A 72,089-nucleotide genomic window follows, 5' to 3' on the forward strand; every position below is an offset into this window, starting at 1 on the left:
GCAACTCATATACTAAATAACAGGCTTCTTACTCAGACAATCCTCAGGAAGCACATGCTATTAATCTATGTTTCCCATTCTCTTCTGGTAAAAGACCAGCTACCACTTTGGTTTTAAAAGCGTCAGTCGGAGAGATAAACTTTTTTTTGGGGAAATCTGGAACTGCTAATAATAAAGTGTTGGTATGTGTATCCCTCAACTCTTAAGACGGCTTGTAGTGAATCCATAGAAACAAATTTCTGACCTTTTCTCTGCAGCTGAATGAGGGGTGTCGCTAACTGGGTGAAGTTGGGAAACATTTACAAAAAAAAATTATATTCCTGTAGGTCGTGGAAAGCTACAGATAGTGTGCGTTCATTCCTGATCAATATGCACTCTTTTCTCTGAAACGATAGGACCGAAGACCTGGGAGTGTGTTAAACTAACCTTTTATGGTTTCACCCTGAGACCAATTTCTCTTAAATGTTGTAGCACTTAGATTACGTCATCCAAGTGAAAGAAGCACTGCAAGCAGTGGCACCATCTAAGAAATAATATAAATATTTAAATTTTAAGTGAACCAATTTGGACTCTAATGACTGGAAGAGCATACCAGCTTCTGTTACCAACCGAAAAGCAACCCTTCAGAATTTACCAAGTTCTAATCAGTACGAAATACAACAGCTGCCTTTGACTTCCGAGTCAAAGGAGTCTGCTAGTATGCCTGATTCAGGTCTAAAACAATGAGATACTGGCCCACTTAAACGAAACAAAAAAGTATGTAAAGTACCTCAGTTATCCAACTGGACGAACGGGACCTTCAGTTTAACGCGGAATCTGAAACATACGATGTTGCTCGCGACTGTTCACGTCACTGACGGCTGAAGGCTACGTTAAAACGAAGACTAAAATATCCGTCGTCCGAATGAGACCTACAGTTTCCCCGCAAGCCCTTATCCGCTAAACCGATAGGGCCGACATTTATGTGGGTAGTTCATCTATAGGTTTTAATGAATAGGTCTGCTAGAATCAAATTACACTCCCACGGAAAAAAATAGTACACTTGAAAAGACGACGTCGACTTTGATTAGATGAATGCATATGCCACGTGCTGGGTAGTAGGTGTACTGATAATGGTTTCAATGTCGTCTTCCAACAGATTCCGTGGTTGTATAGCCCCCAGAGCGCAATCTGTGTCTTACCGAAAATGCTCCCAGCCAGAAGGCTAAGTGTGCCGCAAATTTGTGAAGCAAGCAGGCAAACATACCAAGGAGACGCACTCGTAGCTTCGTGCAACCGACTGAGCGTGTTTGGAAGGGGGTGGAACTGTGGCATTCTGAGTGGCGAGATGGTCCTTTCGGAGAATTGTCACACAAGTTGGACATGCTGCGTCAGTTGTGCAACCATGCTGATGTCAGTGGTCCTGTAACCATTCTCACTCCGTGACACGAGGGTCTGACCTTCCATGGAGCACCACCAGGATCGTCGTACAGTAAGGACAGTAGTGGCAAATCGTACTGCTACCGTAGGCAGCCACAGCACAGTTAGGGGGGCTTGGGAGCCCAGACGAGTTAACACGAATTGTTGGAAACCGGTTATTAGAAGTCGGTCTATGGGCACGTACACCTCTAACCCATCTTCCACGCACCCCACAACATCGACGTGCCCCGCACGACCGATGCCGTCAGGTGATCACTCGGAATGTGGAATGGCGTTACTTGGTCTTCAATAATAAAAGCAGAGTCTGCCTGCAAGGAATTGATGGTCATTTGCGCGTACGACGTAGACTTAGTGAGTACTGTATCGAAGAGAGCACTCGTCCTAGACACACTGGTTCACCCCATCCCCTTATGGTCTGGGGTGCGATAAACTGCAATTCTTGTTCACCGCAGATGTTTTTGGAAGGGACGCTAACCAGCGCTCGGTATGTGCAGAATGCTGTTAAGCGTGTTCTTTTGCCGTTCTTGAAACGTGAATGTATGTGTTGTTCCAACAGGATAATCCTCACTCATACGCAACCCGTGAATCTCAACGTGCAAGATCTGCAGCAACTTCCCTGGCCAGCACGATACCTGGACTTGCGTAATAGAACGCTTCTGGGGTATGATGGGATTCGTCAGTCAACAACTCTTACAGAACTACGTAAACAGGTCGATCTGCACAGTTTTCGCCATCTATGAGATCGACTGGATGCCAGAGTCAACGACAGCATTGCCGCAGGTGGAGGTTACACCAAGTATTTATATGGCTATTCCAGTGTGTATCCATACTTGGTACCTAACAATACCTTATACTATTGATCTGTAAGTAAATAATCGTTTTACAATACCAAGAGACGTCATGCTTAGCAAGTGACGTAAATTTTAGTCACATCGGTTGGCCGTGTCTGAGGCCTTTCCACTGTGAGTAGTGTATTAATCTTGTCATTTTATATCGTTATGTAATGTAATGTAGCGTAATCAAATTAAACTATGTGGCTCCAAGGAATATTTCATGTCTTGGCCATCTGTGATGTGTATCTGCAGATTGATGTGACAAATGAAAATTTTTACTAAGGCTGGGATTCGAACCCAGATCTCCTTCTCTCTAGGCATAAGAACTAATGACTATGGCGCCGAAACACAGTGACTTTGGAAACTGCACAACTGACCCTAGCGTGTCCTCCCCTTCTTCTAAATCCTCATTCACGTACTTCGACACTTGTACCGGACTGTCGTATTGGTTATTGCAGCTGCCTCGTGAGCGGGAGACTAGGGTTAGAATCGTAGCCTTGGTAAAAACTTCCATTTGTCACTTCAGTTTGCATATACAGGGTGATGTACGAAGATATGCAAATATTTTAATATGTTATTCTACAAGTAAAACTAAAGAAAAATGTTCGTATAAACATAGGTCCGCAAATGTTTAGTTACGGCTAATAAAAAATTCCCCCCCATGAACCATGGACCTTGCCGTTGGTGGGGAGGCTTGCGTGCCTCAGCGATACAGATGACCGTACCGTAGGTGCAACCACAATGGAGGGGTATCTGTTGAGAGGCCAGACAAACATGTGGTTCCTGAAGATGGGCAGCAGCCTTTTCAGTAGTTGCAGGGGCAACAGTCTGGATGATTGACTGATCTGGCCTTGTAACATTAACCAAAACGCCCTTGCTGTGCTGGTACTGCGAACGGCTGAAAGCAAGGGGAAACTACAGCCGTAATTTCTCCCGAGGACATGCAGCTTTACTGTATGATTAAATGATGATGGCGTCCTCTTGGGTAAAATATTCCGGAGGTAAAATAGTCCCCCATTCGGATCTCCGGGCGGGGACTACTCAAGACGACGTCGTTATCAGGAGAAAGAAAACTGGCATTCTACGGATCGGAGCGTGGAATGTCAGATCCCTTAATCGGGCAGGTAGGTTAGAAAATACAAAAAGGGAAATGGATAGGTTAAAGTTAGTTATAGTTGGAATTAGTGAAGTTCGGTGGCTGGAGGAACAAGACTTTTGGTCAGTTGATTACAGGGTTATAAATACAAAATCAAATAGGGGTAATGCAGGAGTAGGTTTAATAATGAATAAAAAAATAGGAGTGTGGGTTAGCTACTACAAACAGCATGTTGTTGTTGTGGTCTTCAGTCCTGAGACTGGTTTGATGCAGCTCTCCATGCTACTCTATCCTGTGTAAGATTTTTCATCTCCCAGTACCTACTGCAACCTACATCCTTCTGAATCTGCTTAGTGTATTCATCTCTTAGTCTCCCTCTACGATTTTTACCCTCCACGCTGCCCTCCAATACTAAATTGGTGATCCCTTGATGCCTCAGAACATGTCCTACCAACCGATCCCTTCTTCTGGTCAAGTTGTGCCACAAACTTCCCTTCCCCCCAATCCTATTCAATACTTCCTCATTAGTTATGTGATCTACCCATCTAATCTTCAGCATTCTTCTGTAGCACCACATTTCGAAAGCTTCTATTCTCTTCTTGTCCAAACTATTTATCGTCCATGTTTCACTTCCATACATGGCTACACTCCATACGAATACTTTCAGTAATGACTTCCTGACACTTAAATCAATACTGGATGTTAACAAATTTCTCTTCTTCAGAAACGCTTTCCTTGCCATTGCCAGCCTACATTTTATATCCTCTCTACTTCGACCATCATCAGTTATTTTGCTACCCAAATAGCAAAACTCCTTTACTACTTTAAGTGCCTCATTTCCTAATCTAATTCCCTCAGCATCACCCGACTTAATTAGACTACATTCCATTATCCTTGTTTTGCTTTTGTTGATGTTCATCTTATATCCTCCTTTCAAGACACTGTCCATTCCATTCAACTGCTCTTCCTAGTCCTTGGCTGTCTCTGACAGAATTACAATGTCATCGGCGAACCTCAAAGTTTTTATTTCTTCTCCATGAATTTTAATACCTACTCCGAATTTTTCTTTTGTTTCCTTTACTGCTTGCTCAATATACAGATTGAACAACGTCGGGGAGAGGCTACAACCCTGTCTTACTCCCTTCCCAACAACTGCTTCCCTTTCATGTCCCTCGACTCTTATAACTGCCATCTGGTTTCTGTACAAATTGTAAAGAGCCTTTCGCTCCCTGTATTTTACCCCTGCCACCTTTAGAATTTGAAAGAGAGTATTCCAGTCAACATTGTCAAATGCTTTCTCTAAGTCTACAAATGCTAGAAACGTAGGTTTGTCTTTCCTTAATCTTTCTTCTAAGATAAGTCGTAAGGTCAGTGTTGCCTCACGTGTTCCATTGTTTCTACGGAATCCAAACTGATCTTCCCCGAGGTTGGCTTCTACTAGTTTTTCCATTCGTCTGTAAAGAATTCGTGTTAGTATTGTGCAGCTGTGACTTATTAAGCTGATAGTTCGGTAATTTTCGCATCGGTCCTCACCTGCTTTCTTTGGGATTGGAGTTATTATATTCTTCTTGAAGTCTGAGGGTATTTCGCCTGTTTCATACATCTTGCTCACCAGATGGTAGAGTTTTGTCAGGACTGGCTCTTCCACGGCCGTCAGTAGTTCCAATGGAATATTGTCTACTCCGGGGGCCTTGTTTCGACTAAGGTCTTTCAGTGCTCTGTCAAACACTTCACGCAGTATCATATCTCCCATTTCATCTTCATATACATCCTCTTCCATTTCCATAATATTGTCCTCAAGTACATCGCCCTTGTATAGACCCTCTAAATACTCCTTCCACCTTTCTGCTTTCCCTTCTTTGCTTAGAACTGGGTTTCCATCTGAGCTCTTGATATTCATACAAGTCGTTCTCTTATCTCCAAAGGTCTCTTTAATTTTCTTGTAGGCGGTATCTATCTTACCCCTAGTGAGATAGGCCTCTACATCCTTACCTTTGTCCTCTAGCCATCCCTGCTTAGCCATTTTGCACTTCCTGTCGATCTCATTTTTGAGACGTTTGTATTCCTTTTTGCCTGTTTCACTTACTGCATTTTTATATTTTCTCCTTTCATCAATTAAATTCAATATTTCTTCTGTTACCCAAGGATTTCTACTAGCCCTCGTCTTTTTACCTACTTGATCCTCTGCTGCCTTCACTACTTCATCCCTCAAAGCTACCCATTCTTCTTCTACTGTATTTATTTCCCCCATTCCTGTCAATTGCTCCCTTATGCTCTCCCTGAATCTCTGTACAACCTCCGGTTCTTTTAGTTTATCCAGGTCCCATCTCCTTAAATTCCCACCTTTTTGCAGTTTCTTCAGTTTTAATCTACAGGTCATAACCAATAGATTGTGGTCAGAGTCCACATCTCCCTCTGGAAATGTCTTACATTTTAAACCTGTTTCCTAAATCTCTGTCTTACCATTATATAATCTATCTGATACCTTTTAGTATCTCCAGGGTTCTTCCATGTATACAACCTTCTTTCATGATTCTTAAACCAAGTGTTAGTTATGATTATGTTATGCTCTGTGCAAAATTCTACCAGGCGGCTTCCTCATTCATTTCTGTCCCCCAATCCGTATTCACCTACTATGTTTCCTTCTCTCCCTTTTCCTACACTCGAATTCCAGTCACCCATGACTATTAAATTTTCGTCTCCCTTCCCAATCTGAATAATTTCTTTTATTTCATCATACATTTCTTCAATTTCTTCGTCATCTGCAGAGCTAGTTGGCATATAAGCTTGTACTACTGTAGTAGGTGTGGGCTTCGTATCTATCTTGGCCACAATAATGCGTTCACTATGCTGTTTGTAGTAGCTTACCCGCATTCCTATTTTCCTATTCATTATTAAACCTACTCCTGCATTACCCCTATTTGATATTGTGTTTATAACCCTGTAGTCACCTGACCAGAAGTCTTGTTCCTCCTGCCACCGAACTTCACTAATTCCCACTATATCTAACTTCAACCTATCCATTTCCCTTTTTAAATTCTCTAACCTACCTGCCCGATTAAGGGATCTGACATTCCACGCTCCGATCCGTAGAACGCCCCACCAACGGCAAGGTCCATGGTTCATGGGGGGGACAAACAGCATAGTGAACGCATTATTGTGGCCAAGATAGACACAAAGCCCATGCCTACTACAGTACTACAAGTTTATATGCCAACTAGCTCTGCAGATGATGAAGAAATTGGTGAAATGTATGACGAGATAAAAGAAATTATTCAGGTAGTGAAGGGAGACGAAAATTTAATAGTCATGGGTGACTGGAATTCGTCAGTAGGAAAAGGGAGAGAAGGAAACATAGTAGGTTAATATGGATTGGGGGGAAGAAATGAGAGAGGAAGCCGCCTTGTAGAATTTTGCACAGAGCATAACTTAATCATAGCTAACACTTGGCTCAAGAATCATGAAAGAAGGTTGTACACCTGGAAGAATCCTGGAGATATTAAAAGGTATCAGGTAGATTCCATAATGGTAAGACAGAGATTTAGGAACCAGGTTTTGAATTGTAGGACATTTCCAGGGGCAGATATGGATTCTGACCACAATCTATTGGTTATGAACTGCAGATTGAAACTGAAGAAACTGCAAAAAGGCAGGAATTTAAGGAGATGGGACCTGGATAAACTGAAAGAACCAGTGGTTGTGCAGAGTTTCAGGGAGAGCATAAGGGAACAAATGACAGGAATGGGGGAAAGAAATACAGTAGAAGAAGAATGGGTAGCTCTGAGGGATGAAGTATTGAAGGCAGCAGAGGATCAAGTAGGTAAAAAGACGAGGGCTAATAGAAATCCTTGGGTAACAGAAGAAATATTGAATTTAATTGATGAAAGGAGAAAATATAAAAATGCAGTAAATGAAGCAGGCAAAAAGGAATACAAACGTCTCAAAAATGAGATCGAGAGGAAGTGCAAAATGTCTAAGCAGGGATGGCTAGAGGACAAATGTAAGGAGTAGAGGCTTGTCTCACTAGGGGTAAGATAGATACTGCCTACAGGAAAATTATAGAGGCCTTCGGAGAGAAGAGAACCACTTGTATGAATATCAAGAGCTCAGATAGCAACCCAGTTCTAAGCAAAGAAGGGAAAGCAGAAAGGTGGAAGGAGTATATAGAGGGTTTATACAAGGTCGATGTACTTGAGGACAATATTATGGAAGTGGAAGAGGATGTAGATGAAGATGAAATGGGAGATAAGATACTGCGTGAAGAGTTTGACAGAGCACTGAAAGAACTGAGTCGAAACAAGGCCCCGGGAGTAGGCAACATTCCATTAGAACTACTGATGGCCTTGGGAGAGCCAGTCATGACAAAACTCTACCAACTGGTGAGCAAGATGTATGAGACAGGCGAAATACCCACAGACTTCAAGAAGAATATAATAATTCCAATCCCAAAGAAAGCAGGTGTTGACGGAAGTGAAAATTACCGAACCATCAGTTTAATAAGTCACAGCTGCAAAATACTAACGCGAATTCTTTACAGACGAATGGAAAAACTGGTAGAAGCGGACCTCGGGGAAGATCAGTTTGGATTCCGTAGAAATGTTGGAACACGTGAGACAATGCTATCCTTACGACTTATCTTAGAAGAAAGATTAAGAAAAGGCAAACCTACGTTTCTAGCATTTGTAGACTTAGAGAAAGCATTTGACAACGTTAACTGGAATACTCTGTTTCAAATTCTGAAGGTGGCAGGTGTAAAATACAGGGATCGAAAGGCTATTTACAATTTCTACAGAAAGCAGATGGCAGTTATAAGAGTCGAGGGGCATGAAAGGGAAGCAGTGGTTGGGAAAGGAGTGAGACAGGGTTGTAGCCTCTCCCCGACGTTATTCAATCTGTATATTGAGCAAGCAGTAAAGGAAACAAAAGAAAAATTCGGAGTAGGTATTAAAATTCATGGAGAAGAAATAAAAACTTTGAGGTTCGCCGATGACATTGTAATTCTGTCAGAGACAGCAAAAGACTTGGAAGAGCAGTTGAACGGAATGGACAGTGTCTTGAAAGGAGGATATAAGATGAACATCAACAAAAGCCAAACGAGGATAATGGAATGTAGCCAAATTAAATCGGGTGATGCTGAGGGTATTAGATTAGGAAATGAGACACTTAAAGTAGTAAAGGAGTTTTGCTATTTAGGGAGTAAAATAACTGATGATGGTCGAACTAGAGAGGATATAAAATGTAGACTGGTAATGGCAAGGAAATCGTCTCTGAAGAAGAGAAATTTGTTAACATCGAGTATAGATTTAAGTGTCAGGAAGTCGTTTCTGAAAGTATTTGTATGGAGTGTAGCCATGTATGGAAGTGAAACATGGACGATAACCAGTATGGACAAGAAGAGAATGGAAGCTTTCGAAATGTGGTGCTACAGAAGAATGGTGAAGATAAGGTGGGTAGATCACGTAACTAATTACGAGGTATTGAATAGGATTGGGGAGAAGAGAAGTTTGTGGCACAACGTGACTAGAAGAAGGGATCCGTTGTTAGGACATGTTTTGAGGCATCAAGGGATCACAAATTTAGAATTGGAGGGCAGCGTGGAGGGTAAAAATCGTAGAGGGAGGCCAAGAGATCAATACACTAAGCAGATTCAGAAGGATGTTGGTTGCAGTAGGTACTGGGAGATGAAGAAGCTTGCACAGGATAGAGTAGCATGGAGAGCTGCATGAAACCAGTCTCAGGACTGAAGACCACATTAACAATAAAAAATTTTGCCCGAAATTTAGCAAACTTCGCGAATATGAAGCCATCGGAAAACAGCACGAGGTTAAAGTAAAGCACAATTTTCACTTATTTTGTGGTTTTTGGTCTGGTGATTTCCACTTATTTTGCTGTTAATGGTCTGATGAATGTAATGAAACATGTCCCAGACGTGTATCTACAGTAGTTTTCCAGAACTCCAAGAGAAGCAAAAATTATTACACGAGTAAATTTGTTTACTTTCCATTAAGAATGTAGAAACGTTTATGTCATTGCTGGCTACCGTTAGTGAGTTGTTTCAGTCGTTTCCTAACCTTGAAAAGCGTTAGTTTCTTGTATTGTTCAGTGACGTTCATGAGCACAAAGTCAATACACGTGAGGCATTGCTTGCTCGCGTTATGAATGCAATAGGTGACATTTAGAACAACCCTGTGAAACTGAAACGAGGAACAAAATCTGTTCATACACGTGTAGCTTAATGGATTGATCTCGGTGGAGACATTTCTGAAAATTTATTGTGAATTTATTGTGAAATTGTATGTACAATTTACGACTTTCTTAACACTGAGCTTTGTTTTTACGGTTTAATATGAATTCACATGTGGTACTGTATTCATAAAAACAGATTATCTGACACTTTCATACAATTTCAGTTAACGTTACTGCAATAGTTTTTCCAAAATTAGAGTTTCTACAACTTCTGTTGAAAACTTGGTGCAATTGTCTGGAATTAAAAAGAAATTGGGCCAAGTAGCTAGTCAATAAAAAATTTTACGAAATTAGTTCTTTGCTTTTCAGGATGTTCTGGAAAACTACTACTGATACACGTCTGGGACATGTTGTGTTATATTCACCAGAGCAATAGCAACAAAATAAATGGAAATTGTTCTGTACTATAAATTTGTTACCTGTGACTCTGTAACTAAACATTAGCGGACCTATGTTTATCTGAACTTTTTTCTTTCATTTTACTTGTAGAATAACATATTAAAATATTTGCATATCTTCGTGAATCGCCGTATATACGTCATAGATGTTTGAGACTTGAAAAGGTCTCTAGAATCATTTAGTTTCAGCTAACTGAAGGACCTATCACGGTTTTAGGCAGAATCCCCTCCTTCCTTTGATGCTGAGTTGCTAAACCAACACATGGCGTTCGAGGTTAAGGGGAACACCCGTGAGCTGAGGCGTGAATAGGAATTAGGACAGAGGAGGGAAGCGTTCTTGGGTAGTCCGTGCAATTGTGAAAAGTTACTACGCCCGGGTGGCTTAGCGGTTAGCGCATCTTCCTACCGAGCAGGAGGTCCGACTTCGAATCCCGACGTTGGTACAAATTTTCCTTCGTCACTTCAGTCTGCATGTATAAATAACCTAATGTATTTTAAACTAAAAAAAGTGATGGTATTGTAAAAACGATACAAGCTTGTGCACTGACGTAATACGCAGGGGCAACGGGATCAGCTGACTAAACGAAATGTTTGTTATGATGCATTGTACTGAAATAGCACCCTATTTCAACAGTAGAATCTGCTTTTCGGTAGACCAACTGGTCATTCTGAGTATCACTCAACAGCTCGAAATGAAATCATAATCCCTTGTCTCTTTACTCACAGAATAAGTTCGTATCTCGTAGAATACAGGATGGGGGGATGGCGACCTTTGGCGGCGAACGCTGGAGGCGGACAGCTAAGAGCGACGCCTGGCTACCCCTACAATTAACCGCCGACGCCACATCGATTACAAGTCCGACCTGGCGAGGCGGACGAGGAAAATATGGTTATCAAGCTGCTCCTACGCTCGCCTCTCGCCTGTACGACGCGGAATTTCCATTCCCTCCGCCGCACGCCAGCGAAGGGGTCAACAAAGAGGACGGCGTATTTTCTCCCCCGGGGCAAGATAACGTCATTCCACGGGTATTTATACTCCGCTGCCATTATCGGCGCACAAAAGTTGCTAATTTCGTAACAGAGTGGTGGATTAAACCTGGCGGCAGTCGATGCCGAGGAAAGGGAGGTGCAGCCGAGAGCGGCGTTGCACGGTGGGCTGGGGGAGGGGGCGGTGGTTAGGGGCGGTGGGGGGTAAGCAGAGTTCACGGCTCGAGAAGTTAGTCAGGCGGCCCCTAAGGGTCAGGAGCGCTCAACTATTTAACTAGTTTCCGTGTAATTGGACTGCCTGAGGGCTAGGCTATCCTATCAGTTCTCTTCCTGATACTTCGCGTGGTGGTAATCAGTTGCATATTGTGCAGATACTAAAGCACGATAATTAGCTAGATGGCTGATAATATGTCGGGCGACTGAATGAAGAATATAAGCTAAAGATAAATCCTCTTAATGAATGACTAAATTAGGATCTCAGCTAATGCACATTGTTGAGTCATCCGTATTTCAGGAAATTAGTTAAAAAATTGAACAAAAATATCTGGATAGTAACAGAACAGCAACGCGAACAGACAGTGATGCTAAATAAAACAGGCAGGACGTCAGCAGACCTTGCGATTCACACTACCCTTCAGTGCAAATCTAGATTTGAGCTACAATATAGCTATCATCAGTACGAAAAGTGAGTCATTAGAACCCAATGCGCTTGTTATTACACGACCTTAGAATGTACGTAGCTTATGTAGCTGTCTACATTCTAAGATCTGTAATAACATGTGCATTTACAAATTTCTGGAACTGGTAATGCGTCGTAAATTATTACCTCGAAGTCAACAATTTATTGACAGACACCCAACACATATTCAGAAAACATCGTTCTTGTGGAACACAATTAGATCCTTATTTTCACGAAGTGATGAGTACTATTGACAGGGAATGTCAAATTTATTCCATATTTTACATTTCCAGTTGGCTCTGGAAATCGTTTCTAATCATATTATAGGCTCAACTGGGCGACTGAATTCGTGATTTCCTGTCATAAGTGACGCAACTCGTAGTGAGTGATGGAAAGTCATTGAGTAAAACAGAAGTAATATCTGCCGTTCAAAAGGATGTGTTTTAGCCTCTCTGCTGTTCCTGATCTGCATAAACGATTTAGGAGAGCAGCCCTCATAGACTGTTTGCATATTTACCGTATTATAAGATCAGATAATCTAAATCAATTGCGAAATGATAGACGAGATATCTGTATGGTGCGGAAAGTGCCAATTGTCTCTAAATAATGAAAAGTTTGAAATCATCCGCACGAGTAGGCCCTACTATAAACAATCCGCTAAATTTCGGTTACACGATAAATCACACAAATCTAAAGGCTATAATTTCAACTAAGAACATATGAAATACAATTACGAAGAACTTAAATTGGAACCATGACGTAGTTAATGTTGTGGGGAAAGCAAACCAAAGACTGCTATTTACTCGCACATCACTTAGAAAATGCAACAGTTCCACAAAAGAGACTATTTACACTACACTTGTCCACGCTCCACTGGAGTAATGCTGGGCGTTTTGGGATCCACATCAAATGGGGCTGGGTGTTGTGTGCTGTCCTTAGGTTAGTTAGGTTTAAGTAGTTCTAAGTTCTAGGGGACTTATGACCACAGCAGTTGAGTCCCATAGTGCTCAGAGCCATTTTCAAATGGGGCTGAAGGAGGACGTCGAGAAAGTTCAAAGAAGGGAAGCTCGTTTTGTGTTATCACGAAACAGGGAGTGTCAAGGATGTGATACGCTAACCAGGCTGGCAATCATTAAAAAGAAAGCATTTTTCGTTGCCGCAGGACTTTCTCATGTGATATTAATTGTCATCTTTCTCCTTCGAGTGTGAAAATATTCCCTGTATAGGGAATATTTTCAAATATAAAATAAGAGGAATCAGGGCTCGCATGGAGACGTTTAAATGTTCAATGACGCTTGAAGGTGGTTTGATGAACCCTCTGCAAGGCACTTAATTGTGAACTACAGAGTAATCATGTAGCTGTAAATGTAGATGAAACCTTTTGAGTCTGTGTGATTCACTGACTGTATGCACTGATGACAGCTATACTGTAGCTGAACTCTAGGTCCACAATCAGGTGCAGATGTAATCTAAACTGATTCCTGACTTTCTGCCCGTTTCAGTGACATCACAGTCGCTGTGCACAACGGGTCTAATGTAAACCAACGTGAGACAATGCTAAGATCGAAAAGGTTACATTTTTTCCAGAGAGCAAGAAAGAAGAACTTAGAAAAACTGTTCAAAGTGATATTTGCAAAGAACAATCCAAGTAATGAAGAAATAAAGAGTACCAGATATGAATATAATGACTTGGGAAACAAAAGAAACAGCTGAGCATGAAAGGGAACTCAGTTACCTAGAAAGCGAGGTTACAGAAGAGGGCGAAAGCATTGGTGATACAAACGAGTGCCGCAGACAAAAATCTTTTACTTCGATAAAAGAATTACTGGAATTATGTAGTGCCTTAAAAATCCGAAGAAAGATTGATCGGGAACACTGCGCTGTTAGTAAGGGAACCATTACCTATGATAATACCGGATATACAGGAAGTTTTGGAAAGTGGTGAAACAAAGGAATACGAAAAAGAAAACATGTAAATATCTCGAAAAAGAATTACACTGACGAAGTAATGAAACAACTATTGGGAAGATTCTCTGAAGAAAGGTCAGACTACAGAATTAGATACTATGTTTCTGGGAATTACAAGGAGCTGACAGAACAGAAAATTGTCGGAATAAGTGATAAACAAAATTGTAAAAAAATCACATAGACAGAGTGAAGTATGTGTAGAGAGGTGAAGTGACGGGGACGTAGCAGTATCAAATTTATCGAATGAATAAAAGGAAAGCAAAAGAAATACGGAAGGCGTTTCACACATAAACAATAGGATTTCCAAATATCGTTCTCTCAAATACAGTAACGTTAATTCTCTCAGTCAGTATCGGTAAGCATAGTAATTTTGGCTGTTATATGACGTAGCTTTCAGCTGTAGTCGTATATTGTGAATAGATGAAATATGTGGAACTGAAACATGCTTTGTAAGTATTTCACGTTTAACTGTTGGTCCTGTATGTACAAGCAACTGAATGACACAGTTCACATATCAGAGGAAGGTAAGGGTGTGGTGCTTATCTAAACAAAAGACAAGCATTACAACTACATTTTACGCCAGTTAATTAATCTTGTTATTGAAGGTAATTTACTGTAGCAAGTTGCTGAACAACTTCGTCAGGTATCTCAGTTTCCTTGCTAACTCCAAATTCGTCATCTTCAGATTTAAATAATTTGTAGGTAAAGTTTTTTATTCAGTTCTCAAGAAATATAGTATTTATGTCTTCTCTTTACAATACATTCCTGGCAGTTAACACTCCATCATCTGGGTGTCTCCTCCTTAAACTATATCACTACCAGCACTATATATATAGATACAAAACAATTTGGTAGCCAAAGACGGCGCAAAACCATACATATAAACTAATTACATACCATCATTGGTTCAACTGATCCATGAAAACTTTTTGAAATTTCATATAACTACTATTGATGTTCCCGTTAAATATTTGATTACAGATGTAAAATAATTATTTTTGTAAAGAAAAGATTAGCATATGATGGAAACGTAGATATACCAAAAAGAAAAAAGAACTGACTTTGATGCGAAAGAACCACACACACTTGTAATTCCTATAAATCATTCATGAGAAATATAAATTACTAAACGGAAGGCATACAACTCGAATATCAATACTGAGACACCTAACGAGGTGAATATACTGATACCTAGTGGCATCAAACGGCCCAAAAAAGGGGTCCGCACTTGCTAAGTAACCATACCTCCTGCCGACCGTCGAGTACAGATATTTCTGTCATGCTCCAGTGCAGGGATAGTCAACCTCTTTTACCCATTGAACATATTTGTATCTCTGTTACCAGCGGTTCCATAGTAATGATGATTTACGAAGCAGGGAGGAAAGTTGATGTTGTTGTTGTGGTCTTCAGTCCTGAGACTGGTTTCATGCAGCTCTCCATGCTACTCTATCCTGTGCAAGCTTCTTCATCTCCCAGTAACTACTGCAACCTACATCCTTCTGAATCTGTTTAGTGTATTCATCTCTTGGTCTCCCTCTACGATTTTTACCCTCCACCCACCCGTCCAATACTAAATTGGTGATCCCTTGATGCCTCAGAACATGTCCTACCAACCGGTCCCTTCTTCTAGTCAAGTTGTGCCACAAATTTCTCTTCTCCCCAATCCTATTCAGTACCTCCTCATTAGTTATGTGATCTACCCATCTAATCTTCAGCATTATTCTGTAGCACCACATTTCGAAAGCTTCTATTCTCTTCTTGTCCAAACTATTTATCGTCGATGTTTCACTTCCATACATGGCTACACTCCATACAAATACTTTCAGAAACGTCTTCCTGACACTTAAATCGATACTCGATGATAACAAATTTCTCTTCTTCAGAAACGCTTTCCTTGCCGTTACCAGTCTACATTTTATATCCTCTCTACTTCGACCATCTTCAGTTATTTTGCTCCCCAAATAGCAAAACTCTTTTACTACTTTAAGTAAGAGGAAAGAAACTTTATAAATTTTATGAAGCAGAATTACGGCAGGCTTAAACAATAATAATAATTACTTACAAAATTGGTTCTGTCAAAATTTTATGACAACCTAATGAAAATTCTTTCAAACTCCTGTCTCCTACCGCCCACCATGAACGGTGGAACGCGCAGCAGTGGGCGGTGAGGACCATGACGATTACCACTGGTAACGTTTATTTCTAAAGTAAGTGCACCGTTTCTTTCTGTAGTAAAGTGTGATGTTTATGTCTAACAAAGATCAATTATATCAAGTAGTGTGCTGACTTTATCTCTGATTACGTGTATCTGTATATTTACCTGATCACGTTTTAAGCAATCTGCCTATTAACAAGAAAGCAATACCAGTAAACCCAAAGTAATTAAAACCAGTGCGAGACAAGACAAATTAGAAATAAGTACGTTCAGATCTACCCGATCTTAGTACGGCCCTGTAAATCTGAATAAGTACAAAAGGGGCCCTTGTGCGAAAATCCATAAACTGTCTGAAATAAATTTCTTACCTCGTACTGATGTCGCCTTGGATAACGCGTTGTTCTGATCTCACCACTACTAAACCAACTACAGTTGCAAAAACCAAAATGCAACACATTTGTTGCATGATCTGTTGACTCACCCTTTTAGTGTAATTTAGTCAATCCTAAACAAAAATCGTAAAAAGTTCGTATTTTCCGACTGTGTATTTGGGCAGACTTCAATTTCGTAACTGACGTCCGAGTAATCTTCTGCTAAGCCTGTCTAAAACACGTACGTAAACACAGGTTATTGCCATCATTCATTTTATCTTCCAGTTCTTGCTAGTCTCCTTCCCTCGGATTTTCAAACCGAAACTTAAAATGTGTATGCGATTTAGTTAAAAATGACAATTTACATGGTCACGTTCTTACAGGCTAGTTACTCCCATCTTCTCAGTTTGCTTTAAATTTAGGTAGGATGTGGTAAAAGTCACTTTATCTTCAACCCAAAGTTTCCACTGCTCACAATAGGTCACTAGGAAAGATAACCAATAACAAACTGAACAATTAATTTACTCTATGACAAATAGTGCAGTAATCTAGACTTGTCCAAGCCCTTAATGGGGGGTGATGTGCCATCGAATGTGTTGAAGAACCTTACCTTTAAGGTCTTGCTGGAGAGTAACAGCAGCCACAGCATACCAGGAGAGTCGACATACCTCGAAAATTGATGGAAAATAGGTGTAAGGACAGATTACTGCTGATGTTAAAACAGACATTGATGGCCACTATATTTGGCAGCCGAGAGCTGTGGCAGATTTATAGCTAATATCGTGTTCAAGTGTAAAGAACTGAAGAAAACGAATCACACTACTGCAGCCCTCATTGCCAGGTATTCCTTGCGCATACTATGGCCTGTAGAAATATGGTTGCTAGAATTTTTATATCGGTGACTATATGTTAAAAGCGGGAACAACACTGAAAGAATTCTATTCCATTATCCCATCATTCTTGAACATGACCTACACCGTCTACTAGAGGAAGTCAGAAATAATTTTCATACGGGTAGTTGTATCATTACCCCTGTTAAGAAATATTTCTCAAATCTCCTACTTGGGTTCAGTCCTTCAAGGAAATATCTCCAGCATTCTACACCCAACTGAACTCATACTTACAAGTTGATGCATTTGGCTCTTGGCGTCTTTATATTATGCCGAAGCTTCCAAAAAAGGTCAAAGACGTAGTAGCCACTTTAGACTATGGTGAATCAGCTTTTATTGAAAAAGCCAAGACGGCCCTTAAGAACAACGAGAATGTAGCACCATTCTTTTTTTAAGATCTTATTTCCACCTTCTACCTGTGGAAATTTGATATCTAGTATCCACATCTGTACCCCTGAAAGACGTTGTATATGTGTTCTTCGAGGTGCAGATGTGTCTGGAGGACATATTTCATTTACTGGGTACGGTATGCCTCACTAACTGAAGTAATAGTCTTCTGAGGATTCTCTGCTGTAAAGAAATGAAGAAGGTGTCCGCCATTATTAAGGAGGAGAAATTCGAAGATTCGAGGATGGATTGTATTGGTGGCAACGAGCAATTGCGTCTATGAAATATGCACCGTTCACTATTTATGCTGTTGAGAGATTTATCTTAGCCTACAAAAATCCAAACAATGTTACGAAATTTTGAAACATTGTTAATTGTATCCTGCAATACTATAATATAATGTAATTGCTGACAGCTGGGAAAATTATCGAACTGACATTTTAATAAGCCATAGTTGCGAAATACTAACACGAATTCTTCACAGAAGAATGGAAAAACTAGTAGAAGCAGACCTCGGGGGAGATCAGTTTGGATTTCAGAGAAATGTAGCAACACATAAGGTAGTAGTGACCCTATGACTTATCGCCAAAGACAGGTTAAGAAAAAGAAAACCCACGTTTATAGCATTTGTAAGGTAGTCTTCTACTCAGTCGACACAACAGCGACTGATTAAGCACTGCAGTCGTAATTCCAGACAACATTATTTTTGGCGCGCTTGTTAATGTGGACAGCACTCTTGGTGCTTCGACATCTTCTGAAAAGGGTAAAAAGAACGTTGCTGGAAGAAGAAGAAACTTTCATTAAAGAAAAATTTAACCTCGCACCACAAAATAAAGTAGGTCCATGAATAAGAACAAATTGAGTAGTTTTACCAACTCCTCTTACTTCGTTCTTTTTACCCTTTGCAGAAGATGTCGAAGCACCAAGAGTCCCGTCCACATTAACAAGTGATTTGTAAACCAGCATTTTACCCTTTGCAGAAGATGTCGAAGCACCAAGAGTGCCGTCCACATTAACAACTGATTTGTAAACCAGCATTCGCCGGCGACGACGAAAACAGCGTTTACGCATCATTGTAAGAAGGAGTGCCTCAGTGGCTATTCACTCAAACCGAGTGAATGCGCTAGACAGAACAGTGTGCTATTTATAGCATCAGTCCTGACGCACGCGGCGGATGTGGACTCTTATCAGCTTACGCAATCGTACCGGAAGTGAGTTTTCAAGCAACACGCTCCTAGTAATACTAGGTAGCGTGTTGCTCCAACATCATTTGAATCGCGCGCCAAAAATAAGACAGCCAATCAGAGACTGTGCTCGACATCCATTGAGCAGCCCAGAGAGCAAATGATGTTGGAGCAACACGCTACCTAGTATTACTAGGAGCGTGTTGCTTGAAAACTCACTTCCGGTACGATTGCGTAAGCTGGTAAGAGTCCACATCCGCCGCGTGCGCCAGGACTGATGCTATAAATAGCACACTGTTCTGTCTAGCGCATTCACTCGGTTTGAGTGAATAGCCACTGAGGCACTGCTTCTTACAATGATGCGTAAACGCTGTTTTCGTCGTCGCCGGCGAATGCTGGTTTACAAATCAGTTGTTAATGTGGACGGCACTCTTGGTGCTTCGACATCTTCTGCAAAGGGTAAAAAGAACGAAGTAAGAGGAGTTGGTAAAACTACTCAATTTGTTCTTATTCATGGAGCTACTTTATTTTGTGGCGCAAGGTTAAATTTTTCTTTAATGAAAGTTTCTTCTTCTTCCAGTTTGGGTAACGGATTGATAATTTGCTTTCGTTGCTTGTAACAATGATGGAAGAGCCGGTTTGGAATCCCTGTTACCGCACGGGAGTTTGTCTTACGTTTTTGAGAACTGCTTTCAATGATTATATAAAGTACAATCACCCACAATGCGACAATCTTCCAAAGAAGAAGGACCACTAGCCTTCACCCATAAGTGAATACTACAATCGGAATTAATCTTACAACGTCTACGACAAGACAAAGACAAACATTTCTAATTTCCAAAACAACTCTGCAGACATATCTCTTGGTTGAGAGCTCTTGAAGCTGACTTAACATTTTCAGTTAATTGTTATGCATTATTCTCGTCTCTTCCATCCATTGCTGTCTGTGAGGCTATTTTCGAAAAAAAATTAAAATGCCATTAAATCTCCAAAAATTACTAATTAACTAACAGAACAATACTTAACTAATAATAATACAAATGTATCACTCATTACTGTACTACTACAAAAAATAAATTAGTAAATTTAACATAGCATCACCACAACGTTTACATGATGCACAATCTCTTCTACCCAAAAATTCAAAAAAATAATCTGTTTTCACAACATCAATGAAATTTTGTTGAGATTTAAAGCTGAATTCCGCATAGTTGTAGAAAAGTGAACTTGGTTCAAAACCCGTACAGAAGGGCATAAAATTTGTTTTATGACTTGTTAGCAGCAGCACCAACCAAGTTGTGTGCTGCGGCAGTCTGCGTGTAATTGTTTCCGTTCAGAATATTTAAAGCGTGTAACGGAAAGAATCATACATTTGCAATACAAAGCATACAACAATACAAAGAATATATTTTACAATCTAGACTGTACAGCACAGTTGAAGGATAACCTATCCGAAACCACGTGATTGTCAGCCATTGCGACGCAGAAAACTGAAATTAGGAACAAATCTGCGCTCAGAGTCCGTCGAGAAGGACTGAATTACCCGGGGGTATTAGCAGTGTCAAAGGTTGTCAAGAACGTCTTCCCGTTGCTTATCCACGGCGCATTGTCGTTTTAAATCGCTGCATGTGTGGGACTCAACGCAACAAGAAAAGGGGTGGTTTCATTCACGCCTTTTATGCACCCCCTGAGACCTTTTCGCGTCCATTCTGAGCTGCGACGTGTCTGAAACCTTTTCCTCGGCGTGGTTTCAGCGGTTGGTGTCGCGGTTCTGACCTCCATCGCAGACATGTCCAAAAAGGGGTAAAATACGGGTAATTGGAGGGTGTAACGACCTTCCCGGCATGGGGTACGTACACAGCGGTGCTGGGCAGAATTGTGATGAACTCTGGTGTCAATGGGGCTCATTACCCTACCTTCCACGTCACATGACTTCTGATATCTGTGCGTTTTGTCGCAAGTGTCGACAAGTTAGTTTTTGATACATCGTCGAGCCCGAGGGTGGCATCACGGGGCGCCACCCGTTTGTACCTTTACAAAGAAAGGTTGTGGGCACCTTTTAGCCAAATTTCAAACTTCTGCGTCGCTATGCGAGACAATTCCGAAAAAGTGATGCCTTATTTGTGTCGCGCAATGTACAGTATATAGCAGCAGTAGTCTATGGACGTCACTATAGATCACATGTTTAGTGAGTAGCTATAAATGATCTTTTATTTTTAGTGTGCAGATAATATATAATTTGCTTATTTAGTTACTAATTGTTTTGATGGTTTATCCTTCTGATTTTTATACACAATACCTCATTTTTTTCTTTATGGTCGGTGAAGTATTGATACGGAGTTCAATCTGTGACACCAGTCTGCCGAGCTGATGATTAGCGCAGTTATTTATTTAATTGAAGGGTTTAATTAAAATTTCACTGAATTTGCAGTATCTAATCCTCGTATCAGTCAAGCCCCTAAACCATAATAACATCTAAATTAATGAAAGCATTTAATATTAGTAAAACACTTGAGCCCTATATAGCTGCCTACTTAACAACAAGAAAATGATTTCTTACAATAGTTGTCACCTTAAACTGTACTCTGAATCTAAACCCCTAAAATGGTGTCTCTTAACAATAAGAAAGTACATCCGACTATCTTGTTCCGTCAGATTCGAAAAGCACTGTGAGTGATTCTTTTCACATTGCGCAGCGAACAGAACCGCTAAAAAATTAAAAGTACGCGTGAACAGCGCCTCTGATGGCGACTGCCATAAACAGATACTCTGACATGGCAATCAGCTAGCAATAAACTTTTCGACATACTATAGGAGGGAAAGGCCTGGAGACACCGGAAGATGTCTGCTTGATTACATCTGGATCAGACAGAGATTTCGAAATGAGGTGTTGGATTGCACCCAGGAGCAGATACGGAGTAGCACCATTTAGTAATGATGAGGAGAGACAGAAAATTAAGAGAATCATCCATAAGAATGAATGTGGAAAGAAGTTGGATACCGAAGGATTGAGAACTGATGAGATTCATTCGAAATTCTCGAAGGCTGGAGATATTCCAACAACGATCACCATAACAGGAATTTCAGTTGTAGAAGAATATCATCTCTAAAATGAGTAAACTACAGTTTCTACCTTCTATAGTTCCCTCTGGCACCATGGGAGTTATTCCTCACTTATTCTGCAGAGAACCTCCTCATTTCCTACCTTACTAGTCCACTTTATTTTCGACATTCTTCTGTAGCACCACATCTCAAATGCTTGGATTCTCTTCTGATCCTGTTTTCTCACAGCTGATGTTTCTACCATACAATGCTGTGCTTCAAACGTATATTCTCAGAAATTTCTTTCTCAACTAAGGTCTATGTTTGATACTAGTAGAATTCTCTTCGCCACTAATGTCATTTTTGCAATGGGTAGTGTGCCTATTTCTGTCCTTCTTGCTCCAGTCATCAAAGGTTATTTTGCTGCCTAAGGAGCAGAATTCCTCAAGTTCGGCTACTTTGTGATCTCCAGTTCTGATGTTAAGTTCCTCGCTGTTCTCATTGATGTTACTTTTTACAAATTCATCTTTCTTCGATTTAATCTTAGTTCATATTCTGATGTCATTAGGGTGTTCATTGCATTCAACAGGACCAGTAAATCTTCTTTTATTTCACTGAGGATAGTAATGTCATCATCGATTGTTATCATTGACATCCGTTCACCCTGTATTTTAAACCAACTCTTGAACATTTCTTTTGTTTCCATCATTGCTTCTCCGATGTAGAGATTGAACAGTAGGACTGAAAGACTACAGTTGTGCCTTAACTCTGATGTAAAGATTGAACGGTAGAACTGAAATATTACATTTGTGTCTTAAACCCTTTTTAATTTTCCAGTGGAGTTGGTCCCTCTTCGTCATTCTACATATCGTATATTAGCCGCTTTCCCTAATCATTACCCCTATTTTTATCAGAATTTCTAATTTCTTGGTCTTTGACTTTGTCGAGCACTTTTTCCTAGGTTGACAAATCCTATGAGCGGGTCTTGAATTTTCATGTCTTCCTTCCATTATCAATCCCAACCGCAGAACTCCCTCTATGTTGCATTTACTTTTCCTAAAGTCAAATTTACCGTTATTTAACAGATCGTAAATATTTTTCACCCCTCCTGTATGATGGACAAGGGTTTGACCATATTGTATCTTTACCAGGATGGCGAGAAACAATCTCTCGATTTTTCGACCTTGGATGTGTAAGCTGTCAAGCTGATTGTGGGAAAATTCTCGCACTTGTCGGCTCTTGCTACCTTCGGAATTGTGTGGATGACGTTTCTCCGATTGTCTCATGGTATAATGCCAGTTTCATGCATTCTACACACCTACGTGAGTAGTCATTTTGCTGCCATTCCCTGAATGTTTTTCGAAATTCGAACTGGAATTCCATCCTTTCCGCTACATTGTAACTGAAATCTTCCAAAGCTCTTTCACATTCTGATTATAGCACTTGATGCCCTTTCTTTTCTATGTAGACCCTATTTCTTCTTCTGTCACGTCTTCAGACAGGTCTTCCACCACAAAGAGGCCCTCAATGTGCTCTCTCCACCTAGCCGCTTTCTCCTCTGCATGTAACAATGGAATTACGATTGCACTCCTAATATTATTATTGTTGCCTTTACTTCACCAAAGGTCCCTTTTACTTCTCTATAAGCTGAGCCAGTCCTTCCGACAATCATTTCGTTTTCAAGGTCTCCATATTTTTAAGCAGCCATTTCGCGGTAGCTTCCTTGCTCTTCCTATTTATTTCAAATGGCTCTAAGCACTATGGGACTTAACAGCTGAGGTCATCAGTCTCCTAGACTTAGGACTACTTAAACCTAACTAACCTAGGGACATCACACACATCCATGCCCGAGGCAGGATTGGAACCTATTTATTTCATTAGTAAGTGACTTGTATTTCCGTATCCCTGAATGTCCCTAGACATTTTGTACTTCGATCATTCGTCGATCAGCTGAAGTATCTCTTCTGCTACTGATGATTTCTTCGCAGTTACCTTCTTTGTACCTGCGTTTTCCTTCCCAGCTTCTCTGATTTCATTTTCTAGAGATATCCAATCCCCTTCAACTGAACAACCTACGCATCTATGGCCTCAGAATTCTTCAACAGTATTTCTTGATTCCTTGGTAGTTCCGTGTCCCACTTGTTCGCACATTGATTCTTCCTGACTAGTCTCTTAAATTTCAGCCTACCGTTCATAATTAGTACGTTGTGATTAGAGTCTATACCTGCTCCTGGATACGCTACACAATCCAGTATCTGATTTCGGTACTCAGCCTGATTGTGATGCAAAGTAGCTGGAATATTCCAGCATCTCCCGGCTTTTTCCAAGCATATCTCCTCCTCTTGTGGTTCCTGAACGGAGTATTCGCAATTACTAGCTGAAATTTATTGCAGAACTCAGTTTTTCCTTTTCTCGCATTCCTGCTACCAAAGTTACCCTTCCTTCTAATTCTTCGCATGCAACCACATTCTATTTTTCGGGCAATGACTATTAGATTTTCATCTCCCTTTACGTACTGAATTCTGCTTGTGACATTGGCATGCGTGACTGAACTATTGTTGTCGGTATTGTTTGCTGTTGATTTTGATGAGAACAACCCTGTCACTGCACTGTTCATAGTAACACAATCTCTGCCGTCTCTTCCTATTCATAACGAATCCTTCCTTCGTTATACCATTTTCTGCTGCTGACTCTATACTGGTCTAATCAGAAATTTCCTTCCATTTCACTTCACTGATACCCACACCTAACACAATGGTGTCCAGCCCTCTGCTTGCTGGCCGCGGGCGACCCCATAGCAAGTATCAATAGGTTCCAAGAAATGAGTATCTATCACGCGATTGGTAAAAACAAAAACCAAAAAAAAAAAAAAATATGTTAGAGAAAGAGTACTGAGACTGAGAATTTACGATTTCTGGTTTTCTTGTTTTGCTAGCACGTTTAGCCTTTTGACATTCTGTGCCACGATTCGTGAAGCGTTACGTTTTCGTTGGTCATTCAGTTTTTTTCTCAAGGTCACAGCCGCATTCGCAGTACCTCCCAGATGGGGTCTATCCAGGAATCTTTTGCCAAGTTTTCAATTACAGGCATTGGTTTCCACTGCTTTCTCAATCCTCTAGACGCTGATCATTGCTGATTCTTCCGAGTTTAATGGGCACCCCAAGTGCAAGAGAGTTCACTGAACCTCTGTCCGCTCCTCCGCCCTCTTTGAGAGTGCTTTTGGCATAAAGAGTGTGATTTCTTATACTGGAAATCTTCGGGCGCCATTGTTATTATAAGCCACTTAGGAATGAGATTATTAGGAGTGTAGAAAAATCTAAGCCAAATGGCTGCAGGAAGAATGTGACGACTTCGGAAATGGAATGGTAGTCGAGATGATAGTGTCAGCATGTAGAAAAGTCAAAACAAGCTTAGGTGAAATTAGAAAAAAAGTAAGTACAAGGGGAATATCGCACGGAACGGAAAGCAGATAGATGCGAATAGTACACTGCAGGCTGCTACGGGTGTGAGTAACTGTTCGATGATGTGACTGAGGAATACATGGGAGTCGATACGAAAGAGATAGGGGTCCAGTATTAGCGTCAGATAGTGGAGACATAGCATCATACTTCCTGAAATGTGTCATCCACACTAGGCCAAAAATAACAAAGGCAGATAAGTGCGAGGAATGAGATTAGCTGTAAACTCAACATAAAAGTTAGCGACGAAGAAGTCTATGAATTTAAGGAATTCTGCTGCCTTGAAAGCGAATAACACATGACAGATGAAACAATGACACAAGAAAAGTAGGCTGCACAGGGAACTGGGGTATTCTTGGCCAAGAGAAATTATCTGGTATGGATCACAGAAGATATTTTTGAGATTGTGATTTTGGAGCACAGCATTGTGTGGTAGTGAATCATGGACTGTGGGGAACCGGGAGAGAAGACAATCGAGGAGTTTCAGACCTAGTGCTGTAGAAGCCTGTTAAAAGTTTGTTGGACTTATAACGTAAGCACTCAGAAGAGTCTCCGCGGAATCGGCATAGAAAGAAACATGTGAAAAACCCTAACAAGAAGAAAGAATAGGATGATCGGAGTTTGGTTAAGATAACAGAGATATGTAGAGGGTAAAAGGTGAAGGGAAGGACAAAGATTCATCTAACAAGTAACTGAGGTCGTAAGGTTCTGGTGTTACTCTGAAACGAAGAGGTTGGCGCAAGAGAGGAATTCATATGAGACTTCAAAACACCCTAGAAACTGTAAGAATGGCTTTGAGGAACAGCATAGTATCGAGGAATACTTGCATTTTACCACTTGCAACATCTCATTTTCATAGCTGTAAGAATTTTGGAAGTACAGTATATTTTACAGTTGCTAATAATCCTATTAATTAATTGCTCACGTAATTACCGGTAGAGCGGGGCCAGTACCAACAGTCATTATTCTCGCAGCTACATTCATAGATTCAGTGTTACTTACAACCGATAATAAGGATCTGACGATATGAATTACCATCCTCAATCATTAAAAATTAGTGGAGAATACTTTATTTACTGGTGGATAACGTGTGTCTGGGAGAGTCTAAATGTGGGTGTTGTGCATCAACATTAGGCAATTCAGTTGATGGTCATTTCAGATAATCGGTTTCAGGACATCGTACAAAGTTTATTTCAGAAAACATAATAATATAGGGAGCGAGTATACGCTACTTTAACAATGGTAATCTATCATTTAATGTTGCCTAAATTGACTACACTGTAGTACACCTACACATCACGCATTTGTAGTTAAGTTGTTGGTCTTTAGTTATATATTTTGCTCAGTTCGTATTAATGGACATATATTCTGAACGTCAGAACAAACAGTTACTTGGGAATGACTTCTCTGATTTGACATACTAATCCACCATCTACATAACGGATTGGCAAGTACGAGGAATTTAGACCAGAATATGCATGAGGCATTCGCTCTTTGCAATATTGTTGGGGTTTGCCTCCCGAGTAGATGATGTTGATTTGGACAGTATTCTAAGACTAAGTGAGGTAGCCACTCCTGTAAAGAACAGTTTCAAGCATCTCAGACGAACTTAAACCCCTAGTTCTCTTTCTAAAGAGCTGTTTTCCTACCTCAAGACGATTGGGAAAACGCCTCGCCACGTAACGTCCACTTTTCGTGGTTGCATCTATCCGCGAATTCGATAGTAGGATGTCACTGTTCTGTACTGAACATCAAAAACACCTGAAAGACTCTTTTTACTGTGTGTTATGCCTTTACCCCGATACGATATTGTAGGAAGGTGCCCAGGACATTGACGAACCAGACTCTTTTTACTGTGTGTTATGCCTTTACCCCGATACGATATTGTAGGAAGGTGCCCAGGACATTGACGAACCAACTGGATTCGAAGGTTCCAACCTACCACCTCAAGGGCCAATCTTACCGCGGTATCAACAGGACACCGTCGATGTAGTGCTTGTTGGAATTAAAATAAAACATTTATATTGACTACGTGGATAAAATAATTTTTACGTTATTGATTAAAGTATGGTTTACTAAATCTGAAACTTAAGTGTCTCATTGAAGTGAGTATTTTTCGTTTCCGTATATCCTTTACGCTCTATGCTGATGGCCTTAATAGTCGATACTGGACCATAGTTCGTGAGAAATGAAACTTCAAATACACAACGTAATCACTGGATACACATGAAACAGGAATCACGTATTAAACTACTAACATTCAGATACAGCAAATGAACAAATGCTAAAAAATCTGTTTTCGTGACGTTACTTGAGCTGGTCACGACAGTATAAAGTAGAAGATTGACTGTCTGGCTGACTAGATCCTAACTACCATTCTAATGGTGCGGGCTATTAAGTGACTTTTGTGAGATGGCCTCGGAGATACTGATTCCTCTCGTTCTGTGAAGGAGACATAAACATTCGGAACCTGACGAGGTAGTCTCGTTAAACTGAAATGCCCTCAGTGTGCCTCTGTTAAATCTTGGGTGAAGACTGCTGGATTCGCCCGTGTCAAAAAAACAAAAAAAATAATAAATAAAAAAGACGGAAGCTGAGGATATGTAGGTCCTTGCCAGACGTAGCTTCGCCTCGTGGATAATCTATGCATCATGTGGACATCGTTAGGCTTGGTACTTCTCTTAATTATTAATATTATCTAGTCAGAAACATACAAAATTACAGTAGCCACACACATCAGTTACCAATTGTATCTATATTACATGCGCCCAGTACTTTGGAACCTCCAAGGCGCTTGAAGTGGGTTGCAGGGGATCATTCTTCGTACAGGATGTGGGACACAAAGGGCACTGAAGCATGTGGCTTGTGGTTTGTCCTTTTACACAATCACAGGATGTGTCTTCTGTTATGAACCCCAATGTCTTCAGTTTGTCTCTGGATTTTCCAACCCCTGATCTTTTATTGTGTCCAGCTGGTAGTTCTTCAGCTTATGGCATCCACCCGCGCAGGTGAGGCGTCGACTTCTTACATAACTCCAGCCTTGCCTTCTCTGGTGAAACGGTGATCATTTCGGATGTCCCCAGGAAGCTGTTTCACGAGCTCAGCCGTAGCTGTGGTGGAATATGTCCGTGCAGTGGATGGGCACTTCTGTTCCAATTTCAGTCTCTCCTTGTTGGCAGCCACTGATCTGCGTACCCATGGTGGCGCTATTCCAGCCAGGTAGTAGAGCTTATCGGTTGGGGTAGGTCTTAAGCAACCTGTGATCAACCTGCAGGTTTCGTTGAGAGCAGCGTCTACTTGTCTGGCATGACATGACCTATACCAGACTGGAGAAGCATATTCGGCTGTAGAAAAGCACAGTGTCGTTGCAGAAGAGCGAATAGTTTGTGAATGTGAGCCCCACTGTTTGCGGATTAGGTTGTTTTGAATGGAGATCTTCATTTTGGTGTACTTGTACTGGGTTTTGAATGTCAGAGTTTTACTCGAGTGTGAGTCTCAAGTATTTACTAGCGTGATGATGCTGCAATTGGATTCCTGACCGTTCAACATGCAGCTCACGGATAGCTTCCCTGTTCCTCCGGTGAAGGGCGCACACTTGTGTTTTCCAAGGGTTTGTTCTGAAATGGTTCCGACTGTAGTAGCTTCACAATGTTCTAAGTGCAGTTGTCAGGTTTCTTTCCACTGTTTCAAAGCATGAGCTCTGCGTGGGCAACGACTAGGTCATCTGCAGACAAGAATTTCCTCGTGTCCGGCGTCACTGACTGGTCGTTGGTGTAAATGTTGAAGAGAAGTGGAGCCAAGACGCTTCCCTGAGGTAGACCATTTTTCTGCGCTGTCCACCGACTGCGTTGTCCTTTAAATTCAATAAAGAACCTGCAGTTTTGGCGGATGGTGCTGATTAGTCTAACTAGGTCGGCATTCTTGATCATATTGTATAATTTTGCGTGGAGTAACTGATGATGGACAGTATTACAAACAGCTGTGACATCCACGAAAACCATGCCCCTTACTTGTCGGATTTCAAAGCCATCTTCTATAAACTGAGCGAGATTCAAAAGTTGTCCTGTGCAGCTTCTGTTTGGTCGACATCCTACTTGTTCGGGTATGAGAAGATATGTAGATGTCAAAGTGTCACTATATACCACTGAAAATGCAGTCTGTGTGGAATAATTGTCAAAGCAGTCGCACTCACGTCCTAACTCTTGTGATGCTGATACCCAAAAGAGAGAAGACGACGGAGCTAATCCGTGTTCTCTTAATGAATAGTTACGATTTATTAAAAATATAGTGTTGCTTCGACACTGTGTGTTCGCTTCTCTCGATTCTCGCTAATACTGGTAGGTGCTTTAGCTGGGTATGAAGGCATTCCAATAAATATGTGTTTACAAACTTTACTGCGATGAACAATCATTGACTGAGTACAAGGGAACTCGTGTTTCCTCACAGTCTACAGCTAAACTGGAGCTGTATTAGCGGCAAAAGTGTTAATTCCATTTTTGTTGAAGGGACTATAGATGCCACTTATACTTGGCAAAAAAACAATTCTAAGAGGGTAGAAAAAAATGCAACACGTTGACTCGTGATTCGTATGCTGGTAATTGTGTTTTTAATTTGCTACATAAGCATAATGAATTGGTTGTAGAGAAGGCCAGACACACAAGTGACAAATGCAACTATAAGTAAAAAGTAGAGTGTAGAGATCTTAAAAACAGCACTCATGGTACTGAAAATCATTGTTCAATCCTTGTGACTCATGCAGATGAAAGTGACCCGAATTTGGTGACTTCAGAAACTTCAGATTGTCTTGCTTGTTTGAAAGAAAAAGAATGCAAATATTTAACGTCTGAAAACTAATAGTTTGAAGCAAAAAACCGTTTTATAGGATATCGTGTTTGCCGTGAAATCTGTATAATGAATTCTGGAAAATTAGCTACCTTAAACATTTATCTTATATCAAAGTTTCTCCGTAGCATCATAAAACATTAGATGCTACGCCACTTAGACAATAGACAGATGTCAAAATATCACTATATAATACTGAAAGTGCACATCTGTGAGGAATAATTATCAGAGCAGTCGCACTCACGTCCTAAATCTTGTGATGCTGATGCCCAGCAGAGAGAAGAAGACTGAGCTAATCCGTGTCGTCCTATCTCAAATAAATGAAAAGCAGGATTGTATCCAACGTTGTGATTCTGAGTCTTAATTAGCTAATGTTTCAGGTTAATTAATCCTAGAAGACATATAATTGCAGCAAAAGTAAGTCAGGAACGTTGCACTGCCCTTGATGCAGAGATATATTTAGTTCAATATATTGCAGTGGGCGTCATCTATAATTTTAAACATATTACTTTTTTTCAGACTTGACCATCAACGAATTTTCATAAGGTGTTCAAGAGTTTGTAAGTTGTTCCAACAGAGGGCAGGTAAAAAAGTCTCTCATATTTTCAACATAACAAAATAATTATGTAGCAAGTGTATGGCTTACTGTGTTCTTATCTGGATCATAGGATAAACGCTCAAACACTTCATTCATACACATAACAATAATAAAGTTGGTCCTCAGCAATAAGCCTTTTGGATTTTGAAGGCAACGTAAATCATTGTGGTAGAAATGTGATTTTATAGTGCATCTAATTAGATTTTCACACATAAGACCGGAATAGTAGTGTTCATGTATGTATCGAACTTTCAAAAGTAGCATATGATTATTCAGCTGCATCACATGAGCACTGCACGAAAAAAGCTAAAAACTACTCTGCACTTTGCATCATTCTGTGGCGAGCGTAAACTCTTTTACAGTATTGCCTGTCTGGGTATTTTTCAAACTGCAAATATCTATTTCCCGGCTGCCTTGGGCTGGATGCCTTGCTTATTGCTAGGTTGGCTCCGTTCCGACACTGGCCCCCAGTTCCGTAGATAACCAGGAACATCTATGGAAGAAACTGCCCGATCCACCCCTAAATAGAAGGAATACTTTCTTCCTTTAACGAAGAGCTGGATGTGATGCAACGTAATGGTGGTGAGTAAGTATGGCCCCACCTGAAGGACAATTTTCTTTCCGTAATAAAATTCTTCATTATCTTTGAACAAGGAACTAGTTGTAGAGTTTTGTCATGTTGCTCGTTTACTTCACGTATTTACATTTTGTATTGTGTTGCTCACAGCGAGTTGATATTTATTCTGTCAATGTTTATTGGCGTTTTTGTCTTTGCAACAGAATAACGGTGTTTCTGACTGAATAGGTCGTCAACCCTCTGAAGTGAATAACAGCATGTGTTCATCAAGTGTTTGCAACGGTGATTGCAGTGAATTCAGTTTCTAGTCCACTTCAGCTGTGCAGTGTTAATATCTCGTTATGTACGGGGCGATAACTGCTGGGTCAGGATAGCAGTTCACTTGCCATTCACTGTAAACCTGGCGCAGACATTGCAGTAGCGCTGAAATTTGAATAGTCGACATTGTACCTCGGTATGTGACCTTCACTTTACTGTGTTTAGCACACACTATGTATTGATAGTGTTCGTTCGTGTGAACTGCATGACACAACAGGTTCTGAAAGTGTTCACTCTTTTGCAACCACACCAGTCGATACACCGCCAGATAAAATTTCTAGTCCACTTCAGCTGTGCAGTGTTAGTATCTCGTTATGTACGGGGCGATAACTGCTGGATCAGGATAGCAGTTCACTTGCCATTCACTGTAAACCTGGCGCAGACATTGCAGTAGCGCTGAAATTTGAATAGTCGACATTGTACCTCGGTATGTGACCTTCACTTTACTGTGTTTAGCACACACTATGTATTGATAGTGTTCGTTAGTGTGAACTGCATGACACAACAGGTTCTGAAAGTGTTCACTCTTTTGCAACCACACCAGTCGATACACCGCCAGATAAAGTTCCCTTCGTGTCCCAGTTCGCAGTATATGAATAGGTAGAAGAAATTGATTTTTACTGTGAAGCATGGCTTTGCGCTTCGTGCAACGGAAGAATAGGGGAGGTATGATTCAGCTCTTCTGTGAAATTAAAAGCAAGTGCGGCAATATGAAGAGTACAACGTGAACTACACTGTTAAATGCCGATGAGAGAGGGGATAGGTGGAAAGAGTACGTTGAATGCTTCTCTGAGGGGACGACTTGTCTGATGACGTGATAGGTGAAGAATCAGGAGACGGCAGGGAAGAGACGAGATCCAGTATTAGAATAAGAATTTAAAAACGCTCTGCACTACTGAGGATCGAATAAGGCAAAAGGGATGGATAGCATTCCATCAGGATTTCTAAGATCATTGTGGAAGCAGGACTAAACGACTGTGTAAATTGAAAGTTGATGGCGAGAAAGGACGAAAAGTTAAGGGAATATTGTTGTCAGCTGCGTAGGGAGTTCATGAGGATTAAGCGGTGACGAGTGAAAATGTGTGTCGGACGGGGATTCGAACCCAGTATCTCCCGCTTACTACGCAGTTGCGTTAACCACTGTGCCACCCACACACTGTGTTTGTCTCCCTTGAGCATACTGTCTCGGCAAGCTTCTCAGCCGACCCACACTCCCACTTAGTGCCACATATTCGCAGTCCTCGTTGAGAGTTGAGATTACCGTAGAAGGTCGGACACAATTGTGCATCCACACTGAAGTTGGTGGGTTCCATGCCAATCGACACGCATGAGTTATATGAATGCTTGGTGTCTGTTCCTACGGTAGACTGCAAGAGCCGACAAGCGGGAAAATTATCGCACAGTCAGCTTAACAGCTCAAGCACCCAAACTGCTGACACGAAATGAAGATCTGTTAGATGACGGTCAGTTTCACTTTAGGAAAGTCAAGGCACCAACCAGGTAGACCTGGCGTTGCTGCCGATAACTGAAGCAAGAATGAAGAAAAAATCAAGACACGTTCATAGGATTTGTCGACCTGCAAAAAGCGTTCGACAGTGCAAAATTTTGTAAGATATTCGAAATTTTGAGAAAAATTGGGATGGGGTGTAAGGAAAGATGGGTAATGTAAGATATGTACAAGCACTAAGAGGGAAAAACAAGAGTGAAGGAAGTGCTCGGATTAAAACGGGTATAAGACAGAGATGTAGTCTTTTGCCCTACTGTTCAGTCCATACATCTAAGAAGCAATGACGGAAATAAAAGAAGGATTCAGTACGGGATTAAAATTCAGGGCGAACAGATATCAGTGATAAGATTCGCTGAAGACATTGCTACCCAGAGTGATAGGGAGGAAGAATTACCTGATTTGCTGAGCGGAATGTACAGTCTGAAGGGTACAGAGCACAGGTTGAGAGTAAATCGAGAAAAGACGAAAGTAACCAAAGCTAGCAAAAATCAGAACAGCGAGAAGCTTACAATCAGACTTGAGGGTTACGAAGAAGATGGTTCAAACGGCACTAAGAACCGCTAGGTCACAGCGGCCGGCACAAAGGAGATGAAAGCAAGGAATTCTACTGTAACTCGGAAGCAAAGTAACCCAAGATGGACAGAACAACAATGACATAAAGAGAGGACGTTCGTGGCCAGGAGAAGTCTACTGCTATCAAACACAGACCTTAATATTGAGGAAGAAATTTATGAGAATATACGTTTGGAGCACAGCATAGTATGGTAGTGAAACACGAATCGTGGAAAAACTGGAACAGAAGAGTATCGAAGCATTTGAGATGTGGTGCTACAGAAGAATATTTAAAATTCCGTGTACCGAAAAAGGAAGGAATGACGAGGTTCTCGACAGAATCGGCAAGGAAAGGAATATACGGAAAACAGTGACAAGAACGATATACAGAATGAAAGGACACCTATTAAGACATCAGAGAATAATTTCTATGCTATTAGAGGTAGCTATGGACGGTACAACTGTAGAGGAAGGCGGAGATTGGAATGCATCGTACAAATAATTGAGGACATACGTTGTAAGTTCTACTTTGACATGAAGAGATTGGCACAAGAGAGACATTCGTGGCGGGCAGTGACAAACCCGTCAGAAGACTGATGACCTAAAATGAATAAAAATTAAAAGAAACTCCGTCTCAGCTCTTTTTTTTTCTTTGTAGAACTGATGTCCCTCATTAACGATTTGAGCCACTCTTCATCACTTCAGAAATAATTCTGAAATGATGGAATACTTTCCATTCTTTATTTATTTATCAATGGTCTGTACACGAATCTCATGTTCTGTCTCTACCTTTCCGGTGTTCTACACTGTGTCTCTCTTGTAATCCTGTAGAGTTGCCTCGCTCTTGCCTTGCTGTCCACTCTGCCAAGTGGTAAATTTGTTGTTAAGTACTTCGAGTCATTTCGCATTGTATAGCAGCAAAATAGCGATCTCACTGCTCGGAGATTGTTTTCCCTTGGTTTGTTCTCAAATTCTTTATATAGTTAGAAGCATCAGATTGAACTTGTTCTTGTGCACGGGCGGATTCTTCCTGCTGTGATGTAAGGGGCGAGTTGCGGCGCCCTGGAAGTATTCCATGTTCGGAGTTGGGGCGGCTGCACAGGTCGCACGTCAAAGTCGCGGCTCGCTAGCAACCGTGTGATATCGCACAGTAGCTGGACCACGTGGTGACGAACGCTAGTGGGTCCAGGCGTGGCGTGGCTGGGAATTCCTTGGTGACGAGGACGGAGCTTTGTGTCGATGAGGAGATTTCTATGTCCGGAGTGCAAAAGATGGCGGACTTCGTGAAACCTTAATGGCAGACATTTCTCAGTTTGTATAGAAATTAATAACAGCCAGATGAATCGTGATACCTCAAAAAGAAACATGTACATTATTATTATTTGCACGACAATTCTGTAAGTGTAAACAGATTTTCAATATCTTTATTAGTTTACAGTTTAGTATCTGAAGGTAAATTATACAAGTAAAACCCAGCAACGAATTTCCAAAATCTAAACGGTTCTTCAGATTTTCTCGACAGATGTGTCTTTAGAAAGCTATTAGTGAAAACCTAAATTGGTATCAATTGCAGGCATGCAACTTGAATAGTACATGAGTTATTGGAGGTCAAAGTGGCCGATTACTGTCGATCCCGTCAGGCCATAAGTACTCCACAGTTACACGAAAGAACCGTAGCAGCATGCTTATAAATATGTTTATTCATCTATGTCTTTGTTTATATCTGATATATACTATTCACGCAGAAATTAGTTAAATTTTTACTGTGTTTTAGAAAGCATAGAGACATTAGGCTACTGGCCTACCTTTTGTTCTATTCCTTTGATACATGTTTATTTAATTTGTTTATTTATCTGATCATGTGTTAGAGCGTGTTTACGGTCCAGCCGTAGGAATATTTATTTAATTTAAAGTTATCTAAACGTAAATCAAGTATTTCGAATGTGTTTCATTATGTTTGCGTGGGTGTGTTGGACTGAAGACACGGCGCGAGCACTCTAGCCAATCACAGCACTCGTGAGTGGGGAAACTGGATGGAGGCAGTTCTGGAGAGGACGGCAGAGGACAGGGGAGGTGCCTTGACGGTACGGCACGAGGGACGCACGGTCGCGAGACAGACTTCGAGTGCGGAGCGGCTTGCGCCTGGTCGCGAGAGATAGAAATACTTCGGAGTGCGGACTAGTGACTTGTGAGATTTCGGAGGTAGCTACAATGAAGACGTAGTGTGCGTTTAGAAGTGAATATCTCGCGAGCTATGTTGTTGTTCATAACTAATTACCTGCAGTAGGAAGCTATTGTTTCCCTGTTATTCAACTTATGTTTTATTTCATTGCTGGACCATCGACACCAATAAGTGTTTTGCAGATATATACCGCATTCTCAAAAGTATTTCTACTATCATACTCATCATGTGCTACAGAAGAATGCTGAAGATTAGATGGGTGGATCACATAACTAATGAGGAAGTATTGAATAGGATTGGGGAGAAGAGAAGTTTGTGGCACAACTTGACCAGAAGAAGGGATCGGTTGGTAGGACATGTTCTGAGGCATCAAGGGATCACCAATTTAGTATTGGAGGGCAGTGTGGAGGGTAAAAATCGTAGAGGGAGACCAAGAGATGAATACACTAAGCAGATTCAGAAGGATGTAGGTTGCAGTAGGTACTGGGAGATGAAAAAGCTTGCACAGGATAGAGTAGCATGGAGAGCTGCATCAAACCAGTCTCAGGACTGAAGACCACAACAACAACAACTCATCATTTAAAGTTCTTAAGGTTATACCTGCAGATTTTATTTAAATGCAATCTTCCATTTATAAATTTACGTGTTACATTCCTAATTCGCAATTGCCGAGTGATAGAAACTTATGACCATTCGATTCATGTGTGTATTCTTATTGTATACTGTAGACTCAGCAGTATTTGGCCTGTAATGCGGCAACTACGTATCCCAACCCCTAGACAACGAAACCAGCCAAAACTTTTAATATTTCAACGTTTAGTTGGAGGGTGCATAGTTACGAGGGCAGTTCAATAAGTAATGCAACACATTTTTCTTCTGAAACAGGGGTTGTTTTATTCAGCATTGAAATACACCAGGTTATTCCCCAATCTTTTAGCTACACAACACTATTTTTCAACGTAATCTCCATTCAATGCTACGGCCTTACGCCACCTTGAAATGAGGGCCTGTATGCCTGCACGGTACGATTCCACTGGTCGATGTCGGAGCCAACGTCGTACTGCATCAATAACTTCTTCATCATCCGCGTAGTGCCTCCCACGGATTGCGTCCTTCATTGGGCCAAACATATGAAAAACCGACGGTGCGAGATCGGGGCTGTAGGGTGCATGAGGAAGAACAGTCCACTGAAGTTTTGTGAGCTGCTCTCGGGTGCGAAGACTTGTGTGACGTCTTGCGTTGTCATGAAGAAGGAGAAGTTCGTTCAGATTTTTGTGCCTACGAACACGCTGAAGTCGTTTCTTCAATTTCTGAAGAGTAGCACAATACACTTCAGAGTTGATCGTTTGATCTTGGGGAAGGACATCGAACAGAATAACCCCTTCAGCGTCCCAGAAGACTGTAACCATGACTTTACCGGCTGAGGGTATGGCTTTAAACTTTTTCTTGGTAGGGGAGTGGGTGTGGCGCCACTCCATTGATTGCCGTTTTGTTTCAGGTTCGAAGTGATGAACCCATGTTTCATCGCCTGTACCAATCTTTGACAAGAAATTGTCACCCTCAGCCACATGACGAGCAAGCAATTCCGCACAGATGGTTCTCCTTTGCTCTTTATGGTGTTCGGTTAGACAACGAGGGACCCAGCGGGAACAAACCTTTGAATATCCCAACTGGTGAACAATTGTGACAGCACTACCAACAGAGATGTCAAGTTGGGCACTGAGTTGTTTGATGGTGATCCATCGATCATCTCGAACGAGTGTGTTCGCACGCTCCACCATTGCAGGAGTCGCAGCTGTGCACGGCCGGCCCGCACGCGGGAGATCAGACAGTCTTGCTTGACCTTGCGGCGATGATGACACACGCTTTGCCCAACGACTCACCGTGCTTTTGTCCACTACCAGATCACCGTAGACATTCTGCAAGCGACTATGAATATCTGAGATGCCCTGGTTTTCCGCCAAAAGAAACTCTATCACTGCCCGTTGTTTGCAACGCACATGCATTACAGACGCCATTTTAACAGCTCCGTACAGCGCTGCCACCTGTCGGAAGTCAATGAAACTAAACGAGACGAAGCGGGAATGTTTGAAAATATTCCACAAGAAATTTCCGGTTTTTTCAACCAAAATTGGCCGAGAAAAAAAATGTGTTGCATTACTTATTGAACTGCCCTCATATTTCAAAGCCCGCACTGCGTACTTGAAATCTCTGCAGCCTGATTTAATACCTTTATGCCATCATTAGGTTTCGATGAATTGGCTGACTGTTCGATAGTTGTTATTAATTCTGCTTTTACATTCATTTTGGGATTTGAATGAATGTTCGATTTTTGTTAATAATTTTATCTGGCCCTCCATGACCAAGGGTTAAACTTGCATTTCGCTTATCACCCCATCTATTTTGCTAATAGGAGCTGCTACTGGAATTTATTATTCCGCAGATATTTTGATGTAACATTTAATCTATTTGATGTTATTTATCGAATTACACTAGAAATAACAGAAAATCTACCAATGGGAATAACGCAAATTTAAAGCTCTACCTGTCCAGAAGCCACGTAGTGGCAGCGGGAATGGCGCAAAAACAACGTCGTGTCGACGTGAGGCTAGCAGCTTTGCGCTCTGAACTCTACCATTACACGTGAAGCAGCAGAGAGTTTCAGCGACGATATTACTGAATTTACAATACTGAGATTGCCAGCACTGAAAGAAATTACAGCTATGCACTACTCTGTGGAGGGTTTCTAACTTTTAATAAAAGGGAAAATTTTGACTCTAATTTCTTTTTCAGCGACGGAAGAAGTCGTCGTCGTTGTCTCTACTTCTACGCAGTTTACTCGTTTCCATATGGCTTGCTGTATACACACCATCGTCTTGCACGTATATAAAGGTAATGAAATCCACTAAGCAACTTGAGTGTTTCAAATAAATAAAGCAACTTCATTTTGTTGGCCCTATTCCAATATTTCTCGACAAGTCCATCTTTACACAGGATGGTTGCAGGACCTCGGATGTTCAACATAAAATGTCAAATAAAAAACGCATTCAGCCGTCTATATTTCCAATTTCATTTTATTTTTGCTACAAATTCCGGCGTTATTATGCCACCTTCATCCCCTTCTGGAAAGGCAACAGTAATGACAGTGTAAACTAAATAAGAAAACGGGCGGTGTAAAAGTTAAGATATCAAATTAAATACGGTGGCAATATGTAGTAAACGTATAACAATAACCGCAATATACAGGGAGTGACATCAAAGTTACAGGTAGCCGAAGGAATAGATCGAGAAAAAAGTTGCACACAGCACTGAAATAAACTAAGCAACAAAATGGGTTGTTGTTGTGGTCTTCAGTAAAGAGACTGGTTTGATGCAGCTCTCCATGCTACTCGATCCTGTGCAAGCTTCTTCATCTCCAAGCACCTACTGCAACCTATATCCTTCTTAATCTGCTTAGTGTATTCATCTCTTGGTCTCCCTCTACGATTTTTGCCATCCACGTTGCCCTCAAATACTAAATCATCTATGTGCTCTTCCATTTCCATAATATTGCTCTCAGGTACATTGCCCTCGTATAGACCATCTATACAGGGTGTTACAAAAAGGTACGGCCAAACTTTCAGGAAACATTCCTCACACACAAATAAAGAAAAGATGTTATGTGGACATGTGTCCGGAAACGCTTATTTTCTTTGTTAAAGCTCATTTTAGTTTCGTCAGTATGTACTGTACTTCCTTGATTCACCGCCATGATTTCATACGGGATACTCTACCTGTGCTGCTAGAATATGTCTTTACAAGTACGACGCAACATGTGGTTCATGCACGATGGCGCTCCTGCACATTTCAGTCGAATGTTCGTACGCTTCTCAACAACAGATTCGGTGACCGATGGATTGGTAGAGGCGGACCAATTCCATGGCCTCCACGCTCTCCTGACCTCAACTCTCTCGACTTTCATTTACGGCGGCATTTGAAAGCTCTTGTCTACGCAACTTCGGTACCAAATGTAGAGACTCTTCGTGCTCGTATTGTGGACGGCTGTGATACAATACGCCATTCTCCAGGCCTGCATCAGCGCATCAGGGATTCCATGCGACGGAGGGTGAATGCATGTATCCTCGCTAACGGAGGACATTTTGAGCATTTACTGTAACAAAGTGTTTGAGGTCACGCTGGTACGTTCTGTTGCTTTGTGTTTCCATTCCGTGATTAATGTGATTTGAAGAGAAGTAATAAAATGAGCTCTAAAATGGAAAGTAGGCGTTTCCGGACACATGTCCACATAACATATTTTCTGTCTTTGTGTGTGAGGAATGTTTCCTGAAAGTTTGGCCGTACCTTTTTGTAACACCCTTTATAGTCTTCCACCTTCCTTGCTTCCCTTCATTGTTTAGGACTGGATTTCCATCTGAATTCTTGATATCCAAACAAGTGGTTCTCTTTTCTCCAAAGGTCTCTTTCCTGTAAGTTGTAACTATCTTATCCCTTGTGATATATGCCTCTACATTCTTACATTTGTCTTCTAGCCATCCCCGTTTAGCCATTTTGCACTTCCTGTCGATCTCATTATTGAGTCGTTTGTATTCCTTTTTGTCTGCTTCATTCACTGCGTTTTTATATTTTCTCCTTTCAGTTCAGCTAAATTCAATATCTCTTCAGTTACCCAAGGATTAATACTAGCCCTCGTCTTTTATCTACTTGATCGTCTGCTGTCTTCATTATTTCATCTCTCAAAGCTTCTCATTCTTCTTCTATTGTATTTCTTTCCCCCGTTCTTGTCAATCGTTCCCTAATGCTCTCTCTGAAACTCTCTACAACCTCTGGTTCTTTCAGTTTATCCAGTTTCCATTTCCTCAAGTTTCCAAATTTTTGCATTTTGTTCAGTTTTAATCTACAGTTGATAGCCAATCTGCCCGTAGAAATGTCTTATAATTTAAAACCTTGTCCCTAGATCTCTTTCTTACCATTATATTTATACGAAGTGTTAGCTATGATTAAGTTAGGCTCTGTGCAAAATTCTAACAGGCGGCTTCCTCTTTCATTCCTTATCCCCGTTCCATATTCACCTACTACTTAATTTCATTTATCTCATCATAGATTTCTTCAATCTCTTCATCATCTGCGAAGCTAGTTGGCATATAAACTTGTACTCACGTGGTAGGCGTATGCTTCGTGTCTATCTTGATTACAATAATATGTTCACTGTGCTGTTCGTAGTAGCTTATCTGCGCTCCTATCTTTTATTCATTATTCAACCTATTTGATTTTGTATTTATAGCCCTGTACTCAATTGACCAGAAGTTTTGTTCTTCCAGCCACCGAACTTCACTAATTCCCACTATATCTAACTTTAATCTATCCATTTTCCCTTTTAAATTTTCTGACCTATCTGTACCGCAAGTCTGTAGAGGAACGGAGGGTTCCAAATGATTGGAAAAGAGCACAGGTAGTCCCAGTCTTCAAGAAGGGTCGTCGAACAGACGCGCAAAACTATAGACCAATATCTCTGACGTCGATCTGTTGTAGAATTTTAGAACATGTTTTTTGCTCGAGTATCATGTCGTTTTTGGAAACCCAGAATCTACTATGTAGGAATCAACATGGATTCCGGAAACAGCGATCGTGTGAGACCCAACTCGCTTTATTTGTTCATGAGACCCAGAAAATATTAGATACAGGCTCTCAGGTAGATGCTCTTTTCCTTGACTTCCGGAAGGCGTTCGATACAGTTCCGCACTGTCGCCTGATAAACAAAGTAAGAGCCTACGGAATACCAGACCAGCTGTGTGGCTGTATTGAAGAGTTTTTAGCAAACAGAACACAGCATGTTGTTATCAATGGAGAGACGTCTACAGACGTTAAAGTAACCTCTGGCGTGCCACAGGCGAGTGTTATGGGACCATTGCTTTTCACAATATTTATAAATGACCTAGTAGATAGTGTCGGAAGTTCCATGCGGCTTTTCGCGGATGATGCTGTAGTATACAGAGAAGTTGCAGCATTAGAAAATTGTAGCGAAATGCAGGAAGATCTGCAGCGGATAGGCACTTGGTGTAGGGAGTGGCAACGGTCCCTTAACGTAGACAAATGTAATGTATTGCGAATACATAGAAAGAAGGATCCTTTATTGTATGATTATATGATAGCGGAACAAACACTGGTAGCAGTTACTTCTGTAAAATATCTGGGAGTATGCGTGCGGAACGATTTGAAGTGGAATGATCATATAAAATTAATTGTTGGTAAGGCGAGTACCAGGTTGAGATTCATTGGGAGAGTGCTTAGAAAATGTAGTCCATCAACAAAGGAGGTGGTTTACAAAACACTCGTTCGACCTATAATTGAGTATTGCTCGTCAGTGTGGGATCCGTACCAGATCGGTTTGACGGAGGAGATAGAGAAGATCCAAAGAAGAGCGGCGCGTTTCGTCACAGGGTTATTTGGTAACCGTGATAGCGTTATGGAGATGTTTAATAAACTCAAGTGGCAGACTCTGCAAGAGAGGTGCTCTGCATCGCGGTGTAGCTTGCTCGCCAGGTTTCGAGAGGGTGCGTTTCTGGATGAGGTATCGAATATATTGCTTCCCCCTACTTATACCTCCCGAGGAGATCACGAATGTAAAATTAGAGAGATTAGAGCGCGCACGGAGGCTTTCAGACAGTCGTTCATCCCGCGAACCATACGCGACTGGAACAGGAAAGGGAGGTAATGACAGTGGCACGTAAAGTGCCCTCCGCCACACACCGTTGGGTGGCTTGCGGAGTATAAATGTAGATGTAGATCCGATCCGCAAAACACCAGTTCTATTCCTCCTGATAACGATGTTCTCCTGAGCGGTCCCCGCACGGAGATCCGAATTGGGGACTATTTTACCTCCGGAATATTTTACCCAAGTGGACGCCTTCATCATTTAACCCTACAGTAAAGCTGCAAGCACTGGGGAAAAATTACGGCTGTATTTTCCCTTGCTTTCAGCTGTTCGCAGTACCAGCACAGCAATGGTTACTGTTACCAGGCCAGATCAGTCAATCATCCAGGCTGTTGTCCCTGCAACTACTGAAAAGGCTGCTGCTCCTCTTCAGGAACCACACGTTTGTCTGGCCTCTGAGCAGATATCTCTCCGTTGTGGTTGCACCTACGGTACGGCTATCTGTATCGCTGAGGCACGCAAGTCTCCCCTCCAACGGCAAGGCCCATGGTTCATATATAAGTCATTTAATAATAAACGGAACCTGCTAATTGGAGGTCAAAATTACATATTACGCGTAGATAACCAGGTGTCACAAATATACAAACAACAAGTATGTAATGCTAATGTCAGTTCGAGTGATTCACCTAAAGCAGGACAATCACCGTCGTATATTGATGAGTACAATCTGAAGATAAAATATTTATTTATATGTTGTCATATAAGAGTAAAACGTAAAAGCACTTATTAGATGTATGACCATGTACTATATTCCAATAAAAACTAATAAAACAAGAAACGATGTTGCGTGTACATTATCTATCACATATTCATCTGTTTAATGAAAACATTTTTAATAAACCATCTGTGAAGCTAGTATAACAGCGTTATGAAGTGTCGCCAAGCGGGAAACATTGAAATATCAAATGAAAGAGACCATAACCAACATTACTAGTAAAGTGGGAAGTCTGCTGGTAGGCAGGCGTGTGGCTGGACGATATACCAGACTGAAAACTATTAAGTAAGTGTAAATAAAAGTATTGAAATACCCACACACTATATCAAAAAGACATTCATTTCAATCAGATAAACCAAAGGCATCATTCGTCTGGCAACTAGCCCTTGTACAGGGCAAGGCAGAGAATAGTGGGAACTACGACCAGAAGAATAAACCAGTAAAATAGATCTCCAATAAGGCACAATTTCGCAGTTGTACATTTTGTGCTTCGATAATACCTGATAGAGTTTTCCCTGACATCCTAATTCTCATTTAACTAACCACTCTTGAACATACCGACAGACATATTCCATATAGTGTGGTATACTCCGACACAGTTTTTGAATTAGTGTTGATGGGTTGAAAAATTTGGGAAACATGGGATCCAATGGTTGCCCTCGTTACCGCCTTGACTGTTCTTTTGCATTCCGTTAAATTGTGTGACATAGAGACATTTCTATATAACTCTCGATTCTATACGAAGTAAGAGTAAGAGCTCAATATAATGTTCCCTGTATATATTTTCATATCAGTTAGACATATTCGTTTGTCCAGCTTTATTGACAATGCCTTTGGAAGTGTTACTTGTATATTGTAGATAATTACACATCGGTTTCTGTAGCACATCTATGATACTCACATCACAACTTTTGCTCCTAACAGCATCTTGATATCCTCCTCACCATGATCTTGTGTTTACTACACAAGTCGATTTGTTATGTATTCAAGGTCTATCTTACTAGTTTGTTCTTCTGGTCATAGGCCACTTTATCCTCTCTCTTACCCTGTACAGTGTCTATGTGTCATGTAAATGATGCCTTCGGTTTCTCTGATTGAAAAGAATGTTTTTCTGATATACTATGTATGTACTTCAGCACTTTCCTTTAGATTTACATTATAGTTTGCAGTTTGGTATATCATCTAGCCACACACATAACTACCATCAACTTCCCACTTCTGTGATAATTGTGGTCATGACCTTTTCCATCTGACATTTCAAGATTTTCTGCTTAAAAGCAATTCGTTACGGTATTACATTAGATTTACAGTTTGGTTTCTTAGAAAGTTTTTATTAAATATGTGGCACCTTATGAACCTGTGACGGGTGGATTATTAGTTGTTATTAGCATATGTTACATGGTTATGAAGACAGTTATCGTGCCGTTGCACTGCAATGGGTGGTTTTCCATTTTACTATTATATGACAACATATAAAGAAATACTATATCTCCAGATTGTAGTTATTAATACATGACTGTGACTGTTTTGCTTCATGTGATTCACGGACATTGACATTAGCATTTCATACTTGTTGCTTGTCAATATGTTATCTACGAGTAACATGTAGTTTTTACCTCCGATTAGTAGGTTTTCTTTGCTGTTATACGGCATATGTAATTTGTGGCTCAGTTTACTTTCATATCGTGGGCAACTGCTCTCTCTTTTTGTTCCTTAACCTATCTTTAACTCTGGTGTCACTCCGTGTACACTTTCGTCTTTGTTATACACTGAAGACTGAAAGAAACTGGTACAGCTGCCTAATATCGTGTAGGGCCCTCTCGAGCACACAGAAGTGCCACAACACGACGTGTCATGGTTTCGAATAATGTCTGAAATAGTGTTGGAGTGAACTGATACCATGAATCGTACAGGATTTTCCATAAATCTGTAATAGTACGAGGGGGTGGACATCTCTTCAGAATAGCACGTTGCAAGGCATCCCAAATATGCTCAGTAACGTTCATACCAGGGGAGTTTGGTGACCAGCGGAAGTGTTTAAACTCAGAAGAATATTCCTGGAGCCACTCCGTAGCTGTTCTGGGCATGTGGGACGTCGCACTGACATGAATGGATGCAGGTAACCAGGCAGGATGCTTACGTACGTGTCACCTTCCAGAAGCGTCTCTAGATGTATCACGGGTCCCATATAACTCTACCTGCACACGCCCCACACCATTACTGAGCCCGCACCAGCTTGAAGAGTCGTCTGCTGACATGAAGGGTCCATGTATTCATGATGTTGTCTCCATTCCCGTACACGTCCATCCGCTCGACACAATTTGAATCGAGACTAGTTCGACCAAGTAACATGCTTTCAGTCATCTACAGTCCGATGTCCCGGTCTTGACGGTCCTAGACGAGGCGTAAATCTGTGTATTGTACAATCAAGGGTACACGAGTGGGCCTTCGGCTCCGAAAACCCATATCGATGATGTTTTCCTCAATGTTTCGCACGCTGACACTTGTTGATGACCCAGAATTGAAATCCGCAGCAATTTGCGGAAGGTTTGCACATCTGTCACGCCAAACGATTATCTCCAGTCGTTGTTGGTCCCTTTGTTGCAGGACCTTTCTCCGGCCGCAACGATGTCGGAGATTTGATGTTTTACAGGATTCCTGATATTCACATTACAGGCTTGAAATGGTCGTAAGGGAAAATCCCTGCTTCATCGCTACCTCGGAGATGCTGTCCCATCGCTCGTGCGCCGATTATAATACCACGTTCAAACTCACTTAAATGTTGATAACCTGCCATTGTAGGAGCAGTATCCGATCTAACAATTGCGCCAGACACTTGTTGTCTATTACAGGAGTTGCGACCGCAGCCCCGTATTTGCTCTGTTTGCATATCTCTGTGTCTGAATACGCATGCGTACAGCAGTTTCTTTGGCGCTTCAGTGTATAATAGCAGTCGCCTGCCTTCGCATGACTTTGTCACATTTGTATTATTTAAATCAAAGTATTCTGCAAGATCTTGAAATGCCTGGGACCGATGTCTTGCAGCAATCAATGTCGATTTATCGCGAATCTTTCGACCAACCCAAAGTACAAACCGACTGGAAAAAAAGCGCAGGTGACTCCTGTGTATAGAAAGGGTAGAAGAGCGGAACCGCAAAATTATAGATAAACATGCTTAACATCGATTTGCTGCAGAATTATAGAACATATTCTCAGTTCGAATATTATAAATTTGCTAGAGACCGAAACGATCATTACCACGAATCAGCAGGCTTTGGAAAGCATCGCTCTTGTGAAACCTTGCTTCCTCTTTGCTCACATTACATACTTGGAACTATGGATGAAGGGCAAAAGGCTGATTTCATATTTCTAGATTTCCGAAAATAATTCCACACGATAACTCACTGCAGACTGTTAACAAGGTTCGGGCATATGGATTAGGTTCAAAGATGTGCGACTGGATTGGAGACTTCTTAAGTAATAGAACGCAGAACGTAACATCTCAAAAAAGGACAATCACAGAAGATGAAAGAAAAACATAGAAACAAAGAAGGTAACTGCGAAGAAACCGTGGGTAACAGAAGAAATACTTCAGTTGATCGATAAAAGAAGGAAGTACAAAAATGTTCAGAGAAATTCAGTAATACAGAAATACAAGCCGCTGAGGAATGAAATAAATAGAAAGTGCAGGGAAGCTTAGACGAAATGGCTGCATGAAAAATGTGAAGAAATCGAAAAAGAAATGATTGTCGGAAGGACTGACTCAGCTTATAGGCAAGTGAGAACAACCGTCGGTGAAGTTATTTGCAAGGGTTGTAGCATTAAGAGTGCAACGGAGATGCCACTGTTGAATGTGAAGGAGAGAGCGGATACGTGGAAAGAGTACATTCAAGGCCTCTATAAGGGTGAAGATTTGCCTGATGTGACAGAGGAAGAAACAGGAATCGATTCAGAAGAGATAGGGGATCCCGTATTAGATGGTGGTGGTGGTTGGGATGTTTAAGGGGGACTAAACAGCGAAGGTCATCAGTCCCCCATTCCAAAATCAGGCGAGCCGAAAATCTACGGAGCAGATAAAAACCAAAGGGGGAGGAGACGTCCCCCCAGGCGCTAAAAGAACACAAATGCAGCAAGAAACACTACAGACAAGAACAGGACAGAGGAACACCAGACAGAAAGAAACGGAAGAAAGGAGGATGGCCGGAGACTGGTTGACTGACCATGAGAAAAAAAGGGAAAGAGTCAACCATCTGACGGCACACCAGAACAGCAACAGACACAAGGACAAAAGACACAGAAAGGGAAAGGCGCAGGACCTCCCTAAATCGAACCATAAAAACGACTACTACGGATAAAATGTAAAACATTGTCAGCCATGGAGGCATCGTCGGATAAAACCAAAGCCAAAGTGCCCGGGAGATTAAAAGATTGCCGGAGTGTGCGCAGTCGAGGACACTCCAGCAAAATGTGGCCGACCGTCAGCCGGGACCCACACCGACTCAAGGGGGGATCCTCCTGACGCAACAGATGGCCGTGCGTCAGGTATGTATGGCCGATGCGCAGCCGACACAGGACTACCGAGTCCCTGCGAGAAGCCCGCAGGGAGGAACGCCACACATCGGTCGTCCCCTTGACAGCCCGCAGTTTATTCGGGGCTGTCATGCCACGCCACTCAGCAGCCCACATCCCAATCAGCTTACGGCGCAACACCATCTGCTGGTCACAAGCCGTAAGGCCGACCTCCAAAGCCGGGGCGTCGATCACCCCTTTGGCCAGCCTGTCTACACGTTCGTTCCCTGGGATGCCAACATGACCGGGCGTCCAAACCAAGACCACCGAACGACCAGAACGGGCAATGGCGGAAACAGTCTCCTGAATGGAGGACACCAGAGGAGAGGAGGGATAGCAGCGGTCGATGGCCTGAAGGCTGCTCAGGGAGTCACTGCAGATCACGACGGACCTACCTGAGCAGAAACGCATATGCTCAAGAGCGTGCAATATGGCCACCAGCTCTGCAGTAAAAATACTGCAGCCAGCCGGCAAGGAGCGCTGCTCAACATGAGCAGCATGAGCAAAAGAGTAGGTAGTGCGACCATCAACCAGGGAACCATCAGTGTAGACAGTCTCACAGTCCGAAAATGAGGCGAGGAGAGCAAGAAAACGGCGACGGAGGGCCACAGGCGGAACCGAGTCCTTGGGTCCCTGTGCCAAGTCCAGACGGACGGACGGCCGGGACAAACACCAGGGAGGCGTAGGTGCACGGACCCGGAAGGGAGGCGGAAGAGGGAATGAACCCAATTCCAACAGCAGGGACTGAACGCGGACAGCGACGGAAAGCCCAGACCTAGGTCGCCGTTCGGGCAGATGGAGGACCATGGCAGGGAAAAGCAGGCGACGATTGGGATGGCCTGGCGAGCAATGCACGTGGACAGCATAGTCGGCGAGCAGTCGATGGCGGCGAATCCGCAGCGGGGGAACCCCGGCCTCCACCAGTAGACTATCCACGGGGCTCGTACGAAAAGCGCCAGTTGATAGCCGGACCCCACAGTGGCGTATGGGGTCTAACAACTTCAACACTGAGGGTGATGCAGACCCATAGGCCAGGCTCCCACAATCAAGCCGAGACTGCACAAGGGCTCTGTACAATCACAGCAGTGTGCAGCGATCCGCACCCCAAGATGTGTGGCTAAGGCAGCGGAGGGCGTTGAGGTGCCGCCAGCATTTTTGCTTCAGCTGAGTAATATGAGGAACCCATGTGAGCCGGGCATCAAACACGAGTCCCAAGAAGCGGCAAGTGTCCACCACTTCAAGCAGGTGGCCGTCGAGGTAAAGTTCAGGATGAGGGTGGACCGTCCGACGCCTGCAGAAGTGCATAACCCGAGTCTTGGCAGCAGAGAATTGAAAACCATGAGTCAGAGCCCATGATGCTGCCTTGCGAACGGCGACTTGCTGCCTGAGTTCGGCGACTCCCGTAGTCGTGGAGCTAAATGAGATGCAGAAGTCGTCGGCATACAAAGAAGGAGACACCGACGACCCCACTGCTGCAGCCAAACCATTAATGGCCACTAAAAATAAGGAGGCGCTCAACACCGAGCCCTGCGAGACCCCATTTTCCTGTATATAAGAGGAACTAGAGGTGGCACCGACTTGCACCCGGAAAGAGCGGCGCAATAAAAAGCTTTGAAGAAAAGCCGGGAGCCGACCACGAAGACCCCACCAATGCAACGTGGCGAGGATGTGATGCCTCCATGTGGTGTCATACGCCTTCCGCAGATCGAAAAATACAGCAACAAGATGCTGACGTCGGGCAAAAGCTGTACGGACAGCAGATTCCAGCCACACCAAATTGTCCACTGCAGACCGGCCCCGACGGAAGCCACCCTGGGATGGAGCGAGGAGACCGCGCGACTCAAGGACCCAACACAAACGCCGCCCCACCATACGTTCGAGCAATCTGCACAAAACGTTGGTGAGGGTAATGGGACGATAGCTGTCCACCGCCAGTGGGTCCGCACCGGGCTTCACGATGGGGACAATAAGACCCTCTCGCCATTGCGACGGGAACACGCCCTCGCTCCAAATGCGGTTAAAGATGGTGAGGATGTGTCTCTGGCAGTCCCTGGAGAGATGCTTCAGCATCTGCACGTGGATGCAGTCCGGTCCTGGTGCTGTATCAGGGCAATCGGCGAGGGCAGCGAGGAATTCCCCCTCGCTGAAAGGAGCATTGTATGTTTCATAATGACGCGTGTGGAATGAGAACGGCGTCCGCTCGGCTCGCTCCTTTAGAGAGCGAAAGGCGTGGGGATAGGATGCAGTCGCAGAGCTCTGAGCAAAGTGCTCGGCTAGCCGTTCAGCAATGGCGGCAGCGTCCGTGCAGACAGCGCCGTCCAAGGAGAGCCCAGGGACACCCATAGGGGTCTGGGATCCATAAATCCGCCGGATCCGGGACCACACGAGCGAGGAGGAGACACAGGAGCCAAGGGAGGAGACGTACCTCTCCCAGCACTCCTGCTTGCGCCGTGCAATAAGACGACGGGCGAAGGCACGGAGCCTCTTAAAGGCGATGAGGGCCTCCAGAGACGGGTGCCGCCTATGACGCTGGAGAGCCCGCCTACGGTCGCGAATAGCCTCAGCAATCTCCGGCGACCACCAGGGGACAGCCTTCCTCCGAGGGAGGCCAGAAGAACGGGGGATGGTAGCCTCGGCCGCTGAAATGATGGACGTGGTTAAAACACGGACCACCTCGTCAATGTCACCCTGTGGGGGAGACTCAATGGTTGCAGCGGAAGTAAAAGCCTGCCAGTCAGCCCTATGGAGAGCCCAGCGGGGCAGGCGCCCAGAAGTATGGCACTGTGGCAGTGACAAATATATGGGAAAATGGTCACTACCACACAGGTCAGGATGCACTCGCCAGTGGAGGGATGGGACAAGTCCAGGGCTGCAAATAGAGAGATCGATGGCCGAGAACGAGCCATGGGCCACACTGAAATGCGTGGGAGCACCGGTGTTCAAGAGGCTAAGGTCAAGCTGAGCCAACACATGCTCCACGGCCCGACCGCGGTCATCGGAGACAGTCCCACCCCATAGAGGGTTGTGGGCATTGAAATCGCCCAGCAGCAAAAAAGGTGGCGGCAGTTGGTTTATCAGAGCAGCCAGGACATGCTGCGCGACAGCACCATCAGGTGGAAGGTAAATACTGCAGACGGTAATAGCCTGTGGCGTCCACACCCTAACAGCGACAGCCTCTAAAGCCGTTTGTAGAGGTACAAACTCGCTGTGAAGAGAGTTAAGGACATATATGCAGACGCCACCAGACACCCTTTCATAAGCTGCCCGGTTCTTAAAATAACCCCGATAGCCACGGAGGGCGGGGGTTCGCATTGCTGGAAACCAAGTTTCCTGCAGAGCAATGCAAAGGAAAGGATGAAGGCTGATAAGTTGGCGGAGCTCAGCTAGATGGTGGAAGAAACCGCTGCAGTTCCACTGGAGGATGGTATTAGCCATGGATGGGAGATGCGTGAAGGGTCTGGGGAGGCAGATTACGCCTCCGGGGCCCCTGCTGCTACTGAGTCACCACCTGGACAACAGCTATCTATTGCAGCCGAGGGACTGGCGAGATCCATGTCCTCAGCGGACGCCAGAATCTCCACCTCATCCTCAGATGCAGAGCTTGTAGGAAGCGGTGGAATGGGTGCCACCGCAATGTCGGTAGGCTTGGGGAGTTTCTTCTTCTTCTGCTTCTTGCGCTGCGCCTTGGGTGGTTCAGGCTGGGAGGGCGTCACCGGGTCAGTCTCAGGGACAGACGATGACCGTGTGTCCCGACGACCAGGGACTGGCGGTTGTTTGAGCCACTTGCGGCTGTCGGCTTTGGAACCGGTCGGAACGTGCGAAGGGAGGTCTCCAAGGGACCCCTTCCTTGCGAGAGTAGCCGAAGAAGTCTTACGCTTCTCCGGCTGGGAAGGAGGGACTGATGTCCCCGATGGTTGGGGGGGGGGGGTGTTGCTCCTGAAGTAGATGGAGCAGGAGCAACAGGAGGTTTAGTGCCCCCCACCATCAAGGGGGCAGGTGTGGGACTTCGACTCTGAGAGCTGACTGGAGCGGATGGAAGTGTAGAAGGAGTGACAGTCGCGGCATAAGAAGCTGTCAAGCGCACTGGATGAGGCCGATCATATTTCCGCTTCGCCTCAGTGTACTTCAGGCGGTCGAGAGTCTTTATTTCCATGATCTTCCGCTCCTTCTGCAGAATCGGACAGTCTGGCGAGCAAGGCGGATGGTGCGCACCACAGTTCACACAAATTGGAGGCGGCGCACAGGGATGATCGGGATGGGAAGGTCGACCGCAATCGCGACAGACGAGGTCGGAAGCACAGCGTGAAGACATGTGGCCAAACTTCCAACACTTGAAGCACCGCATCGGGGGAGGGATATACAGCTTGACATCACAACGGTACACCATCACCTTGACCTTCTCAGGTAACGTGTCACCCTCGAAGGCCAAGATGAAGGCACCGGTGGCAACTTGACGATCCCTCGGACCCTGGTGGACGCGCCGGACGAAATGGACACCTCGGCGCTCCAAGTTGGCGCGCAGCTCGTCGTCGGACTGTAAAAGGAGATCCCTGTGAAAGATAATGCCCTGGACCATGTTCAGACTTTTATGGGGCGTGATAGTGACGGAGACATCCCCCAGCTTAAGAGAAGCGAGCAAGGCCCGCGACTGGGCGGAGGATGCCGTTTTTATCAACACCGATCCGGACCGCATCTTGGACAAGCCCTCCACCTCCCCAAACTTGTCCTCTAAATGCTCTTCAAAGAACTGAGGCTTCACGGACATAAAAGATTCCCTGTCAGCTCTGGTACAAACGAGATACCGGGGCGAGTATCGTTCGCTCTCATTCATAGCCCTGGTGAGGCCAGGGAGGGGAACGATTTGGGGTCATACACATTAGCCTTAAAGTGAGCTTTGGAACGCTTAGAGACTGCTGACGGCTGGTCGCCAGCGAGAGATGATGTACCACGCTTCATTGCGGGTCATCCGCCCTGATGCCACCTACTCCGACCAAGGGCCCTCCCCACGGGCGCCACCCAGCCACAGCAAAGGCCACCTGGCAGGATGGCCATTGCCGGGAGTCCTGATGCCCCAGGGAGATGGGCAACTACTCCTTGGCATACGTGGGGAGTGAACGGCGCAGGCATCAGTAGAGCGATCCCTGTGTTGTCAGGGGGCTACAACCAAGAGGGTACATGGCGGCCCCACCACAACGGACTGGCTACCGTACTGGATCTTAGGTGCAAAAATGGCCAAGGTCGTTGTCACAGTTAAAAGAAACACTGCAGAGTGCAGCGTGGTAATCGCCCAAGAGATCGAAAACGAGCGGGACACCATTGCAACGACGAGAAAGACGGCTAAAGGTCTAATTGCACGAAGGATACAGTGCACCATGTAAGGCGCCCTTCCCCAATTGGCTCGCTCTTCGGAATAATTTAGATAGATGGAGGTCAAACCCGAGAGGGGACCATCACATAAGGCCGAAACGTTTGAGACTCCTTTTAGTCGCCTCTTACGACAGGCAGGAATACCGCGGGCCTATTCTTACCCCCGAACCCGCAGGGGGGATCCCGTATTAGAATCAGAATTTAAGAGAGCTTTGGAGGACTCAAATTCAAATCAGCAGAGGAGATAGACATTCCATCAGAATTTCCTAAATCACTAGGTAAAATGACAATAAAATGATTATTCACGTTGGTGTGTAGAATATATAGCTCTAGCGACGTACCATCTGGCTTTCCGAAAAATATCATCCACACAATTCCGAAGAATGTAAGAGCTGACCAGTACCAGAATTATCGCACAATTAGCTTAAGAGCTCATGCATCCTAGTTGCTTACGAGAAAACTATCCAGAATGGAAGAGAAAGTTGAGGATATCTTAGATAACGATCAGTGATGCTTTAGAAAAGGTAAAGGCACCAGAGAGGCAATCCTGACGTTGCAGTTGATAATGGAAGCAAAACAAAAGGAAAATCAAGACACCATCATAGAAATTATCGACCTGGAAAAAGCGTTCGACAACGTAAAACGGTTCAAGATGTTCGAAATCCAGAGAAAATTAGGGGCAAGCCACTGGGAAAGACGGATACTGTCCAATATGTACAACAACCAAGAGGGAATCATAAGGGTGGACGACCAAAAACAAAGTGCTTGGATTAAAAAGGGTGCATAACAGGGATGTAATCTTTTGCCCCTGCTGTTCAATCTGTACATCGAAGAAACAGTGATGGAAGGGAAAGGAAAGTTCAGGAGTGGATTTAAAATTCAAGGTGAAAGGATATCGATGATATGATTCGCTGATGACTTTGCTATCCTGAGTGAAATTGAAAAAGAATGACTGTTGAATTGAGTGAACAGTCTAATGAGTGCGGGTTATGGATTGAGAGTACATCGAAGAAAGACGAAAGTAATGAGGAGTACAAGAAATGATAACAGCGAGAAACTTGGCGTCAGAACTGATGGTCACGAAGTAGATGAATTTAAGGAATTATACTACATAGGCAGCAAAATTACCAATGACGGACGAAGCAAGGAGGACATCAAAAGCAGAATAGCGCTTGAGAAGAGGGAATTCCTGACCAAAAGAAGTCTACAGATGAATGTTGGAAATTAGGTGGATTGGTAACGTAAGGAATGAATGGGTTTTGCGGAGAATCGGAGAGGAAAGGAATATGTGGAAAATACTGACAATGACGAGGGACCAGCAGATAATTGAGGACATAGGTTGTTCGTGGCAGGCCGCCCCAAAACGAGTCATAAATTGTTGTCCTCGATGGCGAGTATTCATAGAAGACAGGCGTAACATCAGGAGTTTCTCAGGAAAGTGTAATAGGACCGTTATTGTTCTCTATATACATAAATGACCTGGCATACAGATTGGGCAGCTATATGCGGCTGTTCCACTGATGGTGGTGTGGTGTACAGCAAAGAGTCGAAGGCAACCGACTGTAAGCTGATACAAGATGACTTAGACAAAATTTGTAGTTTGTTTAATTAATGGCAGCGGCTGTTGATGTAGAGAAATGTAAGCTAATGCGGTTGAGTAGAAAGAACAAACCTGCAATATTCGGATACAACATTAGTAGTGTTCTGCTTGGAACAACCACGTCGTTCAAATATCTGGGTGTGACGTTGCGTATCGACATCTAATGGAACGAGCACGTGAGGATTGTGGTCGGGAAGGTGAATGGTCGACTTCGGTTTACTGGGAGAATTTTAGGAAAGTGTGGTTCATCTGTAAAGGAGACTGAACAAGGACGATTGTGTGACGTATTCTTGAGTAGTGCTCGAGTGTTTGGGGTTCACACCAGGTTGGATTGAAAGAAGACATCGAATATGTTAGATTTGTTACCGGTACATCGATCAGCATGCAAGTGCTACCCATATGGTTCGGGAGCTCTAGTGGGAATCCCGGGAGGGAAGAAGACATTCATTTCGAAGAACGCTACTGAACAATTTTAGAGAACCGGCATTTGAAACCGACTTCATACCGATCCTACTGCCACCAGCATCATTTGGCCTAGGGAAAACTAAGATACGAGAAATTGGGGCTCATACGGAGGCATGTAGACAGTGGAATAGGAGAGGAAATGACTAGTTGAGGTAAATGATATCCTCTACCACGCACCGTACGGTGGCTTGCAGAGTATGTATGTAGATGTAGATGTAAATGTCGACAACTGTCAAAAATGATCTAGAATCTTGATTCTCGGAATGGATGAGCTGTCCATACACATAATAAAGTTTGTACAGAATTCTCAATGCTTGACTTCTACTCACTCCTGGCCAACTTTTTTGTGTCCTCCTTGCCCCGTCCGTCGTGGATTATTTTGGTTCCATGGCAACAGAATTTCTAATTTCATCTACATCGTGATCACAGGTTTTGAAGTTAAGCTTCTCGCTGTCCTCCTTTCTTCTGCGTATTGCTTTCGTCTTTCTTCGATTTACTCGCAGTTCATGTTCTGTATTCAATAGATTGTTCATACCACTCAGCAGAACTTGTAACTCTTCTTTACCATCGCTTAGAACAGCAAGGTCATCGGCCAGTCTTGTCGTTTACGTTGTATGTAAGTAGCGTGAGTAAAAGGTCGTTATGTATGAGAAGCGTGAAGCGCACTTTGAATATATCCTGATGGCTAAAAGAGCCTCGCACACTTGAATTAAGAAATGCTATCTGACATTGAAATCAACGTAAAAGATTGGGTCCCCACCAAATCTAGCCACACGACGAATAAGAGCTTGCGCTGAGTCGGAAAATCACTTAATTTATTCATAAGAAAGACTCACAAAAGAACATCCATTGTAAAGTCACTGATAAAGAATGAGATGTAATTATTAATGTGATCCAGGCATCGTTCACGTGGATCAAATATTGAATAAAGTAAAGAGTGCGTGAACACTGTGCATAAGTATAGCTTGCAGCAACATTCCTAAAAAAAAGATCAGTTCCAAAGCATTTGTTTTAAATAAGAAGGGACACTAATTATTGGACCTGTGCGCATCGAAATGCTATGGATGGGCTAACAAGGAAAACTACAAGGTAAATGGCGTAGGTAACGGAGACGTAACATCGGGTACACTAGATAAGGTTGGAGATAAACTTATTTATTCCTTAAAACATTGATGTAATGCATTTACAGAACTGCTGTTGCCCGGTAACTAAGTACAATTGCTTGTGAAACGCTATACGTTTCACAACAGACGCGTGTGCCGACGTGGTTGGCGGAGACACAATTTCTACGTACCGTGGCCAAATTTTAGTAACATGGAACCACGCAGTCGCGAACAACTAACATTTTACAGAGGACACATATGAATAGACAAATGATAATGGCAGAGATCCAACAAACTCTGACATTAACCCACGTGGATAGTTTCCAACGGACGCTTACTAATGAAACAAAGAAAATGTATAAAGAGGCCAAAATTACCAAGGTTCGGAAAACAATAGAATGTACACACTCTCAGTCGCAGGCACACAAACCTTCACACTGAAACGAAGGTGCACATCCTACGCGAGGTAGCTTCAGCATATGCAATTCCTTTGTGCTATGTTGTTCTTACGGAACAAATTCTGCATTAGGAGTCAAACTGAAAGTCTGCAAAAGCGTTGCATCCCTTGCTGCGACCCAGTAAGCCAATCATATAAAACGAGACGCAAGACCAAAAGCTAAAAGCTCCCCTCTCGCTATGAGACAATGCGCCACGCCGTTAAATCAACTCACCCTTCTTCTAAGAGACCTCGGCTGCAGACCCTCGGCGAGCTGGAACCATACTGATCGTCTCACACACTCCAACGTCTCCCACGCGGCCCCGTGGCCAGGAAAACCCAGAGATGAGGCTTCCGCCACCAACCTAACTTTCACACAAGGGGAGCAGACCTCTCTGCCTACCTGAAAACTACGGGGTGTAGTGTAACGACGTATAGATTTGTTTATAAACGATTTTCTTTTGACATATGACCATGTGTAGACTTCGTCACCTACGTCAGTTACAACCCACTTCAAAATTATTTATATTATTTTTAAATTGTCTAATAATGGTTCTTGAACGAAACACTAAAACATCATTTGAGTCGTATGCGCAGAATTACGTCATTCGGGCCAACTGGTTTGCTTAAACTTTTTCAATTTTTAGACGTCGTTTGTTTCTCCTCAGAATTTTCATTGATACACGTTATCAGATTTAATCGATAATAGAACCACATTGAATAAACTTCTTGAGATTCAAAGTCGCGATGAACGCTGTCAAAATCCAATAATCTTGTCAAATATATTATTAATTCATTCACATAGTTCTTCATAAATAAATCCTCGGAACACGTATTTCAACTTTAGTAGCGTCCACTAGTTTATGATCTTCCTACATACATACGTGAACCTGAGCCTTTACAAGACAAAACTAACAGTATCAATAAGATTAAACTCTCTACGACGTCATTGTTGTACAAAACATTACAAATTATTCATTTTCAATTTTTAGAAGCACGATGCAACAAATCGGTTTCAGAATCATCTGTCGCTCTTTGGCTGTCGACCCGAGACGTATAGTGGCCAGCAATTTTCTCTCCGGTCCCGGCAACGAAGATGCTGTCTCCGTTCGTTGCGCCGCCCTCTCCGTACATGAAACATAAAAAAAAAATACAAAACTTTTGACACTTCACAACCATTACAAATATTACAAAAATACATAAACAAACTACATTAAACTTATATTCATCTGCAAACTGGGCTGACACTCGTGGATGGTTGACGCTTCAATTTCGTCCCACTACGGAGGGTTGGCCATTCTGTACGACTACCGCTGATTCTCTACAGCAAACTAAACCACCGTATAGCAAAATGAAACGCACCAATATTCATTCACTCACACATGCCAGAGAGTACTGTATCAGTGGAAAGCAAATAAAATAATAATGAAAGGGGACTACAGGACTCTTTCACCTATCACCTTGGCTTTTAATCCCCTTTTATTTTCGTCATGGCCTCTTAAATGTGTGGGTTGAATAGCAGGACAAAGAGTGCATTGCTGCTTCACACCTTTATTAATCCAATCACTTCGATCTTAGCCTTCCAGTATCATTATTCCCTCTCAGTTCTTGTACCTGCTTAATGTCACCTCTCTTGACCTGTCGCTTATTCCTATTTTCTCAGAATTTCGAACACCTTGCACCACTTTACATTTTTCCAGGTCGACAAATCTTACGAATATTTGTTGATTTTTATCTCAGTCTTCCAAAGCACTTTGAGTTAGCTCTTACGATATTTTTGTTACTGTGATTATTAATATGCTTACTTGTTAAAGTCAACTTTTCAGACTTAGTTTATTATTTAGTTTCTAGTCCATAAAGGGGGTCCAGGTAAGACAACTGCTCTCGTGAACAAAGGTTAGTCGACGATTGGAGGGACTGCGTTATGTGCAATTCGGATCGAATAGTGACGCTTTAAGCTCTTTTAGCGTAGTTCTGATCGAGTAGCAGACTCGTCCGCCCGTGGCGTCGTAAGTGAAACATTGGTGACAGATTAGTAAAGTAGGTAGTTGATATAATTTGGTTTGAGCGTTACCAGCGATCTTTGTGCTCTTGACAATTCATTTTCCATTCAGTTAACATGTATTTCTTCTGACTTTTTCTATCCCGTTAATACCGCTCACCGCGACTTTTTCGTATTGGACAGATGAAAAACCAAAAACTCGCGATTACATACATAGATATCTCACAATAACCTGTACCAAAGAATAATCAGTGCACAGAGCGTATATTACATTTACGATGTAATACACATGAATGTAAGAAAAAGAAGGGAGGTGCCACTACAGACTTAGTAGGCAGTACGTTGTTTTGAAGCCGGAGTGGGCGGGGCCTGCCGGCATTTTAAGTAGCCCAAAGCATTAGCAGACTACCGTTTATGACTGCTACTTGTCCATTATTTCTGCCGTGTGCGTGTAACAACTGTATTAAATACGAAAAATTTTAGAGCCTACATGAATACCACAACGTCAGGAAGGCAATTTCGAACGTTTTTCTGTTCTTGACTGCGTATTTGATCTAATAACACTACACTTTCAGAATGACGTCACTGGGAAATGTCACCGCCGTGAAGCCGTGAACTATAGGGATACGAATGCGGTGAACCTAATGTTTTGGGATAGTTAAGATGACGGACATCGGCTTCGAGTTTGTGACTTAATGCAATTACCTTTTTTTACCTCCACGATAATGCGCATATAATCATCGGTCAACCAGTAGTGCACTGCCAATATTCTTAAATACGGCTGTTAATGGTTTGACATACAAGCAATGAACTGTCAGACTAGACAAGAAAAGGTAATACTATACAGCTCACAAATGAGAACATATCCGTGATACATGAAACGCTATGTGGCAGTTCCAGGAATTTGATTGCTACAGGCAACAATCAGTTCAATCAGCTTTCCATGGTAGGAAGCTCATGTGCATAACGGAAATTACACTACACATGATTAAAATTAAAGATGAGCTTTTAAATGTCGTTCCATTAGTTGTTTCAATAGTTCCTTCTCAGTTCAGCGTGTTATAGTCAAGGGGTACAGACACTGTGCGTGAACATATTATAGGTCGTAAACTTAAATCATATATAAGTAAACTGAAGACGGAGTCCTGCATGTACGCGTACACCACCATTACTTTACCACGCAAACATAGCGGTTACTCCCTGGGGGGAGGGGGGGAGGGGGTGTTCCAACGGAGGCCAAACCGTACAATAACCCTGAAAGAGTGGTTCGGTGTGGGACGCCAGAGGGGTGAAGGGTGAAGTGGACTGCGATAGTCGTCGTGGGGTTGTGGACCACTGCGGCTGTGCGGCGGGCACGGAGCCTCTCCGTCCTTTCTAGTCACCCGGTTAACATACAATACAGTGCAATACAAATTGAAGACGGAGGGAAGGAGAAAGGAAATGAAAGGGAAGCAATAACTAACGACAGTTACATCGAGACATTACGCGGAATCAGCGATGGCGACTGAAAATGTATGTGGGATTCGAAACCGTGATTCCCTGCTTACTTGTCAGGTGTGTTAACTACTGCCCCATCTACGGTCGCAGGTTCGAATCCTGCCTCGGGCATGGATGTGTGTGATGTCCTTAGGTTAGTTATGTTTAAGTAGTTCTAAGTTCGAGGGGACTGATGACCTCAGACGTTAAGTCCCATAGTGCTCAGAGCCATTTGAATTTGTACTGCCCCATCCGGGACACAGTGTTACCGCAACTGCGCTGCCTACCCATGCAGACCCACACTCCCACTGAGTGCCACCAATCCGCAGCCCCTGTCCATTTCCTCCATCCTCGCTACTCTGAGATTCCCGCAGGAGCTCGGACGCACTTGTGCATCAGCAGTGAAGAGTGTGGATCCATTGCCCTTCTAGGCAAATCAGCTTGTAAGAGGTCCATGACTAAGGAATTTATTGCTAGCGCACTCGAGCAGATGTTACTTCGATGGATTGCTCACGCGCTGCCTGCGATATGTAAGCTACTATAGAATCGCAGACCAGAGAGCAGTGTCGGCAGCAGTAGGAATAGTAGCTCGCAGTCGGGCTGTTGGGTCAGGTCGCTCTTACAGAGCAGTTGTCTAGTTGTATAGCAGTGAGAACACTTGTGTCCTGTATGGAATTACCAAGGCCGGTCGTGGAGAACGATGGCGGTGCCTAAGCGATGTAGTATAAGGTAAAAGCAAAAATTATTGTTATTTATAGCCGCTCGCATATAAAATTTGCAACAACTCCTTTTGTACTATTGTTATATCAAAGTCGCATGTAAATAAATTTTCAATAATTTTTCAATAATAATCATTCTTATAAAGATAAGCCGGCCAGAGTGGCCGAGCGTTTCTAGGCGCTAGAGTCTGGAACCGCGCGACCGCTACAGTCGAAGGTTCGAATGCTGCCTCGGGCATGGATGTGTGTGATGTCCTTAGGTTGGTTAGGTTTAAGTAGTTCTAAGTTCTAGGGGACTGGTGACCTCAGAAGTTAAGGCCCATAGTGCTCAGAGCCATATAAAGATAACTTTTGACAGTCATTCATCTGAATTTAAAGTTTTTATTAATTTCTCCTATCCATAGTCATGCCGATTATCGTAAAGAAAAATCAGTTTTGTATATATATAACAAAATCTAGTGGCCAACATTGCAGTGGGCTGTGCGAGAAAAATTTCATATAGGAGCAGATATATACGCCTTATCAGGTGACATAATTGAGGTAAGAGTCTTCAGTTTATTCAGAATGACCTCAGAAGTTAAGTCGTATAGTGCTCAGAGCCATTTGAACCATTTTGCAGTTGCGATGCGTTATGTGGGAATTGAAGGCGGAGCAGGAGAGAAAGGAAAGGAAAGGGAAGGGATTAGCGATGTCAGCAGCATCGGGAGATCACGCAATATCAGCTGCGATGAGTGAAAATGTATACCGGCCCGGGATTCGAACCCGGAATCTCCTGCCTAAGAGGTAGGTGGATTAACCACTATGCCATCCGACACTTATCACAACTGCACGGACTATCTCGGCACACCTCATGATCGACAGACACTCGCACCGAGCGCCACCTTCCCACAGTCCCTGACCATTTCCTCCATCCTCACTACTCCGGGACTCCCGCAGAAGGTCGGATGTACCTGTGCATCTGCTCTGAAGAAGGTTGATCCACAGTCCATAAAGGCAAATCAGTTATATGAATGCGTTCATATAGAAGTAAATCTTATAGTTATCTTGATATTGTAGTGAATGAATACAGTGAAAATGTAGACGTATTTGATTTCTTGTGTTTTGTGGAGATATGTTGTAACTTTCATGAGGCACTACTGCGCATGACCACGTAAATCCGAACCGGAAAAGCTTACGAACTCCGGATTTACAGCTTCGCCTCTCTATTTTGCCGCAGCTCAAAGGAAACCATGTAAGACCCGAAAATGGCCTTCGGTTCTGAAACGCAACTGCGTTTGATGTCAGAGCATGATAGAGTGTCACGCTGATATCATTATACTTTCATTGTCAGAGATGCATCTGAATTAGTTGCATGTCTGTAAAAAACTCAACTAGGAAATGTTCTAAAAATAACACGCACTGGCGATTATCGCAGTGGCCATCAGTGGAAACTCAATACGAAAAGTTTGAGAGGTTCAGCTGCCATTAATCGATGTCATTACAAATGATAAACTAGAATTGGGGTGTATCTGTTATCTTTGTGGGTGATGTGAAAGTTAATCTTTCGTTGATAAAATTCATACTTTAACATACCCATATGTTTTGAAGTCTTACGTTGATCTAATGGAAGTTGGTGGTGATTGAAGAAGTCAACTTGAACTGATAAGAGCGACGACACATCAAGGTGTAGCGATGGACGAGGCTGGGAACTGGTGGCAGCAACGCTCGCTCGGACAGGGACGGACTCCAGACAGTGACAAGCAGCAAATTTGGCAGTGGACATGAAACATTTCAACAACCGGAGCAGTGATAGGAAAGCATTGTTTATTATTTAGAGGGATTGGAAGAAATGTATTAATTACTGTATTTATTCATTCGATATCTGTTCAGCTGTAGTCTGGAGATATTCAGATTCAAGTAATCCTTGTAGTTACAGAACTTTACTAGCATCAGTCAACAGTACGATCAAATTGTAGTGTCTTCCTTAAGCGATGACAGCGAATAGCAGTTCAAGGTTTTACGAATATACTCGCCGCATGACACTCATAGCAGCCTTCACGTTGAGTTTTCATTACACTTGACATTCGAGATATAATGTGCGTCGTTCAAGGAACATTAAGTACTCGATTTATCATGTCCTCAGATCATTTCATACTGTTTTGAAGATAAAACTCACCCCCCCCCCTTCCCTTCAGATGTATGTACTTTATTTATAAGCACAATTTTATAAACAAAATCAGTTTCGCAGCATTTTAGCTGCATCGTCATGTGCAATTAAGTCTAGTCATGTTCTGATCAGAAAAAAGAATGGTATGACCCAGCGTTCTTCGCCGGCAATTTTTCACTAAGTAGCGGACGTTACAAATATGAAGCATCATAAAACAACATAGAACGCTCCCGTTACACCATGTGTACAGCTTCAACCAAATATCCAGGCTGTGGTTGCCTTGACTTCAAAGTCCTATGCATTTCATATTGGTTAACTGTTCAAAGTCCATAATAGATGCGTCCATGGATAAACCATATCAATAAATAAACGTCAGCTGAAGTTCAAATCAGATTACTGTTCCTAATGTCTGTAGAATTCAGTTAACACACACGTCAATTTGTATATCTTTGAAAGATACATTACTGGTACATTTATTTAAGAATTAGGTTGTAATCTACTCACTGCATACGTGCTTGATAGGCGCTAAGGCAAGCACATGTACACATAAAGATTGTAACTATTCACTGGCATCACTGACTAGTACAAAAAAATTCGAATCCCAAACGACCAGAAATCCCATTAAAACCCACACATAACTCATGCTGCAGTTAGTAAATTATCATTTTATGAATTCAAATGATGTATAGATCACTGATAAGGTAGTTAAATGTAAAACTGATTTACTAGAGAAACATCAATCAGGTAATAATCCTAGTTGCTAACTGATAACTCCCGTAGATTAATTAATAAAAAATCTTCATTGCAACCAGTAAGGTGTAATAACTTGACTAAACGATACATAATAGTATCCTACATTGAACCTATCGTCACAGTTCTGTGTCTTACATTTAAAACTAAATTAATTGGCAACTTACATGTGTTCTAAGTAAATACGCATAAACCAGAGCAAATTGTCTCTTCAAGAATGGAGAACACTTGAACACAAAAAATTACTGAAATCGTATTTCTTAAGGGTGAACTTAACCGTCAATACACTGTACTTCATTAAGACCATGAACGATTGCTCAAGAGTAGATCTCTTTAACCCTCTGTGCACAGGGTCCTCTGATCCCATCCAACATTGAGCACACCAAGAGATAAACACTAGGCACGTATATTAACTTTAAAGGCCCCGTGTAAAGTAACTGCCACTTCTTGTTCTGGATTTATAGCAACGGTGATCTGGGATAATTCCGGGGAAATACTTTAGTTCCAACTTCAAATTTCTGTACCTTCCACATATCTTTAATGATTTCTCTGACGTGCTTTGGAGGTCAGACTGATTACTACCCCCCCCCCCCCCCCTCTCAGAGTGAGTAGTGAGTATTACCTCTCTGATTTTTCGTTCTCATGACTCATTATTATCCGAGTTCTCGCTCGTTGACGACTCCTTCACTCTTTCCTGACTTTCTCAAAATCACCTCAGATAGTGTTAGCATTCTTTTGATTTCCTCGTCAGTAGCAGATATAAGTGCCCAAGTAGGAGCTATGATGAGGTTTCGTAACAGGTCAAAAACATATACGTTAATTAAGTCAAGCTTTTCCTCAAAAGTGTGACCATATTTCAGTAAAAGTTCTGATAATTCACTCTGTTCTGAAGGCGGTAAGGCAGTCAGTTCGTCAGTCTTGGCTCTTATCTGCTCACGTATCAACTATGTGTCTGTGACAACAGGCAAATGGTTTGATTTAACCTTAGCTGTTCGCCCTAAGCGTCTAGTTAACAATCCTGTGCGGTAATTTCGCTGGTGGCGTTCCTTTGCTAACATATTAACTGCGGTCTTCGTCCATAAATTTCAGCTTTCCTGAAGAAAAGTCTGTCATTGAGATCTTTTCTTGCAGCTATACAAGGCCAAGTATACAGTCGACAGCTAAATTCTGCGCCATCAGCTACGTTCATAACGTAACTACATTACCCAGGATTTTTTTCAGTCGTGTCTGTCACTTTACAACTCAAGAACGTCCTCCAACAGCCCCTACTACGCGACAGTTCACTACAGGAACAGTGACTATGTCAGCTCTTTCCTGTATCTTTCGGAACAGTGCCATCGAGACTGTATCGATATATGCTTGGCTCAAATGGCTCTGAGCACTATGGGACTTAACTGCTGTGGTCATGAGTCCCCTAGAACTTAGAACTACTTAAACCTAACTAACCTAAGGACATCAAAAACATCCCTGCCCGAGGCAGGATTCGAACCTGCGACCGTAGCGGTCGCGCGGTTCCAAACTGTAGCGCCTAGAACCACTCGGCCACTTTGGCCGGCGATACATGCTCCTGCATCCCGTATAGCATTTACAGTTCAGCGTTCTGTTTCAAAATGAACTACAGATTGTGGTATTTTAGTTGAGTTGAATTCGCATGGACGTCGATCCTGTGCAAGATCGTCACGTATATCTTGCGCATCATTTTACTGTAGCATCAATAAACTGCTACTACTCCTACTAATACTACAAGTAATACGTCAATTTGGGCAGCCTGCAACACTAACAGCTATAGCTTCATGATCTTTACTTTAATTCCGATACTTCGTCATGCAAATTGCGATCAACTGCAGAGACTTATTATGTGTCTCCCTAAATTCGGCAACCTCATAAAATAGGCCAGAATGGGACTGTTGAAACTTCTGCATTTTCCCCAGCAAGGCAGTCAGAAAATCAGTTAGCTCTTTGTGAAGTGTATCTCGTCCTTCTTCGATCGCAGAATGTAAGAAGTCCGAACATCTTGCATTTGCCTGGATATTTTCTGATGTAAACTCTAAGATAAACCTTGCTTTAAGGTTTCCTGTTTGTTGGACAGCTCCTATTTCAAACCTTCAGGTATCTGCCTTCCGTGGTATTCGAGCATTCATTTAATTTAAGCTAATTTTCGCGTAAAAGAATCCCGCGTCTGTTCTCGGCTCGCGGCTTGCTTTTCACTTTCCATCGTCTGTCGAATATCAATCTCGTCCCGTTCTGCTATTTTAAACTGGTAGCGGGATCCAACCATAACACTTTAAACTTTTGCACAATGGCTAAAAATTGTCACATACTTACAAACTACAATTCCTACAACAGTGAACCAGCGTCGTCCGAAACGAAATCTCTGAAATCTAATACAGAATCACACAAGCTAACAGCACCAATGACGAACACGCGTTGCACACATGCGAACGGAGCGTCGAAGGAGCTGAATGAATACGCTTCGTTTCCCAGTTACCAGACACGAATAAGAAAGCACAAAGAGTCTCGTAATGCACTGCACAAAATTCACACAAGAAATTTGATAGAATAATTCTACCATTCGTTTATCATGAGGCGTCGGTCATCTTGTCGTCAGAATGAGTTACTGCTTACGATACTTTTGTCACTATGATAATTATTAATGAGCTTATATTTTAAAGTTCAGTTTTCAGAATTAGTTTATGATTTAGTCCACAAGTATATGCAGAAGCTCTAGGTAAGGTAGCAGCTCATGTTACGACGTCTCATGGCCAGGATTATGAGAACTATAAATTATTAAACATTTTTCCGCGATATTAACCAATTATATTTGCCGTATGTAAAAGAAACTCTACTGAAAGTCAAGGAATAATGCGATTATAAAGAAAAACTATTATCTGTAACATAAGCATTATTATCTTTGTTCTTGTTATAGGCGTGAAACGAAAAGCGCCAAATTCTCTCTTGCTTTGTCTTGTTCTGATAGGGACGCCATTGTGCGCAATCTACATAATAAGATGTGCACATCTTTTATTATTTGATCAGTGAGCTCCACTATATGTCTAAAGTATTTCGGTTGTTAATTTTAACTGTAACCTGCACCACATACTTCGTTTGCTTGTCCCATCATTTTTAAAATAATTTCAGACGCCGCACTGGTAGCAAGCTGAACATCGTTGGATGACGACAATCCGCCGATATTAAGCAGCAATTATTATCCCGTTCTTTCCACAGGCGACGCTGGACATCGGCGATATTATTTCTTTCATTCATGATCGGTAGGAAACTGCCATTTTCAAAGTACTTTATTCAGACGATTTATGTTACGTGGAATAGGACACAGACTTGGCCTCCACTAAGACGTAATTATATCACACGTAGGTCCTTATGTATAGAAAATGGTGAAATACTTTTTCGTGTGTGTATATAGCCTATAATGTTTAACTGTTGTTGAGCACGGATTCGTCTAAGAACTTGAATAATTATACAGGATCCCACGCCACATTTTTGTGTCAGTAAAATCTAAGAACTATCCGTGCCCTCGGATATCTTTGCAGTGAAACCAAAATCAAATTAAAAATAAAAATTAAATAGAAGTTAAATAAAATAAAATAATAAAACCCCACATTCACGTTTTATATATATATATATATATATATATATATATATATATATATATATATATATATATATATATAGGCGCCCTTTGACCGTGGGGCCAGAATAATAGAAAATAAATACAATTTCATATAGAAGTTCTCAGTAATATTTATATTTTTCTGATTTTATGTGTGTATATTCGTGTCTATGATTTGTATACTAATCAGGACCCAAACTTCTTTTACCTGAAAATTACGAGCATCTAAGGAATGATGTATAGATTTCAAGAAAACCGACCCTGATATATATGAAAGAGGGAGCTGCCTACCTGAAAATAAAGAAATACAAACCAATACCGAATACAGTAATAAAGGTAAGGACTACCATGCATACTATCCTGTTGTTGCACTAAAGTTTGACATGCACTGCTGAACTGATGACTCATGGCAAGGCAGAAATTCATTAAAACAAGTTACAATTTTAGAACAATTACTGATATAAAGACAGTGTAATGTAGTCGAGTTTTAACTTTCACTCTGCCACAACAACCAATGTTAACATTGGGCATTTGTAATAGAAGATGCTTTTAACGTGTGTGATTATAAGTGTATATGTTTATGTACTGTGTCTAAGCATGTGCAGACTTGTTACAATAGCAAAATTAAGTTATGGGCTAAGTGGGCAGAATTATGTATGCGAAATAAAACACAGACTTTGCTCAGCATGATAACGTGCAGGGCATAGTAGATTTGTTGATGATAGTATAGCCACTGCCTCAGCAGGTGAGATACTTGGGGCAGCTGGCAGTAGTTGTCAGATGGAACAGCTGACAGCAACAAATATGTTGGTTGTAGAGGATGTCAGGCTGTTAACAGAAAATGTTTTGACACCGAACAGGCCAGTTGAGAGAATTTCAATGTCACCTGTGTATTCTCCACAGTCCGATCCGTTTGTGGCTTTACTACGCAAATCGGAAGAACGTGATAAGGAAGTGATCGGCTATAGGCTGAACGATATGAAAAGTTAAAACGAAAATTAGAAGAACGTGATCGATTACAAGCTAAGAGGGGTAGGCAATCGTTATCACAGTTAGCTGAGCGAGAATAAAATAATGAAAAAATGCTATCAGATCGTCTTGAGAAAATTTCCTCAAAGGTAACTGAATTAAAGAACTCCTATCAGGGGCTGCCTGAACTAGTCAGCAACTTATCTTTGGAGGTAAAGGCTATACGATCAGCACAAACGTCCTTGAAGGAGGTATTAGATTCAATCATATCTCGCATGGAGCAACTAGAAGTTTTACAGCGAGAGTGTATTGAAAATAATTTAGCCGATCAGGCTGACAAAATCGAGAAAGAATTCCAGGAATGACAGGAATCGAAAGAACAAACAATAGTGCAACAGGTGGACGGAAAAGTAAACATTGCGATACAGTGTGTGACTGGGGGCTTTGAGCTTGCAAACAATCGAGTAACGAAAACATTGCAAAGATAAGTTACGCGCAGAACTGCCACACTGGCAGCGCGAGGTGACAGCATATTTCCTAATTAGTGCCTGAGGCGCTCGGCTGTCAAAACATTAGAGAAAGTATCACGCCTACTCATAAAGTGTATCGTAACGCACCCAGTATGGTTACTACGTAATTATGATCAGCCACCGGATACTGGCCGGAACAGCCACAGTCCTAATAGTGTACCGACAATGCTACCTAGCATTCCGGGGGCGGTGGTACTGTGACGCTACAACGCAGTTCTTGCTATGATTTTTTTCGCTTGCTTAACACATGAAACTGTTTGTATACGATGTACTGTCTAGAGTAAATATATACTGTAAATACTATGTTTAAATTATGTAATATTTAACACAGGCAAGTCAGGGCATATTTAGTTCACGCTGAAGTCAGAGAGATTGTTTTGTCGAGCAGTAGTAGCAGTGACTCCGTGCTCGGAGTAAGACGTACGGTCGAGTGCTGTTATTCCTAGCTGCGTTACATCTAACGGCTAGTGTGTGGATCTTAGTACGACGGGAAAGTAATGGTCGGCATATCTGGAAGCATGGACGGGCAAGTTATTATTCATTAATGGGCATAGTGCTGAAGAAACGAGGGCTTGAATGTGAAGCGCACTGTGGGCCCAAGTCGCAACAGTAAAAGCCCGCTGCCACATTGTGTCGCCGCCGTGGGCTTCCGTCGATCCACCGTCAACGAGGGAAGTAAGATCTACGTAATTTTCGTAGGATAAAATTGTAGAAGGCTTGCCAGTGACTGTGATTTTGTCTGCAGTGGAACAATTAATAACAAGCACTTTATGATCGAAGTGTTGCAGTTACATTCCACTCGACGATAACACCAAGTAGGTTCCTTCCGATCCTTACCTTATTGAACCGAGTGTGTCACGGCATTATCAAGAGAAATATGTTAATTATCAAATTATTTGCATAGACAGTGAAGAGTAAATTTCAGACTGTTTTGAACGATTGGTTATCATAGTTAATTGTTGAACTTAATAAGTTTACGCTAACCGTAGTATCTTAATAATAGACTTAAGTAACAAATTTGATTATTAAGATTTATTTCAATGCATATTGAGCTGAAGTTAGTTCAATGATATTTCATGAAACTATAAAGCTTATTCCACCTGACAATCACCCAATTAATGACTTATTATCATTCAAAACATAGTTAATCAATTATTGGCAATGTATTTCATTACCAGTAGATTAAACTGTGCAAAGTACATCGTTTTAAAGACAGAATGACAGTCCATTATTCAAAATCTCGATAGATAATTATTTGAGTTGTCAGAATTGCACTTAGCTGACAAATTATGAACAAAATAATTATCAAAATGCTTATTGAAAGTTAACCATTAATGTTTAAGTACAGTTAGTTTCTTACGACATTATTTTATGTGACTACTGAGCCTGACACAGCACTTACGTAAAAGTTCCCGTTCCACCTGCTGCGCTACAAACAGGTAAACTTTATTTTTGACACAATTATACACGTATTTAACAGTACTGTCGCTCATCAGTTGAGCTGGCGACCGATTTTTTAATTGCTTTTACAACTTAATCATTTCTTTCGGCAAAATTTCCACTGGAACAATTTATTTCCCTTATTTCATTTACCGATCATTATTGAATGAAATTACTCATTCAATACCGATCAAGTCATAACGTCTCCCCTTTCCCGCGGAATAATCATTATTTACTTCGAATTCGGATGCCTTATCCCGACAAAGGTCAAAATTCATAATTCACGGTCATTGTTAACTTGTAATTTCGCAAATCCCGGGAAAGAGGGGGGAGTTATAGTACTGGCAACGAACCTGATGGTAGAGGAAAGCCTACTTAAACATAGGCAGTTCCAAATTTTTAATAACGAAAAGAAATCGGTGCACCTAGTAATTTTCATATCTTTCCCAGTACATGGACAGAAAAGTAGAAGGTTCAGTTTATTGTATCTCATATACAGGGTGATGCTGGACTTCGGGCAAATGAGACAATAGATATGTGCCACTATACTGGGCAATTTGAACAGGCTTTCTTAGGCAAGTATTGGTCACCGAATATTCAGAAGAGATTAAGAAATGGATTTTATTGTCCAGAAATGTATAATCCTAGACACGGTAGTATAAGTAAATATTTTGAGAAATACATTAGTAAGACCAGGTACTGGGATGAGCCGATGGCTAGTAAAGATGTGATGCGGCTGGTAAAGTTGCCGTTGCCCCGGACATATGAAAGATAGGTTAATTAGTGCTGAAGAGGAAGATTTAGACAAATACCTGTCAGTATTAGACAAGATTGATTTGGCACTAGAGGAGTCAAAGGCAGTCATACAAATCATTCGCCTTCTCCTCAGAAAAACGGCAACAGAAATAACAAACAAGGCCACAATAATGACAATGGTAAGGGTTATTATCAACCAACCAGTAACGGAACGCAAGCGAATGGCGATGGTTATCCGCAACCGAATAGAAAAAGAAAGTGGAAGGACAGGCCCAACACAGGATACCAAAGCAATTAAAAGTGGCGAAATAGCCACAGTAACAACTGAAACCAGTGCAGAGTAATTTCTCGCCACAGTGGAATCACAACACAGGTCCCCCACCGGGACCGAACAGTGAACAAAGAAACGAAAATCGTGGAGGAAACGTATATCAGCAACATTGGCCAGCACAGCAGTCCAGTGTTAGGATAGTGGAGGTGTCAGACGGCAACCGTCCAGGTCCTTCCCAGACAACAAACTAGTTCCGACCGCAATAGCTCCCTATTGTTGGTTGGCGGGCGAAGTGGGGACACGCCAAAACAGACTCGAGAAACCGTTGACCTGCTGCGGTATAATGATGATATCGCAATGCAGGATGAATTATTAAACTAACCTAGTACGTGCAAAAGCAGTAATAAAGAACAGATACAGGCTGTGATTAAAACGCAGATAGAAGATATTCCAGTCGACGCGTACAACGATATTGGCGCGACTAGTAGTGTTCTGAGTTTGGAACTGTACAAGGCATTATGTAAAACAAATAAAATACCGACTTATCCAGTACAAAACTGTTGGGTGTCTGGAGCTATTGGGGCAAAGGCATAAATAGTTAAATGCCAGGTTCAGGTTGACTTTAAATGTAGGGAAGGAACGATCAAATGCACTTTCCTAGTATTAAAAGGTTTATCCGTAGCTTGTATCCTGGGTTGTGATTTCCTGAGGAGCAGAAAGGCAGATACTGACCTGTACACCGGGGA

This window comes from Schistocerca americana, chromosome 7 (genome assembly GCF_021461395.2).
Source record: "Schistocerca americana isolate TAMUIC-IGC-003095 chromosome 7, iqSchAmer2.1, whole genome shotgun sequence".
Taxonomy (NCBI): Eukaryota; Metazoa; Arthropoda; class Insecta; order Orthoptera; family Acrididae; genus Schistocerca; species Schistocerca americana.